Raw genomic sequence first — 72,089 nt, 5'->3', positions numbered from 1 at the left:
TAAAAATTTACTAAGTAGGCCAAGGTCTATTAGCAAAGTGACTATCGTACGTCGGATAACGAGAAGAAAATTTTCTTCCACCATTTGAGGGATTTTCTGGTAAAATGGTAGAACACGCAGCAGTGATCGGCTCTGTCTACGGCTCCCATATTTTCCATGTAGTCACAAATCATTGATGGCTTCTGACGCGACAATCGAGCCACGTATATGGGCCTCGCGTCCAGACAGGGTTAATGCCCTTAAGTCAGATATCCAGTTAGCTAAATGTACCAACTGTGCCCACACCCGGTCAAACTGACTGCCACTAGGTTGAGTCCCTTCTAAAAAGCCAATATTGTCCTCGAGACTCCTAACTGCCTTAAACAAAAACTCAGTGGCTGCCTTTGTCTCACCCACAACATCCGGTGAGACGTCAACCGGCTGAAGAATAGCATGCAAACGGGCGCCTAGGTACGGAACACTGCCCTCAACAGGCTGGCGTCTTATCGCCAGCTCATACATGAGGTGGTCCTTCCTCAACAAGCCGATCACAGGGCACTGCCTGATCGCCATTACAGAGTTGATCCCGTAACAGAACCAAACAACAAAGACAGAAACGTACAACAGTAACAAGGCTTAACCAATCAAACCAACACTTACTGAAATGGCGATATTACAATCGTAACCACGCTCTGCTACCAGTGAAATCTGGTAATTAAGGAGGCAGGATTGGGTTACAATTGTGGACGGGCCCGAATCAATTACTATTGGTTTGCTTTGCAATTTCACTCATTTATTTTAATAAATAATTTTTGAAAACAAGCCAATGAGGTCGAAATCAGACTTTTAAGGCACGTAACGACAATCACGACTGAAGGCCTTTAACGCGAAAAATGGTAATTATTTAAAATTTAACAAATACATAAAATACAGACAGCAAATAATTTTGGAAAACAAGTCAATGTAGCCGCAACCGGAATTTTAAAGCAAGTAACCACAATCACGGCTGAAGGCCTTTAACGCCAAAATGGCAATTATTAAAAATTTAACAACATACTGTCAAATGGCGGGCGAATTGCTTAGCAAAAGTTAATTTAAAAAAACAAACAACAGATCACCAAACAGGTGAGACAAATGATGGTAACTTAATAATATAATAACAAAATAAAACACGAGGGCCAGTGGCAGATGGTGTTCCAGGAATCGGCCTCTGAGTAGGTCACACCAAAAAGACTTTCGTGAGCAAAGAGAAAGGCAGTCAAGTGTTGCATGCAGATCACAAGATGGTAACTCGGACTAGTGGCAGTCTAACGAGCGACTAATGATAACCTTGGTGAGGCTAACTGACATCCAACAAAACAAATGCAAGATGTGAAATTACGCCAAAGCTGGAACCGGCGGTCTGAGCTCTGCCCGCAGAATACTGTGCTTAGAGCGCCCGGAACAAGAAGGAACGACTACCACTAAGGTAGAAGAGCGCCACCCAACCTACAGTCAAGAAGCTGTCAAATTTAAACGCCTCACCGGACAGAGGCGGCAAGGCGAGGAAATGTACACTGCCGTTACATACACTAACCCCCAGGGCGGGTAACTGGGGCGTTAGCGGCCACAAGATAGAAAAATACTGCTGGTTGAACTTAACAATGTAAGAGGCTGAAAATAGTAAATAGTACTTAGAAGTTCAGGAAGGCTAATCAGATCCGCCTTCCCCAGGTACTCCACTCCCTGGTTTTCGCCTCGGAGACACTACGAGCAGCAACACGAATCCAAGTCACTGGAGAATCCCGAGATGTCACAGTGGTGGAGGTTTCTCTACGCGAATTGTAATGTACTCAACTTAAACATGCAGGATCCGGTTTCGACGAAGTCGTGCACCCTCGTGACCACTGCCCTTCGATCCGGCACTCCATACACACCACTAGCAGTCCTGGCGAGTTGTTTCTCTGCGCGGACCTCGCTGCTCCTGTGTCCCCAACCGAACTCCACACTCACACCACACAAGAACGAGGTTTCCTCAAAGATAGGGCAGCAGAACTACACATCGATAAGCGCAGCTGCTGGCACTAGCGGACAGGCAACGTTTATGAAACCGAGTGGCGCCAGTGAGCACGAGAAGAAGAGAAACAAAGCAACCATGCCAACTAAACGATACGGTCTGGCAGAAACCTACACACGACACCAACGCGAGCCGCAGCACGGCTCTCGTTATTTTCCTTATTGGCCAGCGCCGGTATCGAGTACCTGCAAGGGGAGACCGGCGTCTGTCTGCAGTTTGTAGAGGTCAGTAAGCTCATTTGCTAGAGGATATAATGCCGACGTGAAATCTTCTTAGAGATAAGTCATTTAAATATTGTGTGAGGTTGGTCATGGGAAGGTCAATAATATTCTAAAAGACACGCGCAGGCCATCGGTGGATGCCAGCTCGGACACTGTAGTGTCTAGCCATTTGGTCATATCGAATCCATCCTTAGTTTCATTATAAACTTTCTTCTCAGTATTCCCATTCATCTGACATGCAGCCTGCATGTTACTCAGGACACGGATACTTTTTCTTTTTTCATTGGCATGCTGTGAGAAAGTGTGTTGTGAGTAAGTGTGTTGCATACAATGTGTCCTCTCCACCTCGCGCTTCAGGGGGTACCTCGTTGAGTGAGCTGAGAAGAGCGCCAACTAAACATGTTCCTTTTTGTTTCAGCTCATCTGCCAGTTCCACGGAGGTGAAGGAGTTGTCAGTCGTGACGTCCCGTAAGGGCGACGCGCCTGACATCTGCTGTCGTGCAAGAGAACTGTTAGCAGTGCCCCAGACAGCAGTGTAGAAGGGGACGGGGTATAATACACTCCTGGAAATTGAAATAAGAACACCGTGAATTCTTTGTCCCAGGAAGGGGAAACTTTATTGACACATTCCTGGGGTCAGATACATCACATGATCACACTGACAGAACCACAGGTACACAGACACAGGCAACAGAGCATGCACAATGTCGGCACTACTACAGTGTAAATCCACCTTTCACAGCAATGCAGGCTGCTATTCTCCCATGGAGACGACCGTAGAGATGCTGGATGTAGTCCTGTGGAACGGCTTGCCATGCCATTTCCACCTGGCGCCTCAGTTGGACCAGCGTTCGTGCTGGACGTGCAGACCGCGTGAGACGACGCTTCATCCAGTCCCAAACATGCTCATTGGGGGACAGATCCGGAGATCTTGCTGGCCAGGGTAGTTGACTTACATCTTCTAGAGCACGTTGGGTGGCACGGGATACATGCGGACGTGCATTGTCCTGTTGGAACAGCAAGTTCCCTTGCCGGCCTAGGAATGGTAGAACGATGGGTTCGATGACGGTTTGGATGTACCGTGCACTATTCAGTGTCCCCTCGACGATCACCAGTGGTGTACGGCCAGTGTAGGAGATCGCTCCCCACATCATGATGCCGGGTGTTGGCCCTGTGTGCCTCGGTCGTATGCAGTCCTGATTGTGGCGCTCACCTGCACGGCGCCAAACACGCATACGACCATCATTGGCACCAAGGCAGAAGCGACTCTCATCGCTGAAGACGACACGTCTCCATTCGTCCCTCCATTCACGCCTGTCGCGACACCACTGGAGGCGGGCTGCACGATGTTGGGGCGTGAGCGGAAGACGGCCTAACGGTGTGCGGGACCGTAGCCCAGCTTCATGGAGACGGTTGCGAATGGTCCTCGCCGATACCCCAGGAGCAACAGTGTCCCTAATTTGCTGGGAAGTGGCGGTGCGGTCCCTTACGGCACTGCGTAGGATCCTACGGTCTTGGCGTGCATCCGTGCGTCGCTGCGGTCCGGTCCCAGGTCGACGGGCACGTGCACCTTCCGCCGACCACTGGCGACAACATCGATGTACTGTGGAGACCTCACGCCCCACGTGTTGAGCAATTCGGCGGTACGTCCACCCGGCCTCCCGCATGCCCACTATACGCCCTCGCTCAAAGTCCGTCAACTGCACATACGGTTCACGTCCACGCTGTCGCGGCATGCTACCAGTGTTAAAGACTGCGATGGAGCTCCGTATGCCACGGCAAACTGGCTGACACTGACGGCGGCGGTGCACAAATGCTGCGCAGCTAGCGCCATTCGACGGCCAACACCGCGGTTCCTGGTGTGTCCGCTGTGCTGTGCGTGTGATCATTGCTTGTACAGCCCTCTCGCAGTGTCCGGAGTAAGTATGGTGGGTTTGACACACCGGTATCAATGTGTTCTTTTTTCCATTTCCAGGAGTGTATGTTACTCTGTAGCTTCCCGCTGTCACTCCGTAGGTCTGCGAGTCGCCAGTCCATAGAAAACGGAAAGCGGTGCTCATATAAAGTATCATGCGACCTCCGAATTTTTCGTATTTCACGTTCTTCTTGGCCCAAAGTATCATAATATACTCTAACACCTTGTGAATAACGTCGAGACATGGCCAGAAACTATTTAGTATCTGAAAGCCGGCGTTACTGATACCAAATTGCGTTAAAATGCAAATGGGTCAAAAATAACCCACATGGTACTACTGGTATAGCAAGCAAATTTTTCATACTTCTAGGTGAGCTAGGGGGATAAAAGTTTGGTGAGTTGTACAGCCCCACAATTGTTGAAAACTCACGGGAGAGTTTGGTCCTCGATGATTATGGAAGGGGCTACGGCCCTCGAAAAGCCATTGTGGGTCAAAAATGACCCACGTGGTACTTCTAGTGTTAAGACCCCTTATTCCCAGAAATGTGTAGCAATATCACATTGAAATTGTACCGTATACTAAGGCCTACGGTCTCTTGGGGGCGCAAAAAATTTAAATTTCTAAGTAAACGCAGTGAAAGATTTCTACCATTTATGTCACATATTTTGATACTCGCAAACTGACACATCAAAACCTGTAGGACACTTCCCGTTGACCTAAAGACTATGAAATTTGGTAACGTGTAAAGAGAAAAAATCCAAAAATTATTAATTTATAATTTTATCATCCAAAAAGAACTTTTTGGCCGTTTGTTGTTCGTCCGCCTTTCTGTCAGTCTGCTAAAACCCTTTTTCTCGGGAACGGAGAGGTATCAAGTTGAACTTTATGTCAAATACTGAAGTTCATCTTCCCTTGGCGATATAAAAAATTTGAGGGTTCAAGACAATGCAGTCATAAGATACGAGCATTTATGTCACCTATTTTGATGCAAACTCACTGAGTAAAACTATTTCTCTGCCTCGTGATGACTGGGTGTTGTGTGATGTCCTTAGGTTAGTTAGGTTCTAGTAGTTCTAAGTTCTAGGGGACTGATGAACATAGATGTTAAGTCCCATAGTGCTCAGAGCCATTTGAACCATTTTGAACTAAAACTATAAGGAACTTATTTTTGAGCTATAATTATGAAATTGGGCATGAAGCCAGATTTCGCAGTACAATTAAACGAAAAAATCGAAAATTCTTGATTTGCAATTATATTAACCGAAAATATTTATTTGCCATTTGTTGTCCACGTGTATGTCTGTCCGTCTGATAAGACTTCTTTCTCAAGATCGGGAAAATGTATCACGTTGAAATTTGTGTCAAATAATAAGGTCTACAGCCCCTCATCGATGCAAAAAAATCTAAGCTTCAAAGTGAATGCAATAATTAAGCTTCTACAGAACCGATATATATATATTTGTTGTTGAGGCCTTCAGTCCAGAGACTGGTTTGATGCACCTCTCCATGCAACTCTATCCAGTGCACGCTTCTTCATCTTCCAGTACCTACTGCAACCTACATCCTTCTGAATCTGTTTAGTGTATTCATCTCTTGGTCTCCGTATACGAGTTTTACCCTCCACGCTGCCCTCCAATACTAAATTGGTGATCCCTTGGTGCCTCAGAATATGCCCTACCAACCGATCCCTTCTTCTAGTCAAGTTGTGCCACAAACTCCTCTTCTCCCCAATTCTATTCAATACCTCCTCATTAGTTATGTGATCTACCCATCTGATCTTCAGCATTCTTCTGTAGCACCACATTTCGAAAGCTTCTATTCTCTTCTTGTCCAAACTATTTATCGTCCACGTTTCACTTCCATACATGGCTACACTCCATACAAATACTTTCAGAAACGACTTCCTGACACTTAAATCTATAATCAATGTTAACAAATTTTTCTTCTTCAGTAACGCTTTCCTTGCCATTGCTAGTCTACATTTTATGTCCTCTCTACTTCGGCCATCATCAGTTATTTTGCTCCCCAAATAGCAAAACTCATTTACTACTTTAAGTATTTCATTTCCTAATCTAATTCCCGCAGAATCGCCCGATTTAATTCGACTACATTCCATTGTCCTCATTTTGCTTCTGTTGATGTTCATCTTATATCCTCCTTTCAAGACACTGTCCATTCCGTTCACCTGCTCTTCCATGTCCTTTGCTGTCTCTGACAGAATTACAATGTCATCGGCGAACCTCAAAGTTTTTATTTCTTCTCCATGGATTTTAATTCCTACTACGAATTTTTCTTTTGTTTCCTTTACTGCTTGCTCAATATACAGATTGAATAACATTGGGGATAGGCTACAACCCTGTCTCACTCCCTTCCCAACCACTGTTTGCCTTTCATGCCCCTCGACTCTTATAACTGCCATCTGGTTTCTGTACAAATTGTAGACAGCCTTTCGCTCCCTATATTTTACCCCTGCCACTTTCAGAATTTGAAAGAGAGTATTCCAGTCAACATTGTCAAAAGCTTTATCTAAGTGTACAAATGCTAGAAAAGTAGGCTTGCCGTTTCTTAATCTATTTTCTAAGATAAGTCGTAGGGCCAGTATTGCCTCACGTGTTCCAACATTTCTGCGGAATTTAAACTGATCTTCTCCGAGGTCGGCTTCTACAAGTTTTTCCGTTCGTCTGTAAAGAATTAGTGTTAGTATTTTGCAGCCTTGTCTTATTAAACTGATATTTCGGTAATTTTCACATCTGTCAACACCTGCTTGCTTTGGGATTGGAATTATATCTGTAGAGCTTCTACAGAACCCTCATAGCGCGCGTCCTCGTCGCGCTCGTCCTTATTTTCTTCTTTAAGACAAGATGTACAGAGTCTATTCCCTGTAACAGAAATAAATTTATTCATCGTGTTCCGGTGTTAAGCATGAATTTAAAGTGATTCTTTAGATGTATTAGTGGAAGCAGAAATAACTAGACCTATTGTATGGTTTTCTATTCGAAAAATATATGCTAGCGTATCTATGAAATCGACTGGGAAGAATGAAGAAGTTCTTTTACTTTAAGGATTCCGTGCCTCATTCTCTAAAATCGTATCGCTTAGTTGTCTGTCTGTCTGCCTGTCTGTCTGTCCGACTACTAAGAACCCTTTTTCTCCAGACCCGGCACATATATCTAGTTCAAATTTTGTGACATTTTGAGGCCTCTGGTCCCTTGGCACTGTAAAAAATTTAGGCTTCTAGTCAATTCATTCAAACGATACGGCCATTCATGGCACAAATTTTGATACACAGTTTGTGCCTTGAAAATGGCGGGCTGTACTACCGCCGAAATATCGGCGGTAGCTGTAGATATTACCTGGCTGAATTCCCGTAAGTTGTTTGAAAATTGTATACGCCAGGTTAAACTCAGGTCTCACTTTCATAGTACAGGTAAATCCAAACATAGTTAATTTGTTACTACATAACACGAAGAAATGTTTTTTATCATGTTTTATCCGTCTGTCTATTTAACCGTCCGTCTGTTAAGACTCCATTTTGAACAGGATGGCGTATCAAATTCAAATCTATGGTCGCTTGGTCTATGCTCCCTTGGCGGTGTAAAAAATTTAAGTTCCTAAGTCAATACAGTCAAAGGAAACGGCTATTTATATTACATACCGATACTCGAAAGCTCACACATCGAAACCTATACGGACTTCCCGTTGATGTAGAATCATTAAATATGGCAACAAGAAAGGTTTCACAGCACGACTAAAGAAGAAAACACTGAAAATTGTTAAATTACAGTTACAACACATAAAAATATCTTTTTGCCGTTATAACATACATTGCATTCATCTTCTGTTAGAAGGATAGTAGACGAACATTACTGCATGCAAACATAAAATGTAGTAGTTTTAGTAATGTTTTTGTAAGTGGGACCGATATCTTGTCAGTATTTTTATCGAAAACAGACAAAAATTGTTGAGATTCTCAATTGCCAGGATGGATTATATAAGAAGGTCATTCGATAAGTCATGGCAACTGTGATATATCTTGAGATAATGCGGCAACTTGGGAATTCCACGATGTACTTTGGACCGGTGAGACGGTGTGACTCAGAATGCCAACAGGAAACAGAGTTGCTGTAGACGAAGCCATGGGAAAGGTTGAAATGAAACACGCGCATTGGGACTCTGCATAAAATTATTTGAATGATTACATATTGAACAAATCGAATCAAAGTCAACTACTGTCCTTAAAAATAGTCTCTCAGTGCTTCCACACAACGTTGCCACGATGAGGAAAGCGTTGAATACCACTGAAATTGCCCTCAGTGTGTGCAATCTATGGCCGAAATGCAGTGAGGAAGTGGACTGATATCTGCAGAGTAGGGTTGGTGTGGGAGGATCCATCTTTTGTCACTCCCAAGCTGCCACTGCATATTTCATGCGCTGGAACAGAGTCATCTCCTCGCATGCGGTCGCAGTCTGTCGGTTAATTTCGGTAGTGTTTGCCTCAACCTTTCGAATATATTTACTGCGCTTACGGTGATGTCACGTGTTCGTACGATATACCATAGTTGCCATGACCTACAGAAAAACGATCGTACATAATCACGGAGTGAGGTGGCGCGGTGGTTAGCATACTGGACTCGCATTCGGGAGGACGGCGGTTCAAACCCGCTTCCGGCAATCCTGATTTAGATTTTCCGTTATTTCCCTAAATGGCTTCAGCCAACTGGCGGGATAGTTCCATCCAAGGGCGCGGCCGATTTACTTCCCCATCTTTGCCTAATCCGAGCTTGTGCTCCGTCTCTAATGACCTCGTTGTCGACGGGACGTTAAACAATAATCTCCTTCTCCTCCGTACATAATTAAGTTTCTACTGAACCCTTTGTTCGCGGTTCCTACTCGCACTGGGACAATTTTTTTAATTTTAATAATGAACAGCCTCAGTTGCACCGTTTACCTAGAATTTACCTAGGTTTCAGTCGGGATAACACAACCTTCTTCAGAATAACAGTATATATAGTTTGTACATAGTGGACATCGTCAAGCTAAAACTACAAATCCATAAATTATCGTCAGACCAGTACAGCACTCGTGGCTGCCACATCGCGGTCGCGAAGTGGGGCCAAGGCAGTGCCAGATAAGTTTTACAGTCTGACGATAATTTATGGATTTGTAGTTTTAGCTTGACGATGTCTATCATGGACAAACGATAGATGCTGTTATTCTGAAAAGGGTTGGATTATACCGACTGAAACCTAGGTAAATTCTAGGTAAATGGTGCAACTGAGGCTGTTCATTATTAAAATTAAAATTAATAATTATACAGTTGCTGACAGGGCCGCGAAATGTTGAAGATACAATTGTTTTAGTTTTTTTGAACTTATTAATGAAGTACTAAACATCTTACTTCATGTCTTCATAGGTAAAAATGAAACATAAACATGAAAGAAGTCATGTAATTTTATTTTGCAGTAATGAACAGAAGACTATCTTTAGTTGGATAACATATATTTAACGATTTACTGCTGAGTTTTCTCCACATGTAAGTAATTAACTTTCAGAAAATTTGACATGAAAGTAGTTGAAGCTGATAAAGATAGTAAAACGTTTCATGCGCACAACTGAAAAGGAAAACTCAAATTTTTGTGTGGTACGGTAACTCGTACGAGGGAGGAATATTCTAGTGACAGATTCATTCAACGACATCACGTGGAACATAAATTGCAATTTTTAATGTGCTAAAGCAATATTACATTTTTTCTTAAGGTAGATCTTGGGTGAAATTTGTTAACATTTTGATGTACACTTAGTAAAAATGCTAACATTTCAAATACATATACTAGGACAACATTTCTTAATGAAGTCAGTGACGGCAGGTGACCATACAATCGCAGTTACCTCGCAAATGGATCTTTTGCAGACCCAGGCTTCATGGGATGTTTTTTCGTCTGTTGTTATTCACTTTCACCCGAGTCAGTTTTTGCTACTAATTATAAAATAGAAATTTTGAACTTGGACGCTCACGACACTCAGCTTGTGTCGCTTGGGATTTAAAACGGCCCCGTGTGGTGCTGGTGTTGTCTGCATAACCAGAAGTATTCTCCGACCAGACAACAGGTGTCAGTTTCTCATAAGGTGACATTCGACAAATGCACGATTGCATGTGTAATTAACTGCAGAAAATGTGTCTAAAGTGTACAAGGTACTAAAGTTGTTATGCAAGTCGTATTACGTATGTGAGTTGCAGTTCTGGTTATTTACGACATAGACAGTCTGAAAAACAGTAATGAAACAGTCCATGTGAGGTTTCTTCTCACTCACATTTTTTTGCTTTTGCTCACTTGTGTATGGCGAAATGAAGGTAATACTCATTTTCTAAAAAAAGTTTTAATAATTATGGAGGTTTCAGTTGGGATTGTTATGGGAGCTAATAATTGAAGGGTCAAAATAAATTGTCCAGAAAGGCTGCAAGAATCTGTCTGGATATGAGTCAAGCTGCTCGAAAACAGAAAAAGCTTTATTCTGTGGACAAGGCACTAAGTAGATTAATGTCTAATATTGGAAGGATCAATCATCAGTTGATACTAGGATTTTTTTGTCAGTTTATCCCTTCTTTCACCTGTGTCAATGATCTGTTAGAGTAGTAAAAGTGAAGTAGCGCTGATGTTCGGTGTTCGCATTAACCCGCAAACTTAACTTTAGCTGGGTAACTCAGTTCAAAACTCGCACGAAGAAAAGTGCTTACCAGCTCCAAACGCACATTTCGGGTGTTCAACCTTTGATTGAGTATTATTTTTACTCCTGTCTATGCTTTTCAAATGTTGTGAAATTAAGCAGCTGTCATGTCGAGTGGCTGATCCGAAACCAGCTCACTTTAGCAATTTGTCGTGGACGTCTTGTGCATTTCTCTTCAAGGGATCATTGAGGTGTCATGTGAGATTTAAGCAAACTATTGTACCAAAATGATGATGACCGAGAAGTGGTCCGGAAACTGCTCCTACCAAATCTAAACTCAGTATGTTAACCAATTTTCCATGGGTATTTTGGCTTCTGGCTCGGGCTAACCGACGATTTGGCTGTTCCAATTCAGTTAACATGAATACATGAGGCAGTACATGGGATGTAACTCAGTTATCTGGAATTACTGACTGAACCTTCTAGTCTGCTGATCTGAAATTTTCTGGTCGATTGTAACAGTTCACCAATCGGTGATTCGAATTCATGACCATGCGTTCCATGCTCAACGCTTATGCTGACCGAACTAGCCACTCGGGTTTTGAACTGTAAATCTCGCCTGTCGCCTGCAGTTCTGTGAGTGACTACAATATACAGCTTCATCGCCGAGTCGATATTGCGTTTCATTAAATAGGCACGCAGTTGTAATATGCTAGGACGTTTTAGTGCACTGAAGAGTGAAAGACACATTCTGGAAATACTCCTCTTAAACCGCGCGACTGCTACGGTCGCAGGTTCGAATCCTGCCTCGGGCATGGATGTGTGTGATGTCCTTAGGTTAGTTAGGTTTAAGTAGTTCTAAGTTCTTAAGTTCTAGGGGACTGACGACCACAGTAGTTAAGTCCCATAGTGTTCAGAGCCATTTGAACCATTTTTTTGAAATACTCCTCTTAGTTGCGGCTCTTTCGCCGGAAAAGTCTGTCTTCCGGCAGCGGCAGGCCTGCAAAGTATGCATAAAAGCTTTCTTGGCGTTCAGAAGTAAGGAAATAGACTACTAAAAGTGAATCTGTATGATTATTGCATCGCGTTTAGGGAGCTCAGTCAACTGCGAACAGTTCTTAACAGCAGAATTCGTTGTCTATCTTTGATGATTAGTTTATATCTACGGGACCATCTGATGCGTATACCTCCTGCATCTGATGATCTTTTGCCCAAAAGCAACAAAAAAGCTTGTGATTAAATTTTGTTTCCAGCTTCACAGATTTCGAACTTTGGTTTGCTACATACTTCATCATAATTATGCCAGCTGTCATCAAGGAGCTAAGTTAGAGAGAACATCGTTCAAGGAAGTCAAAGTTCCGGTTTCGAGTGTTGTTTGATATTTCTGTTAGACTGTGTCCGACGAACAAATTAGAATCTAACACGTAGTCTCTTTACTCTTCTCGTATTACGAATCGATGCCACATTTTTCATGATATTCAGTTAAAAAAATTGGTTCCATGCAGTTCTTCATGTTATTAAAGAGCAATATACGTTGCTGCTGCAATTATTAGGCACTCTCCAACAAAAAACACGATAACTTAAGTCAGTACTTCTCGCAGCACGAAGGACGTTCTTATTTACTTAGGACAGCTTGTGCAACAGGAGACTGAATAGCCGCCATTTAAAAGTTTCGTTATAATCTCTGAGCAATAATCTGTCTAAATTTATTTCGATGCAGAAAGTGACTAGAAACCTAGTTTAAAATTGAGTGGAAACACATTCGACCTCCAAAACTAGTAAACTGCACGTGCAAATTGAGTGGAGAATACAAAACAATGTAACACTGTGATCGTTGCTCTATGACGCATACTGCCACCTATTGACTGTGCTCCGTAGCACGGTCGGCTGCGAGAGTAAACCATCCCCGTGTGCACGTGCACTACAGTTGGAGCGGTCAGCAGTGAGGGTCGGCTACAGGACTAACAGCACTCCAGGTGAGAGCCCTTAAGTGACCACTGAGTGGCGTAAGGTATTGGGTATCGCCGAGAACAGTGTTCAAGGGCTGCGAGTAGCCCCTCAAAGCCAGGTATTTGCCTGTCAACTAACTGCTTTGCAAGCCGAAGTGGAGCTAGCGTAATCGTGTCTGCGATGCTCTTGCCTGTAAACAAGTCGTCAGTGTTAGGTGTACCACTGAGTACTTTTTCGTAGCAAAGTCACTTTTCGTGACATTCAGACAATTACTTCACGTAACTATTAATTATGAGTCTTCGATTGTTAGTCCAACATTATACTCTTACAATGCTCTAGAATATGAATTAACATTCTCTATATATTTCAGTTGCAACGTATCTTAAAGTTAATACTACTCGAATATTTTGCTGGAGCCCCTGTATTTGCATGTATCGTTGTGAGATTGCAGCCACATACATGTAGTGATACCGTTTGTACTTCTTCTCTTGTTTGGTAAAAACGTGCTGCAACAAATTTAACAAAGATTCTGCTAACGGACACCATCCGTCTGTTTTGAACTGTGTGATTGAACTGTTAGGTATAAACCAGTCGTCGGAATCAAACGTCAAACCCGCGACATTTCACAACCAGTCTGTATATTACCGATGTAACCTAATTCTCGGGCTACGCTATGTAGCAGTATGCCATGATTTATTGCGAACATGTAATACAGGGACAAAATATTTATTTTCAGTTTCCTGTTTGCGCAGATGACACACAAGTCGTAAAGTCAGGGTTAAAGCCGACGTCTGATATCAATAGCTTCAAACTGAAACAGACGGATATCGAACACCATATGCGGTTTTATCCAGGAAATACTTAGCCGCCAGATTTTTTTTCTGCGATTAGCTAATCTGGATATGCGACTGAACGCCATGTTGTAGAGGAAGATTAACAAATAAGAGGCTTACGATATATCGTTTGAAAGACTTTCTGTTCTTTAATATAATTGCGCTTAGTCTATGGGCAACCTACAATGGGAAGAAAGAGGTTTTAATTGGCTTTTGAGTATCGCAATTAAAATTAATAAAATTAAAAATCGTCGTTTTGGTTTAGATGCTCTCGTGTGTGTGTGTGTGTGTGTGTGTGTGTGTGTGTGTGTGTGTGTGTGTGTGTAAAAACTGTCGGAATAAGTGCGCTATACTCCTATTTGTGCTTCTAGACAAATCATGTCTACTGTAGTCATACTGATACCTATAATCAACGTGTGTAGATCCTGGAGTATGAATTTGTGGACAAAGCATAAGCAAGTCTTTCGTTAGACGTGACAACAGAGAGAGAAAAGATTGTTCGTACGTGTCAAGTATGCGGAAATATTTCAGTCGGTGCGGTCAATTATGCTGCAAAGAAAATTTCACTGAAATGTCAAATGTAAAATTTTGTAAAAGTATTTGTCTTTGTGATAGAAACATGTTACTGCATGTACAAGCGAACTGCATATATTACTTGCGTGGCAAAGGCTACTGTACAAAGGGAGCTTCACTCAGGGAGACAGAGTAGAAACACCTTGGAGAAAGGTTAGTGAATAGCATTGCTGGATATCACTAGATTCTTTAACTCGACCTATTTCCGAAATAGTATTAAATTTCCGCTATACACATTCGTATATGTAAGCTAAGTAGGATTTGTTTAGATAAACTGACTACTGCTGCCGTAAGTACGTCTTCAAAGACGTCAGAATAGTGCAGTGTTAACCACTTGATCAGAGTTGTAGCCATGTCGTGTTAGGTGTCCTTGGAAATACGGAAGCGTCCGATCCCGCCCGTCTGCTTTGACCCATGAGTCACAAATATGGCGGAAACAAAAACACACACACACTTTCCACAAGAAGCCTAATGACACTAACGGGACAAGCGCGGGAAATGGGGTGTTTTGGGTGGGGGGCAAACTAAATATAAACAAATTTAGACGCCTTGCGTAGCTACAACGTGTAAGTGAAGACGGCCATGCATGAATACCCACCCACCTCCCCAGGGGTCGTAACCCCTGCAACCCATAGAAGATAAAGATGCTTCAGTAGCTGACTAGTGTTTTTTGTCTTTTTAAAAAAAAATCTCACAGGATAGAACGAACAGATCAGAAAAGTAAATAAAATAAGATAAAACAGAACTGGAGACAGCCACACTCAAACCAAACTCCGCGCCGTCATGACGTCACACACAACACCCTTACGTCACGGGTCAAAGCCGACGGGTGGGATCGGACGCTTCTGTCGACCCGTGTTCTTTTGTGGCAGTAACTTGTGTGCACACTCAAGGGGGTTAAACTTCAGCGTTTTGTCAAATAGTGTGTAAATTTTTCCAGTCAAAGCAAACGGTAAACAGCTCAAACACGAGATCTGTAAGTTTGTGACCTTTCAAGGCAATAGTAGCACCGTTCGTATTGTGTGCTCTAGAACTACTACACGTGTATTTGGTCTGAAACTACAACGCAAAGTGTAGACACTGAGAGAATGAGGTAACAATTGTGGTTGACGTCAGCAGGCCGGAGTTTGTTTCGCAACAGAATGGCGCGAGGTAAGTGTTGTGATGCTACAGGAATTCCATTGGTGTCTCTAGGCGTGATTTGTTCGACGCTTGGAAGAAGAGATAAGATTAAAGGCCATCACTCGTAAATATGTATTCCTCCTGAATATTAAAGGCGTGCAGCGAGTACCAATTAAGTGCTCGTGTAATGGTATCCCTGCTCCACAACGAAATGATTGTGGTGTTAATAAACGTGTAAATAGTGGCACCTTTTAAGTGCCTATTCGATCTCTTATAGATTTATTAAAATCTGACGTTAACATGTCTGGAAATAAACAATTAACAAAACTTCATAATAAAGTGCCCCACTATATGTTGGTAATGAAATACAGTAAAGCGACTAGGTCAGTGCTACGCTATTCGAAACTGCGGAAGAGAACTTCTTAGCCGGCCGAAGTGGCCGTGCGGTTAAAGGCGCTGCAGTTTGGAACCGCAAGACCACTACGGTCGCAGGTTCGAATCCTGCCTTGGGCATGGATGTTTGTGATGTCCTTAGGTTAGTTAGGTTTAACTAGTTCTAAGTTCTAGGGGACTAATGACCTCAGATGTTGAGTCCCATAGTGCTCAGAGCCATTTGAACCATTTTTTTTAGAATTTCTTAAACATGAAAAAATTTCTTAATGATAATGGCGCTGGGGGTCAATTAAGTTTCTAAATCTGACAGGCCGTTCACTCAAAGATGTTAAAGTATTTTGACTAATCCCCATACTCACCAGCAGAAAACATGATGCAAAGAAAGATTCTGCTCATGATGGCCACCTCTCCTGAGTTCATAAAACTTCAGTACGCTGGCCTGTGACCCTACTTGAAGCGTGGGCATTGCTAGGCATAAATCCAGGAAAGGCTCAATATAGTAATTTCGATCTCCAAATGTGTGGTCGGAGCGGAATAATCAAACCTACCTCGTCAACGTGGTGTGTGAAATAGATTTCACCTCTACTTGGGAACACAAATGAAGCTCTTTAAGAGTTGGCGGAGTCGCTCGTACTTAAACTTAGACAATACGGTTTTAAGTTTGTAACGATTCTGGAACTGTAATAGGTCGTAATTTTCTCTAGTGACTGGTACTGACGTCTAGATAAGTTCGTACTCTTCGTATTAAGGTTACTTTGCATGGTGTCACGGTGTGTGAGTGGTACTGATACAATACCGGCGGTGGTTCTTACTTAAAAAGCAGTAATCATAGGCATTTCAATAGCCAGTCTGAAGAGCATTATTCTAAGATACATTCTGGACACGCATGCAATATCATAATACGGTCTTAAGACTTCACGTACTGTTGCCACTGGATGGTATTAGCGATTAGTATCATTCCATGACACAATGATCGTGGTCAGTGCGCAGGAAACCGAAGCACGAATTCAGAATTTGTTTAAAGTGTGGTAATGAGCTTAGTGTTGCCAGGGAAGTCACATTACTTTAAATTCGTCTAAATTGAGTTCTTAATAGTCAGGAAAGTCTAACTGAATTTCAGGGAGTCTACACCCGATAAAAATTTGCCCTTTCCACTTATTTAAATTCGGAAATTTGTTTCTAAATGTAGAAAAAGTCAAATGACACTTGAATAGTTCCCTATAAATAGCGGGGTAGATTGGAGAACGGTAAAGGGATATTGCCTCAAGCAACACAAAGGCCAGTAAAGCAATATAATGCTGATGGATTTAAGACAAATTTTGCTATCGCAGAATACTGTTTGGTGGACAGAAGGTATTCAAACGTAATCAGCCCTCATTTCTGCTTCCAATTTCCATTGGAAAAGGAATAGAATAATTTTGTCCACATACCCAATTTTCATCCCTCGCAGTGGCTACATTGCTATTAGGTTATCCTGATTTCGTCAACGTATGTTGGTTGCGTCCTTCAGAAAACTCAGCCCCACGTAGGGAACTTTTGTAGTAATTGCAGCAGTTCAAACACGGCATCGAGAAATTCCAGGCAGACTAGGTGTGCACGACCGCAACTGCGAGACATCGGCTTCTTAGGTACTTGGGTATCCAGGCACAGGTAGCGACCAACACTCACAGCTCGACTTGAGGTAGAATCTCTTGTACTGTTGAGAGGTCATTGGTGTCCTCGATCGGTAAGAGAATAGCTCTAGGAAAGCAATGGTCTGGCTTAGATTCCCGGTCCAGCACACCGTTTTAATCTTCCAGGAAGTTGCGAATCCGATCACATTCGGCTACGAATGATAAATCAGGTAGTATTTAATTCATACCTCTCAATGTAGGAATTTCAGACAAATACCTAAGACATCAGATGTGAATATGTAACACAAAGGCAATTCATTTTGGTGGAATTTCATATTTCGGCCACCACTAAAGTTGGCTGAGGTTACATTTTAAATTATAACTACGTTAGACATGTCTTAAATTATTATGCAACTGAAACTTTCATACAATGTTCATTATTTTTGACCATTGTCACTTTTCTGGTTTTCATTGTCGAGGGACAGACTTGGATCTTTGGCAGACTACGCTCTGCTGTGAGTTACAGAAATTTATTGCCATCTATTAAGTGATTGGACTGTCGTGATACAATGCTATGAATCAGTCTGATCAGCTGGCGAACTGTCAGTCTGCAAGTGCCCCGCGCTGACAGCCCTCATCAGTCATCAACCGAAGTGTTGAACCGAGTCAGTAGCAATAGGTGAACAATTGGTAAAATAAACGCCATGAAGAGTCGGAAGACGCAAAACTGACGCAGGAGCCGGAGGTTCCTCAAACTCCAGCAAATCTGTCAATCGTTCATTAGATTAGTGTGACAAACTTGTCGTTTCATAAGTATTTCCCCCATTCTGCAACAGGAAAACCATGCCTTACTCTAAAGCAATGTGTGTAAAGCTCACATTACGAGTAAACAACGCCATGATACAGAAAGGTTACGTTTAAACATTACCTCTTCTTTTCCTTGTCGGTACTAGAATAATAAACATCGTAGCAAAATTTCCTAATTTCCCTTCCAAGAAATCTTAGTTTGTGTTTACAGAACCTAAATTGTCAAGTCTTTCCATATCACATTCGTACGTACGCCGAAACGAGAGTTCGTACGTATTCTAGTGCTAAACGTATACAACCACACTTATTTTATATTTGTGATGGCCTCGTACAGTACCTAGGAACATAAATTGGTGGTAGTGTATCCAGTTGCGCATCTGTTTGATATTAGGGTAGTGAGAGACCTTGCAGAACAGCATGTATTCTATCGACATTTACCAAATTACACACAATTTGCTTTCAAATTCTGCAAATATAAATGGAAAAATCAGTCCCGTATAATGGAGCTAGTATTCTTCGTATTATAAACAAGGAATGGCTTAACTCCTGCAGCGAGAAACCATGGTGTAAAACTGGAATTCGTACTGGTTTGTCTGAGTCGACATCCTAGAATATCAATAAGCGACTTTAGCTCTCACTAAACAGCAACCAGATATGCTAAATTTGGACAGGACTTATAAAAAGCAGTTAAGAATGGAAATGGCAATGTGAACACACATCTCAGTATGACATTTGCAGTATAGTAGTCCGCATTTTGTGTTCATGTAAGTGGAATTGGTTTGATATCTGTGAAACAAAATTTGCTATCTTTATTATTTAAAATCAAATATGAAAGTGGCTACAATTGTTAAAATAGCTTGATAAAAGCTGACAAAGTTCGGTTTACTCTAGTAATATTCCAAACATATTAGATTTTGCTACCGTTTATTGCGTTCAGAAAACTATGAAAAAATGATCATTTTCATAGTGGGACATTTACCTATAGAACTTCTCTATATTTCTGTAGCATAATGGAAAAATTGGTACTGATTTGAGCAAACAGTACAACGATAACTGTGACGAACTGTTGCTGCAGCAAATTCAGGACTTACGTAGTGTGCTGCAAAGTTATTTCGAACTGTAATAAAGTGGTGTAAACATATTCTGCCACTGAAATTTCCGTTATGATAAACTAAGATTCGTTTGTCTCCTTCCATTTTCTACAAAGGATATTTACTTCTGTTTCTACTTATTGTAGACACACAACCTGTGCCACATAACAAAGTTCCTTTCACCCTAAGAAAATTGTCAGCAGGATGTCAGTCTCCTAAGTTGCTAGCCTCGTAGTATGTACTATAGTCTTCCTTCGCACGATAACAATTCCGCCCTGAGCCTTCCATCATTGCTTGTTCCGTAAGTTTATTAATTCTGCAGCTGTCACAGTATCCATGTAATACGTCACAGATTTCCAGTTTGATGTTAAATCACACTGAAAGCTTCAATAACAACCTCTCAGTGAATAACTTTGTAATTTTGCGAATGGAAGTTCTGGTTTTAATTTTTTAAAGATATAAACGCGAAGTACTGTAGTAAGGATTTAGTTTCGGTAAGTTTGCTTTTTCCTTTGCCAAAATTAGTAACACATTTATGGTATCACTACGTCTATGCACTATTACTATCGCACTGACGTACCCCCGACCACGTGCGACGTTATTATTACGAAATTTTCTCTACTGGAAGCCAGAATAGTCTGCATTACTCAGAAAAGCGAACTGGTTGCCTGGCCAGGATGCAGCAATGTCGTGTTTGCTCCTCAGAAGCATGCTGGGGAGGCGAGGTGAAGCAGTAACAACATCGGCTTTGGTCCCCCACTGCGGGTCCGGGGGTTAGAATAGGCCCGAGGTATTCCTGCCTGTCGTAAGAGGCGACTAAAAGGAGTCCATCCCCCTCAAGGGGGTAGTTAGCACCTGCGTCCGGAGACAGACGGTTCCACGACGTATATTTGTGGTCTTCTTGGTTTTTCACTTCTCGTTTCTTCCTTCCTTCGGTTGGTTCCTTTCTTTGTTCTTCTCCATCTCACTGTCTTCCTTACTCTGTCCCCTTGCCTTCTGTCCCCTTGCCTTGGCGTTTGAGACAGTCTGTCCTCTCTCTCTTCCTATTCCTCTTCTTCCTTCCTCCCTGTGCGCGCCTGAAGGCCGACCCACGCGTTCGCACGTGTAGCTGGTGACGGGGTAACGCGTAATTCCCCGCCCTGGGTAGACAAGTAAGGCACGCATGTACCCCCTGGTAAAGGCCAGGCCCAGGGAGGGGTGATTGCATGAGCTGACACCTTCTGACCATGCCGATTGGTCCCTCTGTCTGTTTCTCTGGAGGTGTGACCTGAGGTGTAAACATTCACCTAAGGCAGGAGTGCCCTCTTAGAGGGTCCTCATAAGGAAGGAGCGCGCCATCGGAGACGATGTCAATCATGGGAGATTCCTCCGCAATGGATTTCTCTCCTCCCTCGACTTCTGCCCACAAACGGAAACATGACCAGCCACCAGTGACAAAAGTACTACCGCCTGCCCCACAGTTCCTCGTCGTTTCTCGATCTGAGGACGGAAAGGATTTTTCCTCTGTCAACCCTTTCGTTATCCAGAAGGGCGTAGATGTCATCGCCGGTACTGTTAAGTCTTGTACAAGGTTGCGTAATGGTACCTTGTTACTAGAAACTGAGAGCGCCTTTCAGGCACAGAAACTGCTTCGAGCCACACTCCTGTACACGTTCTCTGTCCGGGTGGAGGCTCACCGAACTTTGAATTCGTCTCGTGGTGTCGTCTATACTAGATCCCTCGACGGTTGACTGACGAGGAGATTCCGTCTTTCCTCGCTGAGCAGGGCGTGACGGATGTCCATAGGGTCATGAAAAAGGTCAACAATGACCTTGTACCGACCTGGACACTTTTCTTGACCTTTGATAGTGTTAAGCTGCCATCGCGCATCAAAGCAGGCTACGAGGTTATTTCTGTTCGCCCCTATGTCCCAACACCTACGCGCTGCTACCTGTGTCAGCGTTTTAATCACACTCGCCAGTCTTGTTCCAATGCGGCTAAATGTGTCACTTGTGGCAAGGATGCCCATGAGGGTGACAGTCCACCTCTGTCTCCTCGTTGTGTGAACTATCAGGGTGACCATGCAGCGTCCTCCCGCGACTGTCCCATCTATGAGGAAGAAAACTGTATCCAAGAAATCCGGGTCAAAGAGAAAGTGTCCACCTCGGCTGCTCGCAAGCTACTAGCTAGTAGGAAGCCCACGCTGCTCCCAGCGGGGAAATACAGTACTGTCCTCGTCTCTCCTCGGACTACCAAGGAGGTGGCAACCTAGACATGCGATCTGACCTTCAGCACCACGGTCGTCCGTTCGGCCGGTGCTATGATCGCGCGGTCGACGTCACCTCTTCCTCCCATCACCCCACACACAAGCCCCTTCATCAGCTTCTGCTAAGACGAAGACCCGGAAGTCAGATGCACGGGCCTTCATGAAGGAACCGTCCCGTGCAGATTTCCTACGTACCTCGACCTCCCAGTCATCGACCAGTACTTCCACCAAACAACCTTCCAAGAAGGCTCATAGGAAGCACAGTTCTCCTTCTCCGCCACGGCGCATTTCTTCTCCTGCGCCACCCAGCGGTTGCCGCCCGAGGCCGTCATCCGTTTCGCCTGGCCGCACCGCTGGTAGCCGAACATCTGCCCGTTCACCGGCGGAGGAAGCTCCCCCTCCCGGCCATTTTACCAAGATGGCCGATGAACCTATAGAACCAATGGACGATGACTGTCCGCCTACTGATAGCGGCGGCAGTGCTAGCTCGAAGCCAGGCCCTCAGCGGCCTTCGAGGTGACCCCTTCTTTCATCTTCCTTTTCTTCTTATGATGGCACTTATTCACTGGAATATTAGCAGCATTCGCTCCAACCGAGAGGACTTGAAATTGCTGCTCCGCTTGCACCGTCCGCTCGTCGTAGCCCTCCAGGAAACGAAGCTACGCCCATGCGATCAAATTGCCTTGACACACTACACCTCTGTGCGTTTTGACCTACCCCCTGTGGTAGGTATTCCGGCTCATGGAGGGGTTATGTTACTGGTCCGGGATGATATTTACTACGATCCCATCACGTTGGACACCGGCCTGCAGGCAGTTGCCATCCGAATTACTCTCTCCACTTTTACATTTTCCATTTGTACCGTTTACACTCCATCGTCGTCTGCCGTTACCAGGGCAGACATGATGCAAATTATTGCTCAGCTACCTGCACCATTTTTGTTAACTGGAGACTTCAACGCCCACCATCCCCTTTGGGGCTCTCCAGCATCCTGCCCAAGGGGCTCCCTGTTAGCAGACCTTTTCAACCAGCTCAATCTTGTCTGCCTCAATACTGGCGCACCTACTTTTCTTTCGGACACATCTCACACCTACTCCCATTTAGACCTCTCTATATGTACTCCCCAACTTGCACGCTGGTTTGAGTGGTATGCACTTTCTGATACATATTCGAGCGACCACTTCCCGTGTGTTATCCCTCTCCGTGCTCAACTAGTTGGACCATCTCCAAAGCAGACTGGGGGCTCTTCTCTTCCAGGGCGACCTTTCAGGATCAAACCTTCACAAGCTGCGATCGTCAGGTCGAACACCTCACGGATGTCATTCTCACTGCTGCTGAATATTCCATCCCTCACCCTACTCTTCTCCACGTCGCGTACCGGTCCCCCGGTGGACCGCAGCATGTAGAGACGCTTTACGTGCTCGTCGACGTGCTTTACGCACCTTTAAACGCCACTCTACAGTGGCGAATCGTATCAATTATAAACGATTACTTGCACAGTGTCGTCGTATTATTAAAGAAAGCGAGAAAGCCAGCTGGGCTGCTTTCACAAGCACCTTCAACAGTTTTACTCATTCTGTTGTCTGGGGTAGCCTGCGCCGGCTATCTGGCACTAAGGTCCACTCACCAGTTTCTGGCTTGACGGTCGCGAATGACGTCCTTGTGGCCCCTGAGGATGTCTCCAATGCCTTCGGCCGCTTTTTCGCAAGGGTTTCGAGCTCCGCTCATTACCACCCTGCCTTCCTCCCCCGCAAACAGGCAGAGGAGGCTAGGCCATGTAACTTCCGCTCCTCGAGTCGTGAAAGTTATAATGCCCCATTCACCAAGCGGGAACTCGAAAACGCACTTGCCCGGTCACGGTCCTCCGCTCCAGGGCCTGATTCTATTCATATTCAGATGCTGAAGAACCTTTCTCCTCCGGGTAAAGGTTTTCTTCTTCGTACTTACAATCGCATCTGGATTGAGGGACATGTTCCCGCATGCTGGCGCGAGTCTATTGTTGTCCCGATTCCTAAGCCGGGGAAGGACAAGCACTTGCCTTCCAGTTATCGACCCATCTCGCTTACCAGCTGTGTCTGCAAAGTGATGGAGCGAATGGTTAACTCTCGTTTGGTTTGGCTGCTCGAGTCTCGGCGCCTGCTTACCAATGTATAATGTGGATTTCGTAGGAGCCGCTCTGCTGTTGACCATCTGGTTACCTTGTCGACCTTCATTATGAATAACTTCTTGCGGAAGCGCCCGACCGCGGCTGTGTTCTTCGATTTGGAGAAGGCTTACGACACCTGTTGGAGGGCGGGCATTCTCCGCACCATGCATACATGGGGCCTTCGCGGTCGCCTCCCTCTTTTTATTCGATCCTTTTTAATGGATCGACAGTTCAGGGTACGTGTGGGTTCTGTCCTGTCAGACACCTTTCGCCAGGAGAATGGGGTGCCATAGGGCTCAGTTTCGAGCGTCGCTCTCTTCGCCATAGCGATCAATCCAATAATGGATTGCCTCCCAGCTGATGTATCAGGCTCCCTTTTCGTGGACGATTTTACCATCTATTGCAGCGCGCAGCGTACATGTTTCCTGGAGCGCTGTCTCCAGCGTTCTCTTGACCGTCTTTACTCCTGGAGTGTCGCCAATGGCTTCCGTTTTTCTGCCGAGAAGACTGTCTGTATTAACTTCTGGCGCTACAAAGAGTTTTTCCCACCGTCCTTAAGACTCGGTCCCGTTGCTCTCCCATTCGTGGAGACAACAAAATTTTTAGGTCTTACATTTGACAGGAAACTTAGCTGGTCTTCACATGTCATATTTGGCTGCCCGTTGTACCCGTTCTCTAAATGTCCTCCGTGTTCTCAGTGGTATGTCGTGGGGAATGGATCGAACCGTCCTACGTCGTCTAGATCGGTCGATCGTCCGCTCCAAGCTGGATTATGGGAGCTTCGTATACTCCTCTGCACGGCCATCCATCTTACGCCGCCTCAACTCCATACAGCATCGGGGTTTACGACTTGCGATCGGAGCGTTTTATACTAGTCCCGTAGAGTGTCTTCATGCTGACGCTGGTGAATTGCCACTCACCTACCGGCGCGATATACTGCTTTGTCGGTATGCCTGTCGGCTACTGTCAATGCCCGACCACCCGTCTTATCGTTCCTTTTTTGACGACTCTCTCGACCGTAAATACGGGTTGTATGTCTCTGCCCTGCTGCTCCCTGGAGTTCGCTTTCGTCGCCTCCTTCAACACCTTAATTTTTCACTCCCTGCAACCTTTCGAGTGGGCGAGAGCCACACGCCACCTTGGCTCCATGTTCAGGTTCGCGTTCACCTTGACCTCAGCTCGCTCCCAAAAGAGGTTACCCCCGGGTCAGTCTACCACTCCCGTTTTGTCGAAGTTCGAACGAAGTTCATTAATATGACCTTCATTTATACAGATGGCTCTAAGACCAATGACGGGGTCGGGTGTTCTTTTATTGTCGGGGCACAAAGTTTCAAATACCGGCTCCATGGCCATTGTTCGGTCTTCACAGCTGAGCTCTTTGCCCTCTACCAGGCTGTTCTTTACATCTGCCGCCACCGACATTCTGCTTATGTCATCTGCTCCGATTCCCTGAGCGCCATCCAGAGCCTCAGTGATCCGTATCCGGTTCACCCTTTCGTGCACCGGATCCAACGCTCTCTTCAGCAGCTGGTGGACGTCGGTTCTCCGGTTAGCTTTATGTGGGTTCCTGGCCATGTCGGTATCCCTGGGAACGAAGCTGCAGATGCCGTGGCCAAGGCTGCGGTCCTCCAGCCTCGGACAGCTTCTTGTTGTGTCCCTTCGCGGATTGTAGCAGGGTAATTTGTCGGCGCATTTTATCGCTGTGGCATGCCGATTGGGCTGCACTTACGGACAACAAGCTTCGGGCCTTGAAACCTCTTCCCGCGGCTTGGACGTCCTCCTCCCGCCCTTCTCGGCGGAGGAGGTCGTTTTGGCCCGGTTACGAATTGGACACTGCCGGTTCAGCCATCGCCATCTGCTGACGGCTGCGCCGGCGCCGTTCTGCCCATGTGGGCAATTGCTGACGGTCCGCCACATTTTAACGTCCTGTCCGGATTTTAACACACTGCGTCTTGATATTGGCCTGCCATGTACTCTAGATGCCATTTTAGCGGATGACCCACGAGCAGCTGCTCGCGTTCTTCGTTTTCTCAACTTGAGAAACCTCTCTAAGGACATTTGATTATGCTGTTTTTTTAATCCTATGCCTGTCAGTCTCTTTTATCGTGTTTTCCCTTTTAGTTGTTTTAAACTCATGCCTCACGGTGCATTCTTAACGTAGTCTGGGCGCTAATGACCACTGAAGTTGTGCGCCCTAAAACCACAAAAAAAAGATCGACTTCGGTGTTGTCAAAAGTGGAGAAACTTAAATCCGGCTAGAGAGCATTGTCCCTCACAAGAACTTGCCAGCCATAGACTTCACAATTTTTTCGAAAGTTTCGTCTGATCTTCATTAAGTATACCTTACCATCGCTAATAATGTCAACGCGACGTTCCTGTCACGTTGCATACTTACTCTGCAAGGTAACAGCGCGCACCGCTCTGAACTGGGACGTGGCTCCGTCTCCAGTTTAACGTGACAATTCATTCCCACTGAGACCAGGTCCACGGTTCACCTTGACAATTAATAGAACGTTTTCGTTCCCCCCCAGGGGGTCCACAACTCTTTTGTGGATACGTGCGTGGCGAGCACGGGGCCCCGAGCCATTGCAGCCTTCTTTCTCTCCCGGGCTGCATTTCCTTTCCCTTCCCCTCCTTTCCCCTCCATACCCCTTTACCCTCGCCCTCTCCTCTCCCTCTATTGGTGTCCTTGCTTATTTTGGCCCCCGCTATCCTCCTGGTTCTGTTGGTTTTACACTCCGGCTTTGTTGCGTAATCATCTCCTCCTTTCGGCATTCCTTGGTCCCCTCTGGGGTTTGACCTCCATTCCAAAATTTCTCTTCCGTAGTGTGAGCCATTTGGGGAAGAGCACCTTACCTAGTGTCTCCGACGTGTGCCCTCCTAGTATATTCCACCTTTTCTTTTACGTCGTTGTCTGATGCTAGGGTGCATAGCCAGCATGGTAGCCAGCCCGTGTGGTGGGGTCGCTATGTACCCTTTTGGTTGAGCCCCCTGAACACACAGGGATCACACTTCTGATACCTGAGCTGTGACCTCCTCATGCATGCCTTGGAGTGGTTGCTCGTCATCCTGGAGCATCGGAACTCCCGGCAATGGCCGCCGTGCCAGACGGCCCTTGCTGTGGCTGGATGGTGCCCGTGAGGAGAGCCCCTGATCGGAGTGGGTGGTATCAGGGCGGACGCTATGCAGATGAAATGCATACGGGTCCAAAACTCTGGCCGCTCTTCTGCGGCCGTCTCTCTGCGTGGTACTGATTCCTCAAGTGCTGCTTCTCTTGCCCCTTCGGCCTTCCCTTCCGTGGCTACCCCCTGGGTGGAGGGTCAGGCCCGTCGTCTAGGGGCAAAACCTTTCCCCCGTTATCTAGTTTGCACTAGGACTGATGGAGATACTTTCACCAGTGTCAAACCTTTATTCTTTGTGGAACACATTGAAGACAAGTTTGGCGAAGTGGACTCCCTGAGCAAGATGCGGTCGGGTTCGCTGCTGATAAAAACTGCTTCGGCTGCCCAATCTGCGGCCCTTCGTGCCTGTACCCATCTTGGCACAATTCACGTGTCCATTACCCCTCACCAGTCTCTAAATATGGTACAAGGTGTGATTTTTCACAGAGACCTCATCCTTCAAACTGATGAGGAACTTCGGGACAATCTCGGACGGTGGGGTGTTCACTTTGTTCGGCGTGTTCAGAAGGGTCCTAAAGATAATCGTATTGATACTGGTGCCTTTATCCTGGCCTTTGAAGGGGATACCCTTCCTGAGAAAGTTAAGATTATGGTCTATCGCTGTGATGTGAAGCCGTACATCCCACCTCCTATGCGGTGTTTTAAGTGCTTGCGTTTTGGCCACGTCTTCTCGCTGTTCCCAGGACCCTCTCTGTGGTGACTGTGGACGTCCACTCCATGAGGGGAGTCCCTGTGTTCCCCCTCCTGTATGTGTAAATTGTCATGGTAGTCATTCTCCACGTTCAGCGGATTGCCCAGTCTATAAGAAAGAAAAAAAGATACAGGAGTATAAGTCCCTTGATCGTTTAAGCTACACAGAGGCCCGTAAGAAATATGCACGATTGCACCCTGTGTCCATGACATCTAGTTACGCCTTGGTTACATCTTCATCCCTTCCTCCCCCTTCCTTACCCCCATCCCGGACCCCTCTCCTTCCCTCCTCCCCTGCGGCTCCCACACCTTCTCCTCTGGGCCCTGCTCCCCCTCCCCAGCCGGAGAAGTGTCCCACTCCTTCGGCGTCTGCCGGTCAAGGGCACCTCTCCCGGGATGCCCCTTCCCGGCACCTTCCAGGTCAAAGGTCTGCTGCAGCGCGGCGACCGCGAGAGCCGCGGTCTATCGGCCCCCAGGTCGCCCGGTCTCTTTCTGTTCCTGATCTTGCTGCAGCTGGCTCTATTATGCCACACAGCCCTCATCGATCTCAGCCTGAAAAGAAGAAGAAACATAAGTCCCGGGACAAAGAGCCTCTGGTGTCACCGGAGGTCCCTTCCCCGACTTCACAACCGGATTCTGACCTGTCGTTTATGGATGTCGCCCCCTCCTTGTCGGTGACGGGTGGGGACCCGGCGGTATGACTGGATTTAGCGTGTTCAGCCCTCATTTAAACCATCGTTCTGTGGTTCCCCAATGGAATTGTAATGGCTACTATCGTCACCTTCCGGAATTGAAATCCCTTCTTTCGTCCTACTCAGCAGCTTGTGTGGTTCTCCAGGAATCTCATTTTACTGATGCTCACTCACCGACCCTCCGTGGGTTCCGTGTTTTCTGTCGAAATCGGGTCGGACCCTTGCGGGCTTCTGGTGGCGTTTGTACGTTGGTCCGTACAGACATTGCTAGCACGTGGATTCCTCTCCAAACTACATTGGAAGCGGTTGCTGTTAGGGTCCACTTAGACTCTGCAGTCACAGTATGCAATCTTTATCTCCCTCCTGACAGGACTCTTACCCCTGCTGCCTTAACCACCCTTCTTCAGCAACTTCCTCCTCCCTTCCTCCTCCTTGGGGATTTTAATGCTCATCATCCTTTGTGGGGCAGTGCCTTTCCATCTAGACGAGGTCTTCTTATAGACCAATTTATTGCAGACCACGACCTGTGCCTTCTTAATGATGGCTCCCCTACTCATTTCAGTGCTGGTCATGGTACCTTTTCTGCCATTGATCTTTCTCTTTCTTCTCCCTCTCTCCTCCCTTCATTACACTGGTCGCCACACGACGACCTTTGTGATAGTGACCATTTCCCGTTGATTATCGCGCTCCCTTCCCGCTCCCCGATGGAGAGGTTACCTCGTTGGTCTTTCCACCGCGCCGATTGGCCTCTATATACTGCACAGGTCGAGTTTTCTCCCTCTTTGTCGGGTTGTATTGATGACGTCCTACGTGACGTGTCTGACGCGATTGTTCGCGCTGCTAACCTTGCTGTCCCGCGCTCATCTGGACAATTTCGTCGTCGGCAAGTCCCGTGGTGGAGTACGGCCATTGCCATTGCCATCCGTGATCGCCGTCGAGCTTTGCAACACTTTAAGAGGCACCCATCTGTAACCAGCCTTTCTACCTTTAAGCGCCTTCGCGCTAAAGCCCGTTATTTAATCAAACAGAGCAAGCGGATATGTTGGGAACGATTCGTTTCTTCCCTTGGTTCCACTGTCCCTCTGTCACGGGTATGGGCTACACTTCGCTCTCTCCAAGGTTGCCATCGGCAGTCCACCCTCCCAGGCCTTCACCTCCCAGATGGCATTTGTACGGACCCATTAGTTCTCGCAGAACATCTTGCGACCCATTTTGCAGTGGCATCAGCGTCGGCCTCCTATCCAGCTGCTTTCCTTCATCAAAAACAGCAGGCTGAAGCTGTCACCTTATGTTTCACCACTTGTGAGTCAGAATCTTACAACGAACCTTTCACTGAATGGGAATTACTTTCTGCTCTATCTGCTTCTCATGATACGGCTCCTGGCCCAGATTCCATTCATAACCAGCTGCTTCAACATCTCAGTGCTCCACAACGGCACCATCTTCTTCGGGTGTTTAACCGTATCTGGCTCCAGGGTGACTTCCCTTCTCAGTGGAGGGATAGCATTGTGGTTCCTGTCCTTAAGCCTGGTCAGAACCCCCTATCTGTTGACAGCTATCGGCCAATTAGTTTGACCAATGTGGGTTGTAAGTTACTTGAACGGCTGGTCGCCCGTCGGCTCACTTGGGTCCTCGAATCTCGGGATCTATTGTCCCCTTACCAGTGTGGCTTTCGAGAGGGACGATCTCCAATCGATCATTTGCTTCGCTTGGAATCTGCAGTTCGGCAGGCTTTTTCCCAGCGCCGCCATTTGGTTGCAGTGTTTTTTGACCTTCGCAAGGCCTATGACACGGCCTGGCGCCATCACATCTTACTAACCCTTCATCAGTGGGGTCTTCGGGGCCCACTCCCGATTTTTATCCGCCAGTTCCTGATCCATCGGTCATTCAGAGTTCGAGTTGGTACTGCTTTTAGTTCTCCACGGACCCAGGAGACGGGCATCCCACAGGGTTCTGTCTTGAGTGTCCTTCTTTTCCTCATTGCTATCGATGGACTTGTGGCCTCTGTCGGTCCCTTGGTCGCCCCTGCCCTGTATGTGGATGATTTCTGCATTTGGGTTAGTTCCTCCTCGATGCCATCTGCAGAACGGCAGCTCCAGGTGGCTATACGGCGTGCCTCTGCATGGACCCTCTCCCACGGGTTTCAATTCTCTCCTTTAAAATCGCGGGTGGTCCACTTCTGTCGCCGTACTACGGTCCACCCTGATCCAGAGCTCTATCTCGCTGCACAAAGATTGCCTGTGGTTCCACAGTTTCGTTTCCTAGGTCTTCTTTTCGACAACAAGCTCACTTGGCTGCCCCATATCAGACTCCTGAAGGTAGGATGTTTCCGTAAACTCAATGTCCTTCGCTTCCTTGCCCACTCCTCTTGGGGTGCGGACCGTTCCCTCCTCCTCCGTCTTTATCGTGCTCTAGTTCTGTCACGTTTGGACTATGGTTGTCAAGTTTATGGTTCAGCTGCTCCTTCCACGCTGCACGTGCTGGATCCGGTCCACCATTGTGGTATCCGTTTGGCCACCGGTGCCTTCCCTACTAGCCCTGTTGATAGTCTCCTGGTTGAAGCTGGGATCCCCCCCCCCCCCTTTCTGTTCGGCGGTCCCAGCTTCTGGTGTCTTATGCCCTTACTATCCGTTCTTCTCCCGCTCATCCTTCCTATTCTATCCTATTCCCAGACCATGGACGTCGCCTGCCTGACTCCCGCCCTCGGGCGGGTTTACCGGTTGGACTGCGCCTTGCGTCTCTTAACCGTGATTTTCGGCTTCCTTCTTTGTCCTGTCTTCCTCGCTCCCTCCCCTCCACCCCTCATTGGTTAGTTCCTCGGCCTCGAATTCGGATGGATCTCCGCCGCGGTCCGAAAGATTCCATCCCCCCGGTGGTGTTCCGTTCCTTTTTCCGCCAAATTTTATGGGAGTTTCGGGATGCTGTTGTTTTTTACACTGATGGCTCTAAATCTGCTGATCATGTTGGGTATGCCTTCACGTCCTTTGTTGGAACGGAAAATCATCTACTGCCACCCTCATGTGGGGTGTTTACTGCGGAATTGATGGCAATTTCCCGGGCCCTTACCTTTATTAAACAATCCCAACACAACCGCGTTTTGTTATGTACGGACTCGATGAGTGGCCTTCTTGCTATTGACCGGTGTTTTTCGCGCCATCCCTTGGTCTCTGCCATCCATGACCATCTCGCTGATCTTCACCGTGCTGCTTGTTCCATTGACTTCCTATGGGTCCCGGGCCATGTGGGTATCCTGGGTAATGAGCTCGCTGATCGTTTAGCTGGGGGAGCAGTTACTTACCCCCCCCGTTTTCTGTAACCCCTCCTGCAGCGGATCTACGGCTTCACATCAAATCCCACTTTGCACAGTCATGGGCCAATTCTTGGGAGGCTACTCCACTGTCTAATAAACTTTGTGCCATTAAGGTGAATCCAGGCCCATGGCGTTCTTCCTTTCGCCTCTCCCGCAAGGACTCGACCACATTGTGTCGCCTCCGCATTGGCCATACCAGGCTGACCCATGGTTTCCTTTTGCATGATGAGCCACCCCCGCTATGTGGTTGTGGAGCCTTCCAGTCAGTGGCCCACATTTTGGTTGAATGCCCCCTTCTTTTGGTTCTGCGTGCTAAGTACAGACTCCCCCACACTTTACCTTTGATGTTGGCTGACGATTTCCGGATGGTCTCTCTGGTTCTAGGTTTCCTCCGGGAGAGTGGTTTTTATTCTCAGTTTTAAAGTTTTTAATCTCCCTCTGGTGTTGGGGCAGGGCGGTGAGTGTTTGGGTGTCTCCCACTGTAGGCAGTGTTCAGAGATTCCCGATTCACCTCCCTGACCGGAATCCTCTTTTCTTTCCCTTTTACTCTGTTTTTACCCCTTCTTTTTAAGGCTTGGTTAGTTTTTCTATTCCCATACGTACTTTCTGCATTATAGCAGTTGTACCTTTTAAGTCACAGGTGGTCTTGCCTATGCTGCTTCAGCATAGTGTTGGGTTCGTTCTCTTGCCAACTTCCCTCATTTGTTTTTACTATTGACAACGTGACTGCCCTTTTACGTTTCCCCTTTTTCCGTTTTATTGTTCTGACTTTTCTGAGATGTCCCGTTAGCAGAATGGAGTCTATTTGAAACAAGGGACTGATGACCTTGCTGTTTGGTCCCTTTAACCTCAAACAACCAGCCAACCAACCATCCATTTCTCTCCTCGCTCAATGAGGATGCTTGGTGGTTTTCATTTGGACCGCAGGCCATGTTGGGATTCCTGGCAGTGGACTTGACGATAGACTGCCTAAATTAGCTAGTACCAGGCCATCTCTCGCTATTGGCATTCCAGAAATACCTTCGCTCGGCCTTACGTAGTCAGGTTTTGGGCCTTTGGAATGCAGAATGGAGCATTCTTTCTTCGCCGAACAAGCTCGGGGCAATTAAGGATTCTACAACTCCATGGCGGTCCTCCTTCCGGGCCTCTCATAAGGCCTCTGTCGTCCTATGCTGGCTGCGCATGGGCCATACTTGTCTCACTCACGGTTACCTCCTCCGTCGTGAGGACCCCCCTTATCTGTCGTTGTGGATCGATGTTGACTGTGGCTCAAATCTTATTGGACTGTCCCAACTTAGCCACCCTACGACGGACTTTTATCTTTCCAGAATCGCTACCTCTGGTGTTGGCTGACGATGCCTCAGTGGCGGATCTGGTTTTACGTTTTATTCGTGATGGGGGTTTTTATTGCTTTATTTAAGGTAGGGGCTTCCAGCTTATCGATGAGTGGAGGGGATGGCAGGATTTCATGCTCCCCCTTCACCCCAACTGGACTGGCTTCGACTGGGCTTGGTGGTTCACCCCGACCTTCTGCCTTCTCATTCCTTTTCTCATGGGGTCTGTTATGTCCTGAGCATCTCTTGTCTCCTGTGCTTCTTCCTTTATACCCCTGTCCCTTTCCTTACTTCCCTGTCAATAGTTTATCATTTTATGGATGTTGTAGTTCCCTCCTTTAATGTGGGATTTTATCGGTTTTAATTAATCTCGGGTCGGAGGGATTGATGACCGTGTAGTTTGGTCCCTTCTCCAACCAACCTTTTCGTTCACTTGTTTAAGGAGCTCGAGATGCCGGAAGGACATGAAGAGGAAACCCCCGCAGGTGCGCCGACGGACAGCATCACTTTCTTCGGCGAACTCGAAGAGCTGTCGCAGGAGAGAAGCGGGAAGGAAGCGGAGGCGGGCACCACGACGCCTGACAAGAATGCGACCAGCGTAGCGACGCAGCTGCTCGCAGCCTTCGTTGGTAAGAACAGCCTCCCCAGGTGCATGCTGGTGGATAGCAGTTCCAGTAATAATACGCCGTCAGTTCTATAGTTAATCAAAATAGTCAGAGAAAAGGCGGAAACTTAAATGAGAGAGAATGTTACCTCCCCGTTTTGTAAATGGATAAAGCTCTACTCGGTAGGTTCCATTCTCTACCCTATAACCGACGGGAGTTGGAAGAGGGCGCCCTGGAGTGCTGCAGCAGTTGGCTGAAGGCTGGAAACAGTCATCTTAGCTTGCGTACGTCAGAAAGATTTCGTTACAACGTACCCTCCCTCAAATGCCATCACCTCACTGTTAGGCACTGAATCAAGAGTCGGTGGGAGGTCTCGGACGAAAAAAGGCGGTCAAACTAGCACTGTCACAGTGCTCGTACCTATCAATTAGTCGAGAAGGGCTGCTGCTCTGCCGAGAGGACACACCTATGTGCCGCACTTAAAAAAATGCAGCTTTTTGAGTAAAGACTTCTGACCGGTTCGAAACGGTGCGTTACGAATTCCTCTTGTGCCAACATATTCATACAATACCACTGAAAACATACTGCAGTTGTTTGTAAATGTTAATCTTTGTACTCGTCTCCTTTTTTTGCTCTGGTTCCCTCTAGTACTCAGTTATTCCCCGATGTCTTAACACGTGTCCTACAATCCTATCCCTTCTTGCCATTGTTCCCCATATGCTCCTGTCTTTCCCAGTTCTACGGAGAGCCTCCTTGTTGCTTATCACACCTGTCAACCCGATTTTAAACATCTGTAGCATCCCATCTAAAACATTCTCGCTTCTGGAAAATCGACCAATCTTACAAAGTCTTAAAACTAGCTGTATTCGTGCCTCTCTCTCGTCAGATTAAGGCCGACGTTCGATACCAGCAGACTCCTCTTCGGCAGAAGTGCTCTTTGCCTGTGCTAATCTGCTTTTAGTATCGTTCTTGCTTCGTCATACGTTACTTTTCCTCAAAGGTAGCAGCATTACTTAACATCGCCTGTTACGTAGTCACCAATTCTAATAAGTTTATCGCTGCTGTCATTTCTACTAGTCACTTCCCTCTTTCTTCCATTTACTCTCAGACCATATTCTGTTGACTGTTCATTCCATTCAACACATCAGGCAATTATCCCTTTTGCTGAGTGCATCATTTCTACCTTCCATCTTCAGCATTAATCACAGTGTTGTGCCTTGTTATTTCGGTCACTGATGGTTCGATGTAAGGACTGAACAGTAGGGGCGAATGTGTACTTCCGTCGTACGCCCAGCACACAGATCGTAGTCTTCCATTCTTATGGATCACTTTTTGTTCTTGTGCACGTTGTATTTGCCTTAGAGCTCACTCTTATTTTTCTCAGGATTTTAAACACCATGACCATTTTACTTCGTTCAGCTTTTTTTCAGGTCGACAAATCCTACGATCGTGTCCAGATGTTTGTCTTGCGTTCATTATCAACCACAATGTAAAATGCCTCTGGTGCCCTTCCTCTTGGAAAGGGTATTAGATTGTCGTCTAGCAGTTCCTGAGTTATCCATTGTTTTTTTTTCGGTATATTATTATTGTCAGCAGATTGGGTGAGACGTTAAGCCGGTTGTGTGATAGATCTCGCATTTCTGTCCTTTGGGCAGACGATAGCAAAATCAGACGCATAAATTCCACACAGCAACTAGAATAGTTCCTTGGTTGCTACATCGCCCAAGGATTACAGTAAACCGAAGCATGTTACCTATCCCTTCTGAAAATTTTCTAAAGCTCTTTCAAACTAGCACTCTAATACTGGATCCCTGTGTATTTTCTATAAATTTCATTTGGCTAAAATTTTGCCTGTAAGAGCAGAATCTGTTACTCATATTAGCTCAAGAGAAGATTGTGGTGCGTTGTAATATTTATAAAATGTCAAGTTCGCCGTATTCTCAACGTAATTAACACAACCACCTTTAACTGTAGGAGAGTCACATTAATCGAAATCGTATTAATGTCTGCTCAGCTGAGTGTTCATATTTCCATATGTAAGAGCAACTCGTCAATAAGTAGGTACACTCTTTGACATAAAACTTGACCGGCGGCCGGCCGCTTCAGAGGCTAAGTCCGCGCCGATCGCGACATGGGACAAAAAAACTGGCCAACTCGCTAATTCTCTAAGTCCGGTTATCTGCACAATCTGGCAACACTGTAGACTGCGGCACTTCCTGGAGGAAAACTTGTCCCATGATAGAGAAACTCTAGGCTGATTACGCCTGTGGTCTAGCGGTAGCGTGCGTTGTTTCTGTTCATAATGTCAGTGGATCGAGAGCAGCTGGCATAAAATATTTTTATAGCCTCTTCTGTCTGAATGCTGAAGACGTGAATGTAATGGTAGCGCAGATTCAATCTATTTCGCTTTGTGACACACCGATATCAAAATTTTATCCAGTAACGATTTTGCGGCAGATTTCCTGCAGACTGTCCTCCTCTGGACGCCGTATGCGACAAAGCTCCGGGATCCATTTGCTGGCTACTGGCAGCGGCCGTGGCGACAGCAGCGGCGCTGCACTCCCCCGTTCTTTATCGAAAGCGCCTGCTACCGCTCATCGCTTTTGATGATTTAAAACGCTTTATTATTAAATGTTGCTCCACAGAAAATTTCTACAATTTCCATTCACGCTCAAAAGCAACGGAGACAGACGCCCTGATTAGTAGGCGGGTATTATATTACATTAATCGGCAAGAGCTGAGTATGGCCCGAAATTAATTTTATAGACTGGGACGAAATTAAACCACCTCACTACATTCGATGAATTTATAAATGCTTCATACCTCGTTTCTTTTCCTTTCAAACTCAATTATTTGTGCAACTTTTGGTCAATGTTTGGATGTTTTCGTCAAGCCAGAGTGAGCGTCTGTGGTGTAAAGTGTATTACAGTTCTTGTTTCATTCCTTATGGTAAGTCTATGCGATAAACTGTGTGAATACCTTGCAATGCATGCTCTGTAGCAGTGCAGGAACACTGCACATTTGGAGTTCCATGTATGGGTTCATGAAGTATTTATTGTTGATCGGAAGTGATAGTTAAGGTCATCAGATTTAAACCAGAAAAATTTGTCGTTTTGAAGGTTTCAGAGAACGGAAAGGAATTGCTAACGCCGGTGTTAGAAAACGTCTACAGTTAAATGGTATTGCAAAAATTTAGAAGAAGGGAACTACATTAATGAACATGTGCACTTCATAAACAACCTTCTGACATGTTAGACCTATATGACGAACAAAGCTCAAATTTATATCGTTGACAGTCGGTTTGAATCTTTTCAGGGTCTATTTTACAGTGAAGCACCTTGGAATTTGCAAAGCAGAAATCCATGATATTAACTTAATTTACTAAGTCGAAATCGGACGAAGATTGATGTTTAAAGGCATTCTTCAGATTTCGCATAAGAAATTTTTACTAGCAGTTTGCACCTCCATTAATTAAAATGGAAAATAAAAGGTTGTACTCAGCGGCTTCTACCGTGATTCGGACTGCTATGTCTTATAGTACAAGCACTGCAACGCACAAGGGAACCTCTGAGCTAACGACACACTGGCGGCCAGAGGCGGAATATAGTCACTGTGATGTTGCCTGAACCTCAAAACGCAACCTTAAACACACGAACAGAGGAGGTGGAGATTACTGTTTTAACGTCCCGTCGACAACGATGTCATTAGAGACGGAGCACAAGCTCGGATTAGGGAAGGATGGGGAAGGAAATCGGCCGTGCCCTTCCTAAGGAACCATCCCGGCATTTGCCTGAAGCGATTTAGGGAAATCATTGAAAACCTAAATCAGGATGGCCGAGCGCGGGATTGCATCGTCGTCCTCCCGAATGCACACACAAACAGGTGTTACTTATGTGAAGAACGCCGTTCTTGGAGTCCAGAAATTAAATATACTTTCTAATTGTGTCATCTTGCAGTGGATTATATCGTACGAGTCTTCGATGTGGAAAACGAATGTCAAGTGAATTTAGCGAGGTAACGCCGACCTTCACCCGGAAGTAAATGCACTATCAGAGTGTTGACAAATACTTGCTACGACGCTGCCATTTCTAGGCTCTCTGACGAGGCAGCTCTTCAGCGAAATGCTTGCCGTGATTCTCCGATACGGTTCTTCAGAGTGGAGACGCGCGCGCACGTTTGGTTTTTATGCGGCGTTCTCCCCTGATGGTTTCTGACGTCGCCTTCTGGGCTATGTATACATATGAGACATTCAATTATCATTAATCCAGAATGATACAAGTTTCAGCTTCCGGCGTGGAAGAAGGCTGTTGACGCCGACATTATATCATTTCAACGTAGGGAAAGCAAAACGAATCATTCAATGTTTCTCATTCAACATAAAGCATGTGAGATAATTTTCCGTAACGTTCATAATCATCTAAAAATACAAACGAAGTAAAAATACACCGGAAGCTTATTCGAATTGAATATAACGCTTTGCACCTCGATGTCGAATTTGTCCACTTGCAATCTTTTGCAGCATACACATAGAATGTCATGATTACCACGAGAATGAAGAAATATGTTGGTAAGGATGGAAGCAAGAAGAGACGCAGTCAACAAATATTCTATTCCTCATGGCATTCATTTCATTTGACACGTAAGAAGAGGTAAAGCGGGAATTTACTTTCGTTAACACGAAAGATATGCCGCACATATTGATAACGAGGAAGTCTGCGTCTTCATACGTTTCCTCCTTGAAATCTGTATGCTCTATTATATACTAAGTAGCCCGATCATTGTTTCAGTAATGTTACCCTCTTGTTTGACCCCGTAACGATGAACAGATTCCAAATGCATGTCTCCCTTCCTGGGTTGTTTTTTGTGTTTTATTGCTTGGAATTCCTGAAGCAGACCACTGTGCCTTCCCCCCTCGTGGGTTAGGTCTCAAAACTAAACCGCTTTGTATCCAATGGCATAATTTATTCAGACAGCATCAGCATAAGACTATCAAACAAAGCCTTCCATTTACAGTTGCAGCACTCTAACCAGCACTGACCAAAGTGTAATCCACGGTCATGGTCCTAAATTACCAGCTGTCTGCTACTGTGGCAAAGTCCGTACTACACTGTCGATTCCGCAGCACCATTTTATCTGGTAACACTGTGTAGTTGCACAGTTGTGCTACCAGGTCTGTCCTCACACTGTCAACTTTATGTATCTCACTTCTCCTGTAGCGTAGATCACGAGGAGCCGAAGTAAATGAGTGTATTCTGCATGACGTAACATTCAGTATTCCCTTCTTTCATAGCCACTCTTCATGTGCATCGATACCAAATAGGAATGCGAAAACTCTTGCGAGTGAGAGAATGACAATAACAATCGTAACAAGAACAAGCAAATAATGAATGATGTTTATTCCAACGCAGAACGAGAATGGCTTTAAATATAAAAATCTGTATCTATATCTATATCCATATCTATTGATCTTTGAGTTGGCACAATGCAAATATATTCTTAGCATTTAGTTACTGAATTTAGTTCTGGATGTTTGCAGAGAAAAGGAAAAGTCGGTACTTCTCGCTAGTGTAATATAATGTGAACCAGCAACTACCCTTTCCTTAGAACACAACTCAAGCAGGTCCTCAAGTAGGTAGCAAGGCACTGCTGCATTCTGTTCCCTGACATTGCTCTGATGACGGTTAATGCAGATAGTTCCGATTATGAAATACAAAACGTATTGCAGGTTAGTTCCTAGGATAGTAACATTAAATTTGCGTTGTAGACGGCACATGAACGTGACGACTATCCATATTACTCATCAATATAAAAAGACAATATTTAGGGAATTTAGCAGGATTACTCAAAATGAATTCTGAAATTGGGTGACTGACTGCACAGGTGCTAAACGTCGTCAAGAGTATACGATGTCCTAGTCGCATTAGGAATATGAAGATCGTCTTCGACAGCTCGCAACTTTCACATTGCTATCTCCACCCTACTCCAGACAGCCCTCGGTGGAGTTGCACTACGTTGCCGATGTTATGGAAGGCCTTCAAACCGACAACAGACCACATATTGAAAAATACAAGCGAATTCTCTTGCAGCGTAAGCTTATTGTAACTAATCTAAAAATTATTGGAGAGGAACATTGTCCTATTCAAAAAAAGTAAAATGTTACACACTGTTGACGTCAAACGGACATTATCTATGTCCTGTCTTGTGTCCTACTCATCTATAATATCAAGTGTACTATGTAAATGATTATATATAATGGACGATAGGGTAATGCATTGATACCAGATGGTGGGGGCCGGCCGGTGTGGCCGTGCGGTTCTAGGCGCTTCAGTCTGGAACCGCGTGACCGCTACGGTCGCAGGTTCGAATCCTGCCTCGGGCATGGATGTGAGTGATGTCCTTAGGCTAGTTAGGTTTAAGTAGTTCTAAGTTCTAGGGGACTGATGGCCTTAGAAGTTAAGTCCCATAGTGCTCAGAGCCATTTGAACCATTTGAACTATTTAACACAAAATGACATTAAAAATTAAAGTTATTCACGAGCAGCTAGTTGAGAATATGTATGAACATTAAATGACACGACGAACTGAAATAATATGACGAAGAGTTCAGCGCTCACTGGGAATAGAGCCCCACACATATCGTTGTTGACTACACACAAAGAGACGTCAGCTACCGAATTTTTCTCCACCAGCTGCTCAGAATAGCATCTTGAACTTACAGTCATCTCGCAAATAGTTCTGTGTCTCACTGGGAGTTAAAAACGTCAGATATCGTTAGTGTTGACAACGAATGAAAATACATTAAAAATCAAAATTATTATCCACCAGCAGATAGGTGTTCTCATGATAGAGCTTGATAATGCATAATTAAATCTTTAGTGCTGGGCCAGGATTCGATCCCATTCACGCGTAATATGTGAAGGTGTTGAGGAATCTGCAGTTTTGAACAAACAACAAATTGTAGCCGAGCTGTATTGCCACGAAGGGATCAAATTCCGCGTTAAGGGCGGTCTGAGTTGCATTCCCAGTTTAGAACCAATTTTATCGACATACAGAAGCTCAAATAAAAGATGGAATAAGTGTCCTGTGACCATACATACCGTTTGTGTCGTCACTTGAAATAAATAACTAGTATAAGAAATGTTACTGGTGATAGAGTTTCTACATGTCGCCACTCCAGACTTTATTGTGGTTCAACCTACCGCCTACTTGGTAAAGAAGGAATATCATCTTTAATGTGAATTTTCAGACCACGCAGCCATTATATCTCCTCACTTGGTGTAGCCAGGAGAGAATGGAATCTGTCTCTCCCTATCTAAAATCATTGACGGAAGTGGGAATCGAACCCAGACCATAGGTATAACAACCTACCATCCGTCCAACAGACCACGAAATCCTCTTCTCTGCGAGTCATTTTTCTATCGTAACGCAGTTGCGCCACACTGGATGAGAATTCTGACACACAGGCTCCCTGTAGTAATTTGCAGCATGTTCAGTAAATTCATTTACTTGGTTGACCGAATCACCATGAACTAGCTGCCTCGGCTACCCAGTGCATACATTCGACTATTTTGTAATCACAGAAATAAAATCACGTAACTGCCACCTACACACAACTGCCAACAGTGTAGGATGCAGAAGTTTAAATAGGAAGTGTTCCTTTCCACTTGAGCTATTCTATTGCGCTATCTGTTACTAGAAAACGTCGTTCAGTCCAAAAGAAAAGCTGTAACTGTTTGTCTCTCAGAAGTCAAGGCCTGGCCATATGCATAATCTCACAGTGCTGTGGAATCCAAAAGTTCTGGAGGAATAGTTGCCGAGCTCTGGAGCTGCTGTAGCTACGTGTCAGCTTGTAGCATAGATAAGATGTCGCGAGTTCGAATACATTCAGTGCTACATTTTTTAAAACGCAATTCTGCTCTCTGCTGAAGGTATCAATCTAATGGAACTTTGAACATAATTCCCTTCACTTCTCAACCCAAAGTAGTCGCATGTGGAAAAAGGGCTAACTACTGTGACATTTTGTTCTATTCAGGTTTAATAGACAGCAGGCAGCAGATGCATCTCGAAGATGTGCAGGGAGAGCGCATCGTGCCATAATATGTCAGAAAAGTATTTTCTATATTAGCCGTCGTGTGGTAGTGATATTTTATTCTTCTTCAAACTTCGTTTGACAGCTTTAACTCAGAACAAGTTTTCTACATGCATGTAATCAATAAACTGCATGTGCATTGTCAGACTGTCATAGGTAAAATCTGAGAATTCGCATATATCGTTGATGATTAATTTCTCTCTCATGTTTACTATTGTTTTAACACCACTAAAGGAAACCTTACGAAAATTGTGCACTGTATTATAAGAAATGAAATAAAACTAACCATGGTAACCTTACGACGAAAGTATCTGTACACAAGCATGCCTCTATCGACACGAATTAGTAAAATACTACTCACTTAGATTTTGATTGGGTCTGTGTTTAATTGGTATGCTGTGTCATACTCAAGAGGTATGCAAATGTGGCATTTCATAAATATAGTTACGTATTCCTAGAAAACCAAAATTTGCTTGTCAGCAGCGGAAAGAGGCCTTACCTGTTGTGCAGCATTGTAAGTTTTTCAACATTGCACTATGAGCTGAAAGCATTTTCTTGCGATTTCCTTATTGATGTTTGATCTGACTGCTTGTAGCTCTTTCACAGAAGGGATAAAAACGTTACAGTCAGTGAGACTGGAACTGCGAACCGGAACAGACGCTTTTTCACAGCTCAGCACGTTACCACAGAGCTGGCGAGGAGGTATGGGTCTTAGCTCCCTATTACGAGGGCAATAGTAACTAGAACTCGTAAACCGCTATTTGAATGTCGAGATTAGTTGCTGTTTCCACCTGCAACGACTTTCCTGGGCTGGAAACCGTAAATTTTCAATCTTTTGTTACCCTGCAAGCGATAATAACTCAGATTATTCAATGGAAATGACAGCTAAAATCAAGTGAACTTTGAGGCTTAATTCCGTGCACACCAGGAAGTAACTCGTGGATCACAGAGTTGCCAAACATACATTGCCTTGTTGCCAAATCTCAGTTACAGTACCAGCAGGAAGAAGAGGAACCGATGTGATCCTACAGCGGTCTGGGAAGTGACCATAGCTGGTGTCTCCAAGTCACGGCTGCTACGGCCTGGAATACGTAATGCGTCTCATTCGCTTTCTGTAACTAGGTGTAGGGACTGGAGCGTAGTTACTAATAATACTCAGAACTGACTGCAAACTGAGCATCATAAATCAGTAACTCTCATTGTTGTTTTTATATTTCTTTCGTAAGTGTACTCAAAACTAAGAAAGTCATTCACAGGCGTTTTCGTGCCTCGCCGATAGTCGAGCACAACATACAAATAAAAATAAAAAAAGAATGTGTGTGTGTGTGTGTGTGTGTGTGTGTGTGTGTGTGTGTGTGTGTGTGTGTGTGTGTGTGTGTGTGTGTGTGTGTGTGTGTGTGTGTGTGTGAGAGAGAGAGAGAGAGAGAGAGAGAGAGAGAGAGAGAGAGAGATGTGAAAAAGCCTCTGTTCCGGTTCGCAGTTCCAGTCTCACTGACTGTAACGTTTTTATCCCTTCTGTGAAAGAGCTACAAGCAGTCAGATCAAACATCAATAAGGAAATCGCAAGAAAATGCTTTCAGCTCATAGTGCAATGTTGAAAAACTTACAATGCTGCACAACAGGTAAGGCCTCTTTCCGCTGCTGACAAGCAAATTTTGGGTTTCTAGGAATACGTAACTATATTTATGAAATGCCACATTTGCATACCTCTTGAGTATGACACAGCATACCAATTAAACACAGACCCAATCAAAATCTAAGTGAGTAGTATTTTACTAATTCGTGTCGATAGAGGCATGCTTGTGTACAGATACTTTCGTCGTAAGGTTACCATGGTTAGTTTTATTTCATTTCTTATAATACAGTGCACAATTTTCGTAAGGTTTCCTTTAGTGTTGTTAAAACAATAGTAAACATGAGAGAGAAATTAATCATCGACGATATATGCGAATTCTCAGATGTTACCTATGACAGTCTGACAATGCACATGCAGTTTATTGATTACATGCATGTAGAAAACTTGTTCTGAGTTAAAGCTGTCAAACGAAGTTTGAAGAAGAATAAAATATCACTACCACACGACGGCTAATATAGAAAATACTTTTCTGACATATTATGGCACGATGCGCTCTCCCTGCACATCTTCGAGATGCATCTGCTGCCTGCTGTCTATTAAACCTGAATAGAACAAAATGTCACAGTAGTTAGCCCTTTTTCCACATGCGACTACTTTGGGTTGAGAAGTGAAGGGAATTATGTTCAAAGTTCCATTAGATTGATACCTTCAGCAGAGAGCAGAATTGCGTTTTAAAAAATGTAGCACTGAATGTATTCGAACTCGCGACATCTTATCTATGCTACAAGCTGACACGTAGCTACAGCAGCTCCAGAGCTCGGCAACTATTCCTCCAGAACTTTTGGATTCCACAGCACTGTGAGATTATGCATATGGCCAGGCCTTGACTTCTGAGAGACAAACAGTTACAGCTTTTCTTTTGGACTGAACGACGTTTTCTAGTAACAGATAGCGCAATAGAATAGCTCAAGTGGAAAGGAACACTTCCTATTTAAACTTCTGCATCCTACACTGTTGGCAGTTGTGTGTAGGTGGCAGTTACGTGATTTTATTTCTGTGATTACAAAATAGTCGAATGTATGCACTGGGTAGCCGAGGCAGCTAGTTCATGGTGATTCGGTCAACCAAGTAAATGAATTTACTGAACATGCTGCAAATTACTACAGGGAGCCTGTGTGTCAGAATTCTCATCCAGTGTGGCGCAACTGCGTTACGATAGAAAAATGACTCGCAGAGAAGAGGATTTCGTGGTCTGTTGGACGGATGGTAGGTTGTTATACCTATGGTCTGGGTTCGATTCCCACTTCCGTCAATGATTTTAGATAGGGAGAGACAGATTCCATTCTCTCCTGGCTACACCAAGTGAGGAGATATAATGGCTGCGTGGTCTGAAAATTCACATTAAAGATGATATTCCTTCTTTACCAAGTAGGCGGTAGGTTGAACCACAATAAAGTCTGGAGTGGCGACATGTAGAAACTCTATCACCAGTAACCTTTCTTATACTAGTTATTTATTTCAAGTGACGACACAAACGCTATGTATGGTCACAGGACACTTATTCCATCTTTTATTTGAGCTTCTGTATGTCGATAAAATTGGTTCTAAACTGGGAATGCAACTCAGACCGCCCTTAACGCGGAATTTGATCCCTTCGTGGCAATACAGCTCGGCTACAATTTGTTGTTTGTTCAAAACTGCAGATTCCTCAACACCTTCACATATTACGCGTGAATGGGATCGAATCCTGGCCCAGCACTAAAGATTTAATTATGCATTATCAAGCTCTATCATGAGAACACCTATCTGCTGGTGGATAATAATTTTGATTTTTAATGTATTTTCATTCGTTGTCAACACTAACGATATCTGACGTTTTTAACTCCCAGTGAGACACAGAACTATTTGCGAGATGACTGTAAGTTCAAGATGCTATTCTGAGCAGCTGGTGGAGAAAAATTCGGTAGCTGACGTCTCTTTGTGTGTAGTCAACAACGATATGTGTGGGGCTCTATTCCCAGTGAGCGCTGAACTCTTCGTCATATTATTTCAGTTCGTCGTGTCATTTAATGTTCATACATATTCTCAACTAGCTGCTCGTGAATAACTTTAATTTTTAATGTCATTTTGTGTTAAATAGTTCAAATGGTTCAAATGGCTCTGAGCACTATGGGACTTAACTTCTAAGGCCATCAGTCCCCTAGAACTTAGAACTACTTAAACCTAACTAGCCTAAGGACATCACTCACATCCATGCCCGAGGCAGGATTCGAACCTGCGACCGTAGCGGTCACGCGGTTCCAGACTGAAGCGCCTAGAACCGCACGGCCACACCGGCCGGCCCCCACCATCTGGTATCAATGCATTACCCTATCGTCCATTATATATAATCATTTACATAGTACACTTGATATTATAGATGAGTAGGACACAAGACAGGACATAGATAATGTCCGTTTGACGTCAACAGTGTGTAACATTTTACTTTTTTTGAATAGGACAATGTTCCTCTCCAATAATTTTTAGATTAGTTACAATAAGCTTACGCTGCAAGAGAATTCGCTTGTATTTTTCAATATGTGGTCTGTTGTCGGTTTGAAGGCCTTCCATAACATCGGCAACGTAGTGCAACTCCACCGAGGGCTGTCTGGAGTAGGGTGGAGATAGCAATGTGAAAGTTGCGAGCTGTCGAAGACGATCTTCATATTCCTAATGCGACTAGGACATCGTATACTCTTGACGACGTTTAGCACCTGTGCAGTCAGTCACCCAATTTCAGAATTCATTTTGAGTAATCCTGCTAAATTCCCTAAATATTGTCTTTTTATATTGATGAGTAATATGGATAGTCGTCACGTTCATGTGCCGTCTACAACGCAAATTTAATGTTACTATCCTAGGAACTAACCTGCAATACGTTTTGTATTTCATAATCGGAACTATCTGCATTAACCGTCATCAGAGCAATGTCAGGGAACAGAATGCAGCAGTGCCTTGCTACCTACTTGAGGACCTGCTTGAGTTGTGTTCTAAGGAAAGGGTAGTTGCTGGTTCACATTATATTACACTAGCGAGAAGTACCGACTTTTCCTTTTCTCTGCAAACATCCAGAACTAAATTCAGTAACTAAATGCTAAGAATATATTTGCATTGTGCCAACTCAAAGATCAATAGATATGGATATAGATATAGATACAGATTTTTATATTTAAAGCCATTCTCGTTCTGCGTTGGAATAAACATCATTCATTATTTGCTTGTTCTTGTTACGATTGTTATTGTCATTCTCTCACTCGCAAGAGTTTTCGCATTCCTATTTGGTATCGATGCACATGAAGAGTGGCTATGAAAGAAGGGAATACTGAATGTTACGTCATGCAGAATACACTCATTTACTTCGGCTCCTCGTGATCTACGCTACAGGAGAAGTGAGATACATAAAGTTGACAGTGTGAGGACAGACCTGGTAGCACAACTGTGCAACTACACAGTGTTACCAGATAAAATGGTGCTGCGGAATCGACAGTGTAGTACGGACTTTGCCACAGTAGCAGACAGCTGGTAATTTAGGACCATGACCGTGGATTACACTTTGGTCAGTGCTGGTTAGAGTGCTGCAACTGTAAATGGAAGGCTTTGTTTGATAGTCTTATGCTGATGCTGTCTGAATAAATTATGCCATTGGATACAAAGCGGTTTAGTTTTGAGACCTAACCCACGAGGGGGGAAGGCACAGTGGTCTGCTTCAGGAATTCCAAGCAATAAAACACAAAAAACAACCCAGGAAGGGAGACATGCATTTGGAATCTGTTCATCGTTACGGGGTCAAACAAGAGGGTAACATTACTGAAACAATGATCGGGCTACTTAGTATATAATAGAGCATACAGATTTCAAGGAGGAAACGTATGAAGACGCAGACTTCCTCGTTATCAATATGTGCGGCATATCTTTCGTGTTAACGAAAGTAAATTCCCGCTTTACCTCTTCTTACGTGTCAAATGAAATGAATGCCATGAGGAATAGAATATTTGTTGACTGCGTCTCTTCTTGCTTCCATCCTTACCAACATATTTCTTCATTCTCGTGGTAATCATGACATTCTATGTGTATGCTGCAAAAGATTGCAAGTGGACAAATTCGACATCGAGGTGCAAAGCGTTATATTCAATTCGAATAAGCTTCCGGTGTATTTTTACTTCGTTTGTATTTTTAGATGATTATGAACGTTACGGAAAATTATCTCACATGCTTTATGTTGAATGAGAAACATTGAATGATTCGTTTTGCTTTCCCTACGTTGAAATGATATAATGTCGGCGTCAACAGCCTTCTTCCACGCCGGAAGCTGAAACTTGTATCATTCTGGATTAATGATAATTGAATGTCTCATATGTATACATAGCCCAGAAGGCGACGTCAGAAACCATCAGGGGAGAACGCCGCATAAAAACCAAACGTGCGCGCGCGTCTCCACTCTGAAGAACCGTATCGGAGAATCACGGCAAGCATTTCGCTGAAGAGCTGCCTCGTCAGAGAGCCTAGAAATGGCAGCGTCGTAGCAAGTATTTGTCAACACTCTGATAGTGCATTTACTTCCGGGTGAAGGTCGGCGTTACCTCGCTAAATTCACTTGACATTCGTTTTCCACATCGAAGACTCGTACGATATAATCCACTGCAAGATGACACAATTAGAAAGTATATTTAATTTCTGGACTCCAAGAACGGCGTTCTTCACATAAGTAACACCTGTTTGTGTGTGCATTCGGGAGGACGACGATGCAATCCCGCGCTCGGCCATCCTGATTTAGGTTTTCAATGATTTCCCTAAATCGCTTCAGGCAAATGCCGGGATGGTTCCTTAGGAAGGGCACGGCCGATTTCCTTCCCCATCCTTCCCTAATCCGAGCTTGTGCTCCGTCTCTAATGACATCGTTGTCGACGGGACGTTAAAACAGTAATCTCCACCTCCTCTGTTCGTGTGTTTAAGGTTGCGTTTTGAGGTTCAGGCAACATCACAGTGACTATATTCCGCCTCTGGCCGCCAGTGTGTCGTTAGCTCAGAGGTTCCCTTGTGCGTTGCAGTGCTTGTACTATAAGACATAGCAGTCCGAATCACGGTAGAAGCCGCTGAGTACAACCTTTTATTTTCCATTTTAATTAATGGAGGTGCAAACTGCTAGTAAAAATTTCTTATGCGAAATCTGAAGAATGCCTTTAAACATCAATCTTCGTCCGATTTCGACTTAGTAAATTAAGTTAATATCATGGATTTCTGCTTTGCAAATTCCAAGGTGCTTCACTGTAAAATAGACCCTGAAAAGATTCAAACCGACTGTCAACGATATAAATTTGAGCTTTGTTCGTCATATAGGTCTAACATGTCAGAAGGTTGTTTATGAAGTGCACATGTTCATTAATGTAGTTCCCTTCTTCTAAATTTTTGCAATACCATTTAACTGTAGACGTTTTCTAACACCGGCGTTAGCAATTCCTTTCCGTTCTCTGAAACCTTCAAAACGACAAATTTTTCTGGTTTAAATCTGATGACCTTAACTATCACTTCCGATCAACAATAAATACTTCATGAACCCATACATGGAACTCCAAATGTGCAGTGTTCCTGCACTGCTACAGAGCATGCATTGCAAGGTATTCACACAGTTTATCGCATAGACTTACCATAAGGAATGAAACAAGAACTGTAATACACTTTACACCACAGACGCTCACTCTGGCTTGACGAAAACATCCAAACATTGACCAAAAGTTGCACAAATAATTGAGTTTGAAAGGAAAAGAAACGAGGTATGAAGCATTTATAAATTCATCGAATGTAGTGAGGTGGTTTAATTTCGTCCCAGTCTATAAAATTAATTTCGGGCCATACTCAGCTCTTGCCGATTAATGTAATATAATACCCGCCTACTAATCAGGGCGTCTGTCTCCGTTGCTTTTGAGCGTGAATGGAAATTGTAGAAATTTTCTGTGGAGCAACATTTAATAATAAAGCGTTTTAAATCATCAAAAGCGATGAGCGGTAGCAGGCGCTTTCGATAAAGAACGGGGGAGTGCAGCGCCGCTGCTGTCGCCACGGCCGCTGCCAGTAGCCAGCAAATGGATCCCGGAGCTTTGTCGCATACGGCGTCCAGAGGACAGTCTGCAGGAAATCTGCCGCAAAATCGTTACTGGATAAAATTTTGATATCGGTGTGTCACAAAGCGAAATAGATTGAATCTGCGCTACCATTACATTCACGTCTTCAGCATTCAGACAGAAGAGGCTATAAAAATATTTTATGCCAGCTGCTCTCGATCCACTGACATTATGAACAGAAACAACGCACGCTACCGCTAGACCACAGGCGTAATCAGCCTAGAGTTTCTCTATCATGGGACAAGTTTTCCTCCAGGAAGTGCCGCAGTCTACAGTGTTGCCAGATTGTGCAGATAACCGGACTTAGAGAATTAGCGAGTTGGCCAGTTTTTTTGTCCCATGTCGCGATCGGCGCGGACTTAGCCTCTGAAGCGGCCGGCCGCCGGTCAAGTTTTATGTCAAAGAGTGTACATCATCGGCAGACACCATCATCAGAATTTTCATTCTTCTTCTCCATTTCCATTATTGCATTACAGTTCAGATATTCAGGATGGCTTCTATGGCTTAGCAGAGCAATCTTGGCATAAAGCATGTGGCCACCTTACGCATGAGGGTGGAAGTTTGCACCTCTTAAGTTTTTCATTTTCCTGCCTCCGACGTTGCTGCTCAAAACGTAAGACAGCAGTTGATGTAGTTGTCTTCCATTTATCATCTTCTGTGCACGGATTAGTTCTGTCAATATTTACTCTTTAGGTTCTTCTTGAATTGGTTCTTCTAGCGCTTCAGAGAACTACAGGGCCTTCTAACTGCTCACTTCACTACTCAAAATTTGTCGAGCAAGTATCTCATCCGCTGGACATGCCCAATCCTTCTGCGCTGGTGCCCAATAACAGTGGCTACTATACTATGCTATACATCTTTGATCTCTCAAGAATAGTAGTATTGTATGAAGAAATCCCATTTGATGTTCATTATGTATCTAAGTTTCTATTGGTTGAAGCTCTGAAATACACAGCTACACAGTGCCCAGGATTCGCAACCATAGAACAGCGTAGAAACAACTACTGCTCGGTACACGATTAGCCTGGTGCAGAGAGGGAGACCTGATGTAGGAGACTTCCAGATGCAACATAAGCGCCACGCATTCTGTTCTCCACGTCCCGTTCCAATGAGCGATTAGTTGATAATATAAGTCTTAAAGGAAGTGATCTACCTGTTCCAAACGTGTAGATATTGGAAGTAGGAAAGGCAGTAGAGGAGATGGCTGTGCTATACTTTTGGTTGTTGCTAAAGTCAAACCATTCGTATGGAGTACCAGAACATTTAACTGTTGTAGCTCTGTGGGTGTGTGCTGGACAAACGTGCTCAGCATGCTGTAGTTTAGCCACTGAGTGAGAATATTATATAGAAGGAAGCTTGGCAATTCTCCTAGCTATTCTCCTGTAAATAGGTAAAAGCAGGCTTGAGAGGCCAGTTTTAGCCATATTCCTGTTGGACAATCGTAGTAAGAGTACAAATAACGCTGTCGATAGCTCAACAAGTGTCATAGTAAGTTACAGCTGAAACACGATTAGCAAACAGCTACGTACTATGGAGAGCGTCATATTTTATTCCGTGCGACACACAAGTGGGTTTCACAACGCTCTTAATCGCTTTCGATCAACCAATGGTCGACAGACTAAGAGAGTGCGGGACTATGTGTAACGTTCCTGTTGCGTTCTAAATATAAAGCAATTGTTAGCAACGGGAGAAGATTGTCACAGATTGCAGCCTTCTCGTTTAGTCTGACCACTGCCTGGTCAAACAAGATGTGAAATGGTCTTGTGACAGTCGTAAAAAATACTTAGTTCATCTTTTATGGTTGCTACACTGAACATTCACTTGCAAACTGAGACGAAAAAAATATGAAAACAAATTAGAAATTATATACACACCGAAAATATCGGGAAACAGAGGATTAATTAAAACACAACTTTTTGAGCTCACACGTCAACTCATACTACTTTCTTCTTTCAAAAATTGGTCTTCCTCTCTAATATGAACAATCCGTCTTCATGGTTTCATGTTTGTATTGTGAAAATTTTGAGAAACACACTACAAATAATAAATTTGGGTAAGCATTCCTGTTGTGAATCGGCAGATGCGATATTTAAGATAGTGACTACACTTCTTGACCATTTAGATAGTACGGTCGAACTATAGGGTTGGTACACAAGTTCGTAATCTTTTCTCATAAGGTACCGTACATAAACAACAGATATAAAAGACTTTAGTCATCAGTAATATATTTTCCTTCAGTACTTAACTCTGTAAAGGCAGGGATAACTTACGCTTCCGCAGCTGTAGAAATGACGTGTTCTTGAGGCGAAGAACTCGTTGAGCCATGTTCGGAGCATATTGAAGGTTGTTAGACATAGAGGAAAAGTTGCAAATCTGAGGGCGCAAAATCAGATGGAAAAAATTGCATACCCAACTCAAGTCTACTGTTTTGACAGTTCAGTAAAAATGCGGGTGTGCGTTACCGTGGATTAGCATGACTTCATGTAGTCCATCTGGTTGTTGTTCTTGGACTGCGTCTGCAAGACGTCGAAATTGGCAACAAATGTCAGCAGTATTGCTTACATCTCAGGTAAGCAGTTGGTAGTACGTGACACCACCAGATGCGTAACGTTAACCATTGTGGGTGCATTCCGGTCTTTGTACGGGGAACCCCTGCTTTGTTTAGGCTCAACAATTTCTTCCTTTTCCTTGCATTGGCACAAAGACGCGATTTCTCATCATCGGTATCTAGAGGATAGAAATGGTGTCGCTCGCGAGCCAATTGACGACGATCAAACAGATGCACATATGGTCATCTGATTTTTGTGATTCTGCCTTACAGCAGGGATGCTAAACGCTTTTAGGCGTGAAATCTACAAGCAATGTAGTACATTTAAACATCTACTGACTTGGAAATTCATGGTTTTAGCACTAAACACTGTAACCAAAATTAACCATTTTAGTTACACAAAATAATAAAAAGTAGTTCTATGCATCAAAAGTTGTGGGCCTACTATTCAATTTTCAAGACACTGCACATAAAAATTAAAATGTGCATCTTCATAAATGTTGGCGCAAGCGTTAAAGGCGGTGAAATGGAAATGGAGACAAGATGGAGACAGTGTTACTGCATACAAATACCGAGCGAAACACTATTTCAAGAAAACGTTATTTTTACAAAGATACCTAATTTAGATTTCTGGGAAAGGTTTTGACAGGAGGCTCGTAAATAGATTTCGATCGACCGATCGATCGTGATCGGCGGTCTGAGCACCCCTGACTTAGAGCATGGGGTGCCCATATGCCCGAGTTTTGTACCTCCCTCTTTGCAGGCCAATGTCCCACGATGGTGGAATGATGACAAATCATATTTGACAATTGTCGAGTACACTGCCTTGGATCATTGTCGATTAATGAGTTTAAACGGTCTTTCCTATCCCCAAGGTTCTTCGTGAGCGTGGAGTCACTGTCAAAGCGATCCTGCTTAAAACGAGAAATAAACTTCCTTGCCGAACTCTGTCGGATGGTATTTGCCTACATGTAGGAGAAAACCTTCGTTGCTGCCTCTGCTGCTTTCACACCTCTACAGTATACAAAGAAAAGAATACCTGAAATGTTCCGGTTTCTCGACTTGGCACTTACGTCGTCCACTTCACCAATTAAATTGCTATTTGTAAACTCAAATAGAAACAGTGAACCACAAATAAGGGCTATCGGTAAACAAGCCCAAAGCAACAGGACAGCCAACATTAAAACAAAAACGTTAAGAGCTTATGCACCAACCTAATATATATTTGTGTAAGGGAATGTTTACTCAAGATCTGATTACAGTAAAATAACTTCGTGAAAGTTTCCATGTAACGTTCAGTGTGTACTGCTGCGATATAGCCATTCTTTTGTAATATACATTTCCTGATGTGCGTAAAACGTAGGGTCATTTTAAAATCTTTTTAAGCATAAACGCTAATGCTTGCCGGATATATAACTGAACTGTATCATTCAACGATGACTGTAATCCGTGACTTAGGCGCCTGTACACCACATGCACATAATTTCTTGCAAGCGAGTGTACGCTGGTGTTCATGGAATGTTTCGTAAGCATGAGCATACCACGCCTAGACTAAGAAGCAAATGCAGCTCGCAAATAATGAGTCCCCTTACCGTATGTGTCCTCAAAGTTCGCACATTTTCGCATCTACTGATCGCACTTCAATTCTACAAAGGTCAGTCGGATGCCTCTGCAGACGCTCACGGGCGAGAGAGGTATTTGCCTCAGTCGGGATATTGATATGTCATGGAATATTGCAACAAAGCACAACAGAAGATAACTTCAAGCAATACTTAACGTACTATAAGGAAGGTTCAGTCTGTAGATTTGCCATTGGAAAACAGGAAGTAGACATTTCGATCTCCACAATTCCTTTTTTATTTCGCACGGTTTAGCGAGTGTCATCTTAATCTGTGCAAGTATTGACATCCCTGTCTTCATTCTTTATTTTTGTATACCACGTCAATTTAGAAAATTTGAGTCCTGAACAGCTTAACCAGAGCACAAAAATGTCTTGCATGTAAATCGCATGCATTTCATCAGTGCCACAAGTTGACACACCGAAGTCTTGTCATTTCATATGCACGGCATAAAAGTGAAATGGCTTCTAATGGATTTGTTGAATGTTTTATTTCTGCCAATCTCACAAGGAATAAAGGCCTTTTCCATTCTGCATGATCTACCACGTTAGTATTTAGTCCTTCATTGTAGATTGTTACATCATGGGTTTCCCAAACCTGCTATTTGCATCTAATAATATTATAATAATAGGTACTTTGCGATATGTAAATTTTCCTCAAAGCCAATCGTTTTTTTCGTTTTGTGGCGTAACTGTGGTTTACGCGGTGAACCAGAACTCCACCGGCAAACGTTCACGGGCGGTAATGTGGATCAAGAAGTAAAGAAACATGAACTGGAAAGTGCATACCTTAAGAGCTTTAAGCACTCCTCCGGTGGTAGATGAGGCCCACAGTAGCGAAAAGAAAAATGCTCATAGCTCCTGAAGTAGTAACGGCCCCTATTTACCAGATATTTCCACGTTATCGTCCATACTACCACCTCTGACAGTTCGCCTATGAAGTTCTGGTTCACCTTGTATGTATACTAGCACTTCCTTGTATAAGGTTGCGTTTATCACAAAACCTTCGTCATTCAAACTATTACCATCATAGTTGAAAGAGCCATTGTGTTAAATTCCATTGTTTTCAATATTAAATGTATGGAATCACAAACCGATTAGTTAAGTCAACAATACCAGCATGCTACAGGAAATAATTCGCAGTCTTCCCTACGGTATTCTCTAAATATCTTCATGAGAAATGTTTCTACGTATTTTTATGTAGTATACGAATAGCTGATGTTGTGCAGCATGTCCAAAATGTTTCGTAAAACATTATACACACAGTATTGTAACAAAGTATCTTGGTGAAACGAAAAGCTGCCGGAAATAAATACTACACTCCTGGAAATTGAAATAAGAACACCGTGAATTCATTGTCCCAGGAAGGGGAAACTTTACTGACACATTCCTGGGGTCAGATACATCACATGATCACACTGACAGAACCACAGGCACATAGACACAGGCAACAGAGCATGCACAATGTCGGCACTAGTACAGTGTATATCCACCTTTCGCAGCAATGCAGGCTGCTATTCTCCCATGGAGACGATCGTAGAGATGCTGGATGTAGTCCTGTGTAACGGCTTGCCATGCCATTTCCACCTGGCGCCTCAGTTGGACCAGCGTTCGTGCTGGACGTGCAGACCGCGTGAGACGACGCTTCATCCAGTCCCAAACATGCTCAATGGGGGACAGATCCGGAGATCTTGCTGGCCAGGGTAGTTGACTTATACCTTCTAGAGCACGTTGGGTGGCACGGGATACATGCGGACGTGCATTGTCCTGTTGGAACAGCAAGTTCCCTTGCCGGTCTAGGGATGATAGAACGATGGGTTCGATGACGGCTTGGATGTACCGTGCACTATTCAGTGTCCCCTCGACGATTACCAGTAGGTTACGGCCAGTGTAGGAGATCGCTCCCCACACCATGATGCCGGGTGTTGGCCCTGTGTGCCTCGGTCGTATGCAGTCCTGATTGTGGCGCTCACCTGCACGGCGCCAAACACGCATACGACCATCATTGGCACCAAGGCAGAAGCGACTCTCATCGCTGAAGACGACACGTCTCCATTCGTCCCTCCATTCACGCCTGTCGCGACACCACTGGAGGCGGGCTGCACGATGTTGGGGCGTGAGCGGAAGACGGCCTAACAGTGTGCGGGACCGTAGCCCAGCTTCATGGAGACGGTTGCGAATGGTCCTCGCCGATACCCCAGAAGCAACAGTGTCCCTAATTTGCTGGGAAGTGGCGGTGCGGTCCCCTACAGCACTGCGTAGGATCCTACGGTCTTGGCGTGCATCCGTGCGTCGCTGCGGTCCGGTCCCAGGTCGACGGGCACGTGCACCTTCCGCCGACCACTGGCGACAACATCGATGTACTGTGGAGACCTCACGCCCCACGTGTTGAGCAATTCGGCGGTACGTCCACCCGGCCTCCCGCATGCCCACTATACGCCCTCGCTCAAAGTCCGTCAACTGCACATACGGTTCACGTCCACGCTGTCGCGGCATGCTACCAGTGTTAAAGACTGCGATGGAGGTCCGTATGCCACGGCAAACTGGCTGACACTGACGGCGGCGGTGCACAAATGCTGCGCAGGTAGCGCCATTCGACGGCCAACACGGCGGTTCCTGGTGTGTCCGCTGTGCCGTGCGTGTGATCATTGCTTGTACAGCCCTCTCGCAGTGTCCGGAGCAAGTATGGTGGGTCTGACACACCGGTGTCAATGTGTTCTTTTTTCCATTTCCAGGAGTGTATAAGGAGTACACGACTATGATGCAGATTTTCCCTAAATTTGGTAAGTTTGGTAATGAAAAACTGTTGGTCTCATCGACAATGTCTCCAACCATAATTTAATAGTTCGTGCACATTGTTCCACAAAATTTCGGGCGAACTGCCAGATGTTTGCAACTTCCTGCCACAGTACTTCGGCGCAGTCTTGCGCCGATCCTCAGGTATCGCCTGAAGATGGCCAGAAGACCCTGCGCCAAAATATTGTGGCAGGAGGTTGCAAACATCCGACAGTTCGCCCGAAATTTTGTGGAACAATATGTACGCTGGGAAAGTTTTTTATCTCAAAGTTCGTGCACACTTACCTCCTCGCACATTGAGCATTTATCGTTACATAAACTTAGACATGTGCGATTAATATATCATGGAGCAGGAAGTAGTGCCTTGGAAAGTGGAGCACTGTACTTAGAAAAGATGGAAATACTCATTCTTAATGAAGGAAATCTATCGTTGATAGAAATGTACGAGAAAATGGTTTCTTAAAGCCACTGATACTAAGAATCTCGGTACAGGAATTAGCTTGGTAGAATTCGATGGGATGTTGTTGGGCATGGAGAGGAGTTTGATCAATAAGCTGGGTCGGTTGTCGATGAGTGACGTCGCGAAGAATACAGTGTGAAGGTTACCAGTAGAGTAATAAAATCACGTGTATCGTAGTGTTAGAAAAGCGATACGGCTAAATGGTTTTCAGCCGAGTTCTGTTTCGGAAATGAGTCAATGTAATCATGGTGTATTGAAAAGTTGCCTAGCGATTACGCCATTGCTCTTAGATACAAACATACAAGAAAGTATATTGACTCCTGGCTATTTTATCCTAACATCAAAGTTAAGTTCAGAATCGTGTAAAATACATAGAATTCAGATCTTTCCAACGCTGGGAAATAGGATGCTTGACTTCGATAATCCATTGACAAATACACATGGTCCATGTAATGGGGTTTGCATCGCAAGCTGCAGTATTGAAATGGTTCGCCTAACTAGTAATCCTTAAGGCAATCGTAAAAACTTTGGTTAATTAAAGCAATACTTAAGTAGTCTACTGGGTGCAGAATATCATGCGAAGAACGGGTTAGTAATTAAAATCTTTAGGGTGTTCCAAAAGCAGTGGACTCTGGAGTTCTGCTTTCAGTGAGAGATGATCTTGCCAACTAACTTACCCAGGCACTTTTCAGGAGGTGTTTTCACTTCTGTCAGTAGACCAGTCTATCCTTCGCACATCAAACGTAAAGTTAGAAAGTAGTGCGCACTCTTGTACGAAGTAAAAGATATCGTATTTTGGGCTAACTCTACCCATTCTAAAAGGATATTTTTGGCTCAGAAACGGGCGGTTCGGGCGATAAGTGGTGTAAGTTCGAAAACCTCTTGTCTACCCCTCTTCCCTACTCTGGGTATTTTGACATTGTCCTCTCAATGTATATATTCTTTATTATCGTTTCTTGTTAACAATATTAGGTTATTACCAAGAATAAGCAACTTTCAGTTATTACTCGGCAGAAATTAAACCTGCGTTTGGATCGGACTTCCTAAACTGTTGTGCAGAAAGGTGTGCAGTATACTGCTGTATCCATTTTCAATAATCTACCACAAGCATTCAAAAAATCTTAGCAGTAATCCACGCGTTTTCAAATCGAAACTGAAGTTTTCTCGTGGGTCATTCCTGTTCTGTTGAGGGGTTCCTTGAAATATTAAGCTGATTCTTACGTTATATTGTAAACTGCGTTTACTGAAACTTATGGCTTGACTTTTTATGGTTTCATAAACATTTTATTTTTATCTGTTAGTTTTATGCTGTAATGTCATGTACTGAAACGTTCGATAACCTTGGAGATTTGTTCCTGAATTTGATACTACGGAACTTTCCGAATAAAAGTAAATGAATAAAAACTGACATAAACTGTGACTAAGCCATTACTCACAACGTAGTTGTCAGGTGCTAATTCCGTTGATTCTTTACTGCTGGAAATTTGAACGTAAGCAATTATGCCTCGCCCCCGGGCTATTTGGAAAGTAATGTCAGATTGGTCACGAAACTGAAACCTCAGTGAAAACCGAAACTTTATTTGCAGCAGTTAGCTGCAACTTCCAGCTACTTCACTACATAGTCACCGCTCCGACTTGACATTCATCATAGCGTTCTACCAACTTTCCAATATCCTCATCATAGAAGGAAGCCGCCTGTGCTTTCCGCCATTTGGTCACTCTAGTCTGCAGTTAGTTTTTTGTGCTAAAATGTTCATGCAGTTCATGCAGTTCATGTGAGCAGCATCTCAAGGAACCAAGTCTGCGCTGGTCGGTGATTTATTACACTTCAAATCGAGAACGCTACCGCTGTAGTGTGCGGCCGAGAACTGTAACGAACAAATGTACAATAAGTGCGTTACAGGTGAAACCTCACAGTGGACACCCACACTTCGTGGGAGACACTTGTTACAGGCATCTTTGTGCTCACTGAGTGCTCAGAATGCGGAGAGCGATGTGACGGTATACTAGACACTGCCTGACACATAGATACAAAGTTTGATCATATTTTCACGGGCATTTAGATTTCACGACCTATCAGATCTTATTTTCTGAATAACCCTCATGTGTTTGCTAGTAACACGAGGTATGCGGAAACTTGAGTGAAGAAACTGGGGTAGTGGCACTCCACAATAAAAGTTGTGGTGAAATGTCGTGAGGAGGGGGACAGATGACCTCAGAAGTTAAGTCCCATAGTGCTCAGAGCGATTTTGTCCTAATGACTGGATACCTAATTTCCAAGAGCATTACTGGCTAGTCCGTAAGGAAGTTCAAAAACAGTACACACCTTCAGACTGGAAGTCCTTATGCCTTAATACTTAAATTTACAAGCGACTAGGAAATTTAGTACACTAATGACAGTTAAAAGGGAATTTATAACCGATTTGCTTCTAAATAAACTGCTTATTTCCACAGCTCACCTGATTTCGCTGAATTGTGGATACGCAGTTGGCTGGGCAGCTGTGGCCATCCCAGTGCTGAAGTCCAACGGCACAGAGTATAGCCCACCAGCCTTGGACAGGCCACTGACCACGCAAGAGTGCTCATGGGTGGTGAGTGCGTCGCTCATTTCTTCGGCGGTGGGTCCCATGCTGAGCAGCCAGGTGAGCCGTTGCTGGGGCTTCAAGCCGGCTGGCTACCTGGTGGGCGTCACTGCGACCCTGGGAGGTGTGGCCATCCTGCTGGCACGAGGGTTGGCAGCCCTGCTGGCTGGTCGTGTGGTGGTCGGCATGGCGATGGGGGCTGTCCCAGTGGTGGCAAACGCCTACATGGCCGACGCAGCCCAGCAGCACGTGCGCGGAGCTCTAGGCACCTTCTTCGCACTCCTCTTCAACGCTGGCATCCTGCTCGCCTACATCGTGGGCGCCGTAGCCACGTACCTGGAAGTGTGTGCAGTTGCTGTCGGCTTGCCAGTCCTCTACACGGTCTGCTTCTTCTTCCTGCCAGAGTCACCACGGTATCTCCTGTCGAGCGGTAAAGTTGAGGCAGCGGAGAAGTCGCTGCGCTGGTTCCGCCCTGTCGGCCACGACGTCGAGGGCGAACTAAAACTGATGAGATACGAGGTCGAGTCGAAGTCGACTGAGGGAGGCATGTCTGTGGCCGAATTCTTCAGGGACCGTGCGTCTCGCCTCGGGTTTATTGCGTTCCTTGTCCTCATCCTGAACCAGAATCTAGATGGCACTGGGGTGATACTGAACTACGTGGTGGAGATGTTCTCTGCAGCAGACGCCACTGTGTCTGCCCAGTGGGCGGCAGTGGTGGTGGCTGCAGTACAGCTCCTGGCGACCTTCCTGTCTTCAGTGCTTGTGGATCGCGTCGGACGGCGACCACTGCTCATGGCTTCTAATGCGGGCATGGCCACATGCCTGACGGCCGTTGGTCTGTACTTCTTCGCCTTGGGCAGCGGTTACGACGTCTCCTCGCTGTGGTGGATCCCTATCACCTCATTATCCTTATCCTTGGTCCTGAACGCCTGTGGTATAGGATCGTTGCTCTTCGTCATCGCCACTGAACTGTTCTCCTCGGATGCTCAGGCTGTAGCTTTCTCCATAGGTTTCACTACTGCTGTAGTGGTCAATGCAACAGTTTTGAAATTCTACGTCGTGCTCCTCTATTGGATAGACATATATGGCTGCTATTGGCTGTTCGCCGTTTCCTGCCTTGTCAGCAATGTTTACATATTCTTCTTCTTGCCGGAGACAAAGAACCGTCCAATAACGGATATTGTTGCCGAGCTAAATGGAGAGAAAAAGGAAAAGTTGCCGTACTCTAGCCTCTCCGATTCCGAGGATGGCAGAACTGAGTCTGTCAATACTTCGAAAGGTGGACATTGTGCAGCATAGACGTAAAATGAGTCCTTGTCTATTCTTCTTCAGCATAAAGTATGTGTAACAATTTTAAGTTGGAAAAGGTTTTTAGTATCACAGAATTTTCTGAATTGAGTTAATTCTTTCGTATCACACACACACATCTGGAAACTAAATATGGTCAGTGTAAAAAAAGTTAATATTGTAAAACCGTTGAGAGAGCTGAAGAAAAGGGGTTTCTCTGATCTGTTACCAGTAGTACCACACTTGATATTTAAATTTCAGCGCATGGTTACCCCCTAGTGTACCACACGTTATGGGTCAATGAGAAGAAATGGGCTATGTTTTAGTCCGTAGGATCGCTACTCCGCATTTTATATGGTAATCTTAATACCTTGTTTAAAGCAGTGCAAAATGACACTCGCAGTAGTGTCATCTGTAAAGTTTTAGTGCTTCCATCAAACCTGAGAAAAACTAGTCGCATCCACCGTGGGATACTGGCACTAAACATTTTTTAGTGTTGAGCGTAGACTGAAATTGAATATGGATTTTAGTAAATGGATTTGTTACTTGTATTTGTCAGCAATAAACATTTTTAAACGCATATTATGAACTTGTAAATTTTTTTACATTCACAGGAAGGAGAATAAAGCGAACATGTAATACACAAAGAGCGAATGATAGTATTCCCTTTCGTATTCATCTACTGTGAAGTTACTCTTATGCTAGTTTCACTTCATAATATCCTTTATTTATAGACCCCGTCCAAAAGCACATTGTAACAAGTACAGTTTTTTTGAGAGTGATAATCAGAACAAGTAACCCAGGAACAGCCATTGATTGGACGTGAAATTCTCTAAAGTAGCCTGGCTCCAAAGAAAAGTAAAACAACTTTCAGAAGGGTCTAATCAGCATTGTAGCGCAGTGGACATACGTGTGACAACGGAGAACAGCAGCGGCTGTGCGACGGAGGGCTCCGTAGACAACGATCTAAATACACCATGAGCGCAAAACAGGTAAGCGAAAGTAGGATCGTAGAGAACTGTCCTTAAAGATAGCGTCGGAACCCTCCTAACGAATACTGTCGTGTTACGTAAAATGATTTTGAACTATAAAGACATTATACGGCTTAAATTGTCATCCATTTAATCAATGACAGCAGATTAATCAGGAAACGTATTGAAAATATTACGGTGTCATAGCTTCCATATCTGCAGGTTACAGAAACAATTGTTTTATTCCTTCTGATCAGTATGTACACAAAAATTTTCTAACGACTGCCTCTGACGACGTGAAACCCTACATTCACCTCAAATACCTAAAAACAGTCAACGAAACTCGAACCAAATAACGATGATCGTGATGGTACATCTACATGCTTGTTCAACAATCCACAAAGTGCATGGCAGAGGGCTTTTCGAACCACCTTTAAGCTACTTCCCTACTCTTAGACTCGCGAACAACGCGCGGGAAAACGAACACTTAAATATTCACGTGCGAACTCAGATCTCTATTGTTTCATTATGACGATCATTTCTCCCTGTGTAGCTGGGCCCCAGCAGAATATTTTCTTACTCAGAGGAGAGAGACTGTGACAGAAATTAAGGTCCTGCCGCAGTAAAGAACGCGTTTGACTGCTACTCCTCCTCCATTCCACGATAATACAGAACTAGCTACCCTTCTTCGAATTTCTTAGATTCCTCAGTCAATCCTATCTTATGCGGATCCCAGACCTAACTGCAGTACTCCAGAAGAGGGCGAACAAGTGTAGTGTAAGCAGTCACTTCAACTTGTTAGACAGTAAAGTAACAAATTGTCTGCGTTCTGCCAATGCATCGCAGTCCTTGGTTTGCTTTCCAAGCAAGATTATCTGATAGTTCCAATTTAAGATCTTCGGTGATTTATCGCACACATGAAATTCAGCGGCTTATTTTTAGTTATCATACGGATGCCGCCACATTTTTCATGATTTTGAGTCAATTGCCAGGCATTTGAGAATTGCAGGTACTCATGTAAAAGTACCATCGAGATCATTTGTCTTAATAGGTCATTCGAGTATTCAAATACATAGCATAAAGAAATTTCATACCTATGTTAATCGTTCGACATATCATGTGTATTTTCAAAGATTGTGTGTATTTTCAAAGATCGTAATAACACTCAATCAGTAAAAACACCAATGAAAGCTATGATCTAATTTTGGTATGTAATAATCAACTGTCTTTAATTTTTGTATAACAATGAAACTGCGAATTACGAGCAACTAAGATGCCGTGGTCTGCTTACAGAAGAATTATTTGGAAAAATTAAGGGAATGGATAGTGTCACGAAGAGGTTGACATGAATGTTAAAACGGTGAAATAAGGGTAAAAGACTGGAGTCCAATAAAAAGTGATGCTAAGGGACTTAAATTAGCTAATCACAATCATGTCGAAGAGTTTAGCTTGTTGGACAGTAAAGTAAAAAATGGTCGATGTGAAAGATACAAAAATGCTGAGAAACTTTTTCGAAGTATCGAATACAAACTTCTTAGTTCTCCACTTAGAATAATTTGTTAGAAGGGTAGGCTTACACGGAAGGGAAACACGATAAGCAGGTAAGACAGGTTTTAAAGTGAGGTGAATAAATCGGATAACTAATGAGAATGCACTGAAGCAAACTGGGTAAATAGTTGAACTACTTCACTAAAATGAGAAAGCTGTTGGCAGAACATACTCCGGCATCAAGTAGTAATCAATTCAGCATTGGTTGATGCAGGGGAGGGTAGGGGAGGCCATCAGGGTGGATGTAAGTGGTGCACACTGTCCGACGCGGCGCTAGGCTTAACTAGTTAGCATGTGAAAATGGATGTAGATTGTTGTAGTGTTGCAGATATGAAAAGAATTGTCCAAAAGAGTGGAAAACAGCATCAAAACACACTTTGGATTCAAGAGAACGCCAAACACATTGATGGTTACCTGACATTGTCAGTTGTATTGGTGGCGATCTCGGAAACGGTTATTACAGAAGTTTATTCACCTAATGGGCTAGTTTTAGGGAAATGAAATCGCCATTTTCAGATAATATGCATAGGAAAACTTTTACATGTCCAATCCATTTCGTAGACTATTCACATTAACTGGACATAATGTAACGTACATAAACAATTATGGTAAATTAAAACACTTTCTTATTGTCCTCGTTGACATTAAGCAGTAATGTGCTGCAGTAGATTAAAACATAGCTTGCTTGTAGTAAGATCACAAAAGTTTTCATATATTTATCTCTATATACTAAGAAATTATTGCTGTAACGACACCAGTTTACCACTTCACGTAGTTGGTAACAATGAGGGTACACCGATATGACATAACAAATACTTTTGTAATTTCTATATACATTTGGAAAAATAGGTATACAATCCTTGCTCATTCATGTATTTCTGCGTGAAGAGTATAAAAATCTTTTACATTATATTTCGGTAACGTGATCATGTTGTAAGCACATCAAAATGCAATATATTCAGTTCATTGCCTCATAAGTGTATCAGATATCAACAGGGATACAATATGAAAGGGTTTTATACAAGACCTGTGACTTTCGCAACTATTGCGCACTGTATGATGAACCTATCGAATAATGTCTCCACTAGGTACGTTTGCTTTGAATTTGTACACATTTTACATTGGTTTGATATAAATTTTCCATAATCGTTGACGTACAATGAGAGGAAAAAATATTTCCCGGCCCGAATGAGTCAAAGAGAAGGTTCCTGCGCATGCCAAAGTTAAAAAGTGGCAGCGTTAACAACTCCAACGGTCTGTGGAGCTTCAGCTTGGTGTTAACGTCGTCAAATAAAGCAATATAATCGTTATGGCACAGTACATTCCGAGTCACTGCATTTTAACTGACTATGATTTCTTCCGAAAACCATCTATCCAGCACGTAGAAACGGTTGAAATATAAGGACAAGAATTACACGTGATTCAGCGGCTGCGTGGATACTTTTGTGCTAAGGCCGGCACGGCAGTTAATCATATTCCGCAAGGGGGCTGGCTGCTCTCTGTAATAAAAAAGTGAAATATTCAACGATCAGGTAGAGCATGTCATTACATCCTCCCCGATCAACTGCAGGGAAAAGAAAAGTGCATAGGCTGACCCTTTCCGAACGTAAAGGACGAGCGTTATACTCAAACTGAAGTCAGTAATTTCTTATCTAGACTTGGGTAGGAAATAAATCTTAATTCGCTACAAATTACACAGTCGTAGGCTTTAATAGGTTCCAAAATCTTCAGATTCTTTTTGTAATAGTCCAATCTTAAACGATTAATCATGTTCAAAATATTGAAAATGGATGTATTTGTTATTACTTCGACCGCCACCTGGTGTCTCTGTAGTATTCAGCTAAGAGAAACGTATCAGGTGATTCGTATACGTTTTAGGTCTGATTCAAAATCGCTGAACTCAATGTTAGCGAGCGTGTGATTACTCTGAAAACTGTTAGTGCATCTGAGATATGGTGCGGAAGCTTCCACAGCAAGGAGATGGGTTAGATGATTAAGAGATAATGTTGAGGTAGCGAGACATCCAGAACCTGGAAGACCACGAGTCTAGACGGCGCCAAGATGAACTGGTCAGGGCGGCCCAAAATACTCCCTTGTCACTCGTAGGGGAACTGATGCCATTTACCGCGCTCGTCGAGAACTTCTCTCAGAAGATTAAAGGATCGTGGAATCAGGTCCCGTCGTGCTGTTACCAAAAAGCCGTGGATGGACTAGCAATTTTGAGTTCCTGGGAAGACGTAGATTGGAAGATACATTTACTCCGACGAGTGGACACTTCAGTTCACGAGCAGACAGCCTGCTCTTGTTAACCGCACAGAAGGGCAACGATATGACGCCTTTGAAGCGGATACATGAGTGCGAAATGTTGGGGCTTGATGTCTTAGGTGGGTGCAGGAACTTTAGAGCGTATATAAGGAAAGTTCACTTCAGAGTGCTATGAAAATTTCCTAGAAAATGTAACCATACCTAAGCGACTTTGGTACCGCGAAGGACGCCTCACTTACCAACGTGATGATCATCCATCACACACTAGCATTATGATCCAAACCTGGTTTCAAAGGAGGGAGAATATTATTCAATGTCTCCATGGCCTTCAAACTCCTCACCTCATCTCAATCCCAAAGAGCACAGATGGGCTCAAGAATACTCTACAGGACAATTGGCCAGACCCCCTCCGGGAACTGAGTGTGCCCTATTGTATTTGGTTCATCTCTCATGGGAGAGATTTGCAATGAATGAGGACTTTTTCCATAGGCTTGTAAGTTCTATGCCTCGAAAAATCCAAGCTATTCTTGATGTCAATGGCATGTGGACAAAATACTGAAGCTATATATATCCTACTCTTATTTTATTTTCCTGTAAAGGAATACATAGTCATTAGGCCAACAATAGTATTTACAACAAACACATCTATTTGCTACTTTCTTGTTTTTATGGGAAGTCAGATATCACCCTCCAAGGAAGATTATTGTTATGGAAGGTCAGGTGATAATTTTTATCGTTATAGGTCAGATAAATATTACCTTCCAAGGCAGGAAATTATTAAGCTCCCGTTTCTCTTAGCTGAAAACTACACACACCAAAAGTTTTGCAGCACCCCAGTTTCCAGAACTCCTGAACAGAGACGATGGCTGTGGATATTGTCCCTTTGACTGTACATAGGTGCCACTATACATGAGCAGCGCCTGTTAGATGGAGGGGGTGCGACAGCCGATCAGTTCCAGTCGTTCCACCAGGAAGGAGGTACACAGTTCGTGTTGTCTGTAATTCAACCATGCTGGGACGGTCAGTACCGCGGTTCGATCGCGTCCGTATTGTTACTTTTTACCAGGAAGGGCTCTCAAAAAGGGAAGTGTCCAAGCGTCTCGGAGTGAATTAAACCAACGTTGTTCTGACATAGATGAGATACAGAGAGAGACAGGAACTGTCGATGACATGTCTCGCTCATCCAGCCCGAGGGCTACTACTGCAGTGGATGACCGCTATCTACAACCACCACCCCAACATGTTGAATGCCTTTCGTGCAGCCATATGACGTCGTGTTAAGACTCATACCGTGCGCGATAGGCTGCATGATGCGCACATTCGCTCCTGACGTCCATGGCGAGGTCCATCTTTGCAACCACGACACCGTGCAGTGCGGCACAGATGGGCCCAGCAACATGCTGAATGGACCGCTCAGGAATGGCATCACTTTCTCTTCACCGGTGAGTGTCGCATACGCCTTCAACCAGACAATCGTCAGAGACGTGTTTGGAGGCAACCTGGTCAGGCTGAACCCCCTTACACACACTGTCCAGCAAGTGCAGCAAGGTGGAGGTTCCCTGCTGTTTCGGGGTGGCATCATGTGTGGCCGACGTATGCCTCTGGTGGTCACGGAAAGAGCCGTAACGGCTGTACGATACGTGAATGCCATCTTCCGACCGACAGTGTAACCATATCGGCAGCATATTAGCGAGGCATTCCTCTACATGGACAATTCGCGCCTCCATCGTGGATACCTTGTGAATGATTTCCTTCGGGATAACGACATCGCTCGACTAGAGTAGCCAGCATGTTCTCCAGACATGAACCCTATCGAACATTCTTGGCATAGACTGAAAAGGGCTGTTTATGGACGACGTGACCCACCAACCACTCTTGGGGATCTATGCCGAATCGCCCTTGACGAGTGGGACAATCTGGACCAATAGTGCCTTCATGAACTTGTGGATAGTATGCCACGGCGAATACAGACCTACTGGGTATTAGAGGTACCGGTGTGTACAGCAATCTGGACCAACACCTCTGAAGGTCTCGCTGTATGGTGGTACAACATACAATGTCTGGTTTTCACGAGCAATAAAAAGGGCGGAAATGTTTACATTGATCTCTATCCCACTTTTCTGTACAGGTTCCGGAACTCTCAGAACCGAGATGATGCAAAACTTTTTTTGATGTGTGTATAGACATCAGATGACTATCGGAGTGATTAAAAAATAAATACATCCATTTTCAATATTTTTATTACTGCGGTTTGATTTCTTAAAGATTGGACTATTATAAAATGGAATCTTTCGAAAGAATATGGTATCTAGAAAAGCCTATAACTGCATAATTAGTGGTGAATAATGTTTAAAATATTACCCGACGGGTCTAAATACAAAAAACATTGACTCCAATTGTTATCGAATGCTCGTCCTTTACGTTCGTAAACCGTCAGCCTATCCACTTTTTACCATCGACATGTCTTCTTATCTAACCAATTTATCTTCAAAAAGAAAAGAAGCGAAAATCAAATCTACCCCTGCTTGGCATCGTCACTTAAACTCTACCATAAAAGAAATGAACCATTCAGTATTCAGGAGTTGCCTCTATTACCAAATTTCTCCCAAGTGATAGGTTTCATAGGTCTATAATTTGTTTATAATTCTTTATTACTGTAATTATAAGATTGTAATTTGTAAATGTGTACAAATGGAAATGCTGTAAAGCAAAACGTTACAAACAAAATGATTCAAAGAAAAGTAAAATAGCTCTGTATATTGCTTGCTCTACTTCAATGAAAAAGTCTTTCTTCAAGAAATGGTGGTGCTGGAGTTTCCGTGTCCACTGACACTAGCGTTTTGTGTGTCCATCGTTACCGTCTAAGATATCTGCAACAAAATCATGCTGTATTCCTGGAATCAGCCAATCGCTTTCCATTGTCACTGCTTACAGTTCAGGTCATTTATCTTCGATGAGACGCTACACCATTGGTTACACTGAGCCTAGTAATGAAGAATGAATGAAAATATTGTCTATGACTGTGCTACTGTTCCCCTACACCCTAGTTGGAAAAACAGTTTGCATCAGATCATATGAATTTAGAAGATCTAGCAACATCCTTTTTCTTGCACAATCATGTACAAAATTAATATTGAAGTCACCACATAGAACTACTTTCTGGTACTTCCTACAAAGTGAATCAAAAACCCTCTCTAGCTTAAGCAAAAATGCTCTGAAGTCGGAGTTACGGGACCTATAAACAACAGCAATTATTAGTTTAGTTTCACTAAATTCAACTAATGCTGCACAACTTTCAAATATCTGTTAAGTGCAGTGTCGTGATACGTCTATGGACTCAATTGAAATACTGTTTTTTACGTACAGAGCCACTCCCCCACCCCGCAAGAAAGTCCTTGAGAAACAGCCAGCTAATCTGTAGCCTGGTAAAGGAAGCATCTGAATTATCAAATTATTTAAGTGGTGCTCTGATGTACCAATAATTTCAGAGTTAACATCTATTAGCAGTTCACTAACTTTATCTCTAATACCTCTTACTTTTTGATGAAATATGCTAATTCCTTCTCTACTTGGAAACGTTACATCCTCTGGAGGTGAGTCCTTAGTTAGAGGCACTTCCTTTAAGCAGGTATACCTATCAGCTGACTTCAGTTTAAAAAAGGTGCAGCTCTAACACCAACTACTATAGGAATTTTTCCATGAGTGGTACCACTACCACCACCACCACCACCACCACCACCACCACCACCACCCACTACACTGTCACCTATAAGTTTAGCCAGCCTCCCCTTCCCATACCTATTGAGGTGCAGGCCATGCCTAGTGAAACCCCATCTACTGATAGACCCAACTGGCACCACTGATATGTGATCCATGCCCTCCGCCATCAGTGCCCTCCCCAGAGCCCACATTAACGCGCCTAACAGCCGCATTAAGGTGAGGCCGATCATGACGCTGAAACAGTTGCACGAAATGCACATAAGTACCACCAGTTTGAGTAGCTATCTTAACCAAGTCACCACTGACATCATATTCTCCGTCCCTATCGAGACTGTTCCCTGCTCCACCCACTATCACTACCTGATCCTCTTTCGTAAAATTCTTACATAACTCCCCTATGCTTTCAGTCACCTGAGCCAACCCTGCACTAGGCTTCACAATGCTGGTGACCTGGTACTCACTCCCCAACACTTCCTGCAATTGCTGGTCCACACCTCTACTGTAGGAACTACCTAGCAGCAGAACCTTCTTTCTGCTAGACTTTGCAACTAACCTAGGCCTCCTAATTGCTGAGGACTGCTGCAAGTTACCTGTGACATAGCTGTATTCCAGAATGAGTGACGATACAAGGAAGAGCTGTGACGCGATATGCGCCACCGACACCGGCGAAACGTAAGAGATAGTCATGAAGACGTCCAATAGACGGCCTGTGAGAGATGGTTGTTGAATGGTTCGTCGTTTCCACAGACTGCTCATATGAAGGGTACCTGCCCGTGCTTGGACATTAACCAGACCCAGACCTCCATTACATAGAGGGTGGATGAAGTGTCATAACCTATTTATTGGGTCTGTGGAGAGGAAATAACCGAAGGCCACCTGAATTCTGTGTCCACAGACTGCTCATATGAAGGGTACCTGCCCGTGCTTGGACATTAACCAGACCCAGACCTCCATTACATAGAGGGTGGATGAAGTGTCATAACCTATTTATTGGGTCTGTGGAGAGGAAATAACCGAAGGCCACCTGAATTCTGTGACCTATCGCTGCTGGTTGGAGCAGGACCGATGCCATATGATTTAGTTTCGATGCCACATAGAGGTTCAGGTATTCCACACGTTGTAGCTGGTTCAAGCCACGGAATAGGTTCTGGCGCTCCATCACGCGTACAGTCTGTTGCATCCGTTCCATGCACATCCTGCTTGAACGATAGAGGGGGGGGGGGGCGGGAGCGGGTTACCGAAACGCTGCGTAAATAATTTGCAAAGAGCGTACGGTGCCTTGGTGTGCGTCCAAGATCTGCCTGAGAGATTGTCATTCTCTTGAACCACGTAGGAGCATGATATTTGGCGAGAGGAAAGTAAGACACGTCCGGGCACAGAAGGAACCGAGGCTCAATCACGTCAGGTGGAACACGTAGGAAACAAACTAAGATCTTGTGTGTCAGTCGCCAAAAGCTGGACGATGACTCGCACATGAAGCGATGTTAATCAGTGTCCAGGAGGAAACAGTAGGGGTCTTTTAATCCGATAGCGTGGAGCCGGTGTCTTGTCGCATATTTCTTGTTTCTGACATGATAGCACGTCGCGCTGACTGTGGTTGGTAGAAAGTGATGGAGTATCGTTCTCCGCACTCGTGGCCAACTGACAGTTGGGTACTTTTGCTAGGACGTTAAGCGGAACTGCCCGTAGATGGGTAGTATAAAAATTTGTAGACTTCTGAGGAAGCACTGAGGGTAAATTTATTTACTTAACTGTCAGGTTCCGTAGGACCAAATTGAGGAGCAAATCTCCAAGGTCATGGAACGCGTCAGTACATGAACTTACAACATAAATATTAATAACAGATAAAAATAAATGTTCATGAACCTGAATGAAAATCAGTCCATAAGTTTAAGCAAACGCTATCAGCAATACAATGAGAATCATCGTAATTTTTCAAGGAACTCCTCGACAGAATAGGAGTGACCCATGAGGAAACTCTTCAGTTTCGATTTGAAAGCGCGTGGATTACGGCTAAGATTTTTGAATTCGAGTGGCAGCTTATTGAAAATGGATGCAGCAGTATACTGCACACCTTTTTGCACAAGAGTTAAGGAAGTCCGATCCAAATGAAGGTTTGATTTCTGCCGAGTATTAACCGAGTGAAAGTTGCTTATTGTTGGAAATAAACTAATATTGGTAACGAGAACCGACAATAAGGAATATACATATTGAGAGGCCACTGTCAAAATACCCAGACTCGTGAAAAGAGGTCGACAAGAGGTTCTTGAACTCACACCACTTATTGCCCGAACTGCCCGTTTCTGAGCCAAAAATATCCTTCTAAAATGGGAAGAATTACCCCAAAACATAATACCATACGACATAAGTGAATGAAAATAAGCAAAGTAGATTAAGTTATGTGTCGAAATATCACTCACTTTCGATACCGTTCGAATAGTGAAAATGGCAGTATTAAGTCACTGAACAAGATCCTGAAAGTGGGCTTTCCATGACAGCTTACTATCTATCTGAACACCTAGGAATTTGAACTGTTCAGTTTCACTAATCATATGCCCGTTCTTTGAGATTAAAACGTCGGGTTTTGTTGAATTGTGTGTTAGGAACTGTAAAAACTGAGTCTTACTGTGATTTAACATTAGTTTATTTTCTACAAGCCATGAACTGAGGTCATGTACTGCTCTACTTGAAACCGAGTCAGTGTTGCGCACAACATCCTTTACTGCCAAGCTAGTGTCATCAGCAAACAGAAATATTTTAGAGTTACCCATAATACTAGAGGGCATATCATTTATATAAATAAGGAACAGGAGCGGCCTCAACACTGATCCCTGGGGCACCCCCCACTTGACGGTACCCCACTCAGATCCCGCATCACAGCCGTTATCAACATTGTGAATAATGACCTTTTGCTGCCTGTTGCTAAAGTAAGAGGTGAACCAAGTGTGAGCTACTCCCCTTATTCCGTAATGGTCCAACTTCTGGAGCAATATTGTGTGATCAACACAGTCAAATGCCTTTGTTAAATTAAAAAATACGCCAAGCGTT

The 72,089-nt window shown here is 44.3% G+C and overlaps 1 protein-coding gene across 1 annotated transcript; it reads left to right on the top strand.

Moving 5' to 3' along the window:
• The first annotated feature begins 33,270 nt into the window (after positions 1-33,270).
• LOC126416895 (facilitated trehalose transporter Tret1-like) lies at positions 33,271-60,549 on the top strand. The gene is made up of 2 exons (XM_050084779.1): positions 33,271-33,448; positions 59,123-60,549. Exons 1-2 carry the CDS (start codon positions 33,271-33,273, stop codon positions 60,547-60,549), a joined length of 1,605 nt encoding a protein of 534 aa, XP_049940736.1.
• The last annotated feature ends 11,540 nt before the right edge of the window (positions 60,550-72,089 follow it).

The sequence above is a fragment of the Schistocerca serialis genome, chromosome 8, assembly GCF_023864345.2.
Source record: "Schistocerca serialis cubense isolate TAMUIC-IGC-003099 chromosome 8, iqSchSeri2.2, whole genome shotgun sequence".
NCBI lineage: Eukaryota > Metazoa > Arthropoda > Insecta > Orthoptera > Acrididae > Schistocerca > Schistocerca serialis.
This window is presented reverse-complemented; position numbering and strand designations above follow the sequence as displayed.

Excerpts from the sequence above, each read along its gene's own strand:
- LOC126416895 (XM_050084779.1), top strand. The coding sequence starts at position 33,271 with ATGCCGGAAGGACATGAAGAGGAAACCCCCGCAGGTGCGCCGACGGAC. Across the intron at positions 33,449-59,122 it reads GCTGCTCGCAGCCTTCGTTG|CTCACCTGATTTCGCTGAAT; the intron begins GTAAGAACAGCC and ends TTATTTCCACAG.